We start from the raw sequence: 72,089 nt of genomic DNA, 5'->3' as shown, positions 1-72,089 counted from the left end.
TGTCTTTACAGATGCACAAAAATGTGCTTTACTAACTTACTCATGTATCAGTCCACATAAATTGGTAATCAAATGAAACCATTACACCTATATTTGCATGAAACATTTTCAAATCATTACCTCTTATTTAACTCATATACTCAAAGAAGAAAAGCTGATGTTTTGGGGAAACTATGAACTCATTGGACAAAATACACTTATCATGAGAAATAGAAGTATTTTAAAAATAAAGACAGAACTTAGAAAATAGAGGAAATTAGAAAGAATTACAGAGGAAGTAAAAATAATTCAAAATGAATATATTAAGAAAATGGTGAATCATAATATATGATATGAAAAATCTATTTTCTTTTTTTTATTATCCCTGTCAATTTGGATGACTTTCTTTTTTTATTATTATTATATTTGTGCTTTAATTCTACACATCAGCCATGGGTTCCCCTGTTTTCTACCCTCCCGCCCCCACCCCCACCTTCCCCCCATCCCCTCCCCTCCATTCCCATCAAAAAAATCTATTTTCAACAAGAGAAAAATAGGAAAAAAGAAAGAGGGTACTGAAACAAATGTAATAAAAGATGCTCTATAAATGCCAGCATATATTTCTGTATAAAATGAAAAAAGAAAGAAGTTAATTGCGAAGTAGAAATTTCTAAGTGAAATGAGATAGTGACTTAATCAGCCATCATTGGGGAAGCTTCCTCCTGCAGCAGACTGGAACAAATACAGAGACCCACAGCCAGATATCATGCAAAGAGAGAGACCTTGGAACATACAGCTCTAAATGGCTTTGTCCATGAATTCCTTCACCTCTAAGCTCGGGGAAACCTGTGGAAAGGAAACAGAACAAATGCGAGAGCCAGAGGAATGAAGGAGACCAGGAGAACAATTTGAAATCAACTTAGCAAAAGCTCATATGAGCTCACAGAGAATGAAGCTGCAGACACAGCACCTACAATGGTCTATACCTGGTCCTTTTCATACATGCTATTGTCCTCAGTTTTGTATTTTTTATGGGACTCCTGGGTATGTGAAGAAGTGGGTCTCTGATTCTAAAGTCTTCTCTTGGGAATCTTTTCCTTTTGTTAGTCTGCCTTGTTCTACTTCAATGTGTTGGTTTTGTTTTATCTTACATTTTATTTTATTAAAAAATAAAAACTCATTTCATATTCATTAATGTCTAGACTAAAGCAATATGTATAATAAATGTTGACAAGAATGAAGAGATACTTCACCTCTCATGCATTGATGATTAAAATGTAAAGCACTGAAGCTCCTAGAAAGCTTAGTGCGACCTCAAGAAGTTCAAAATAGAATCACTGATTAATCCATGAATTCTATGCTGGGTATGGATGCAAAACAATTGGAAGCTGAGACCCAGATGATACCCAAATATTACTGTTGATAGAAAAGAAAAGAAGAAAGAAAGGAAGAAAGTAAATAGGTATCTGAAAAGAAAGAAAAAACAGTGCTAAAATAAGATTAAATAAAAACAAACAAACCTGACTTATGCAGGGACACTTTGCTCAGCCTGGGAGGAGGGGACTGGATCTGCCTGGACTTAAACTTCCAGATTGAGATGAATCCCCAGGAGACTCTTTGCCCTGGAGGAGATGGGAATGGGGGGTGAGCTGGGGGAAAGGTGGAGATGGGGGCTGTAGGGGGAGGACAGGGGAACCCATGGCTGATATGTAAAATTAAATTAAATTATAAAATAAAAAAAAAAAAAAAACAAACCTGAACAGGACAAAACAAAGATTCAAAGAAAAATTGTAAGAAACACATATACATAGGCACAGAGAAACACACAGAACAACTTATAAAAACAAATCCAGAAACCATAACATAAAAGCTAAAGACCTATGAGTTTATAAAACAAAACAACAAAATATTGTCAACAACAAAAACAAACAATAAATGAACAAACAAACAAAAACAAAAATACCATTGAGTTTGTTTTTTGTTGGCCATCTATTAAATTGGCATGGGGCATGGCCTTAATAGTGGTATGTTTATCCAGAGAGACTCCATTGGAGAAAACTAAATTTTCACTTGTGAGTGGTTATCAATTGGAGATGGTTTCTGGCTTAGGGTTGGGGCATGTGTCCATTTCACCTCTTAAAGCTGGAACCCTATTTGGCTTAGATCTCAACAGACCTTGTGCATGCTCCCACAGTCTTTATGAGTTCATATGTAGATCAGTCCTGCTGTGTTTAATGCCTTTTTGTTTTCTTGGTGCCTTCCATACTCTCTGGCTCTTACAATCTTTCTCTCTCCTTCTCCATAGGATTCTGTGTGCCATGAGAAGAGGAAACTGGTGGTGACATAACATTTAATGCTGAGAGTTCCACAGTCTCCAACTTGGTACACTTTGTATAGTCGTACATCTCTGTATTTTTTCCAATCTATTTCAGGAATAATCTACTTGATGGTAGCTGAGCAAACACTGATCTATGAGTTAGCAAAATATCTTTGGGTGTCATTTGATTTCTATGATCCTTTATAAAAACAGTAGTATTTGGGTTTCTCCTAGATCACTATCCTATTGAGTCTTAGGTTCTTGGCTACAAGCAGTGTCAGGGATGGGTTTCAGCTCGGCTCATGTCATAGGATTTAAATTCAACCATACATTGGTCCCAAAAGAGGAAAGCAAAAGATATCCCTACTCAGCTATGATGCCTGTGAACCACAATAATGACTGGCATATCATGATAATCCTGAATGTGCTGTGTGCTCCAAGGTCTCTCTTCTTGCATGATATCTGGCTGTGGGTCTCTGTATTTGTTCCAATCTGCTGCAGGAGGAAGCTTCCCTGATGATGGCTGATTAAGTCACTACCTCATGTCACTTAGAGATGTATTGTTCATCTATTTCTACTTCATAATTAACTTCTTTCTTTTTTCATTTCATACAGAAATATATGCTGACATTTTCAGGGCATCTTTTATGTCTTACATTTTTTTCATTACGCTCTTTCTTTTTTTCTATTTTTCTCTTGTTGAAAATAGATTTTTTCATATCATATATTAAAAATGCTGGCATACACTAGTGGTGATGAACAACTCTTTAGTTGGACTCACTATCTGATTAACAAGAGGAGAGTTATGGATGGCATTGGAAACCAAGGCAGTACCCCAGAGCTAATGGATTTCAGAGGAGATCCTACAGCAACCATTTTTCTAAACTAAAATAAATATCTAACTACATTCCCAACATCTGTCTGTACACTTACAGATAAATGTAGTCCTTACCCTTCATCAAGAAAACTTCCCTTTACGAAACATAGTGATTATTACAAAAAAAAAAAAAAAAAACCACAAGCAATAAAATGAGAAGTTTTGGAGCCCAGACTAATTAGAGACACCAACAAAATCCTCCTAAATGTAGGTATCGGGACATTGTAGAAGATAGGTTGCAAAGATAAAGCATTTGCTTTGATATTGTGTCACATAGAAATGTTATAATCTATACTTATAAAGTTTAACCAGTTCGTTTCCCAAGCATGAGATAAACTAACACAAAAACAACAGACTTTCTAAAGTAGATGGGGAAAAGCTTAGGAGCCTCAAGCCTAAACTAAGAAGTCTAGTCAGCGAAGACATGCTGAGAGTAAGATAAAGGAAAGATCACCAGGTCAGCTGTCCAATAACAAACAGTCAGCCCTGAAAACATACAGACAAGCAGCTTTTTACAGAACTAGCAAAATATATCTAGGAATCTATATATGTACACTCACACTTATATAGGGATGCATGCAATGAAAAAAGAGAGCATGAATTTGAAAGAGAATAAGAAAAGGTTTGTGTGGGGTTTGGATCAAGTAAAAGGAATGGGAAAATAATGTAATTATATTACAATCTAAAAAAAATAAAAGAAATATGAAAAAATAAATTCATTTTTAAACAATTTCTTGTATGTTTTTATACTGTAACATTATATTAGTTGGTAACAAATAGGGAAAACAATGTCAATATCTATAGTCTACCAGTAGAAAGACAAAGTGTATTCTCATAAAAACATTAAGTGATGTTTGGAGACAAATACACAGGATTAGACTGCAGACTGTTTTCAAGGAGTAGCATTATCTGAAGACCTTGAATAACCTCCAGCTTTGACCAAAGTGACCCTTTGCTACTTAAATGTGTTGCTCACATCTATCTCACACAGAGTTCAACATCTTTGTCCTTATAAAAGTGTATTTTCTGAGAATTGCTAGGAGCATGTATTGTTGACACATTATTCTAAGCTTTCTCCCAGAAATCTAGATGTGCTTGTTATTCGTGAATCTGTCATTTAAAATGTAACGAATAATATTACAAATGTTCTTAGGTAAAAATATATTGAAGAAAGATATTTTGTGGATTTTTCTTATTTTAATATTGTGTTTCCCATCTCTTGCTCCTCTGCTTTTATCTACAAATACCTGTGTTCCGGAGTCAGATTAAGTAGGCATTATCCCTGCTTTCAAAGACAATGTTCTCATTTTTTAAAGGGCAGTCATGGGGAAATTGCAGGTATATTTGTAGTAAAAATTTAACCACATAAAATGTGAATATTTTATAAAGTAAATTCTCATTTTATATTGTACACATTATTCTGAGATTATCTTCCCTAACAAATAACTAATTTTTAATGTGATGTTTCCTCTAGTCCATGTAAACCTAGACTCAAATGCAGCATAAACAACTTTAGAAATAAATGAAAAGGGCTAAATGATTAGTACATGACTATTAAAGAAAAAGAGAGAGAACTAGTGTTGTATCTATATTATGTTTTCTTCCTCTCTTCTGTTCTTGGGCATTTCATTTGGCTCCACACCATATGTGAATAACTTTTGTGAATAGTGGTGCAATAAACATTGATGCAAAGCTATATCTGTTGTTACGTTGCTTTGGAGTCCTTGGAATAAATGCACATGAGTGTTATATCTGACTCATAAAATAGTTCTATTTTGAGTTCTTTCAGAAACATCCATAGTGATTTCTATAGTAGCTGAACTCCTGTCTCTCCCATCAGTACCATATACAGATTTCTTTACCCAAAGTATCTCCAGAATTCCTCTCATGTTTTTCCTTACGTTTGAAATTCTAAATGGGATGATACAGAATTTGAATTTTTTAAGAAAAAAATAATTATTTATTTTTATGTGTATAAATGTTTTGCCTGCATTGGACACCACAAGGATGCTTGGCATCTCTAGAAGTAAGAAAATAGTGTCAGACTCCCTAGAACTGAAGTTAGAGATGGGTGTTAGCTATTTTGTGGGTTTGGGTAATTAAATCCAGGTCTTCTGCAAGAGCAGTAAGTGCTCTTAATCACTGAATGATTGTTCACCCTCTTGAATTAGAATCTTAATGTAAATTTAATTTTCATTTCTCTGATGACTAGTGAGTTTGAAAACTTTTAATGTTTGTATGAGTCATTTCTATTTCATTTTTAGGAGTTTTGGCCATTGTATTAGCCCATTTGCTGACTGGGATCTTGTAAATGTGACCTTTTTTTAACAGATTAAAAAAAAATGAATAGCATTTTGTCATCTGCAACAAATTAAATACCATTAAAAACAATCATATTTAGCCAATAAATGTTAGAAAGACATTTGTTATATGTTTTCTCTCATTTATAATTTTTGTGTTTTGAATATTCCAATAAAACCATGTATACATTTATAAAAATATAGCATAAATTAAATTATGTAGAAAAACAAAGAAAATAAATGTAAAGGATAAGAAAGGTATGTGTTCCATGAACAATGTACACTTGCATGTCATTTTTAAAAAAATTACCTAGTTTTTAATTATCATATCATACGTGTTAAAGTGGCTATTATAATGCAGGCTGCTGAGGATGTGGAGAAAGAGAATTCTGGTGTGTATTTGGTGGTATAAGTGCAAATTTAAGGGCCATCTTGAAAATTTTTTTCCTTAAAAGATTAAAGTTGTTATAAATGTGTAAAGATTACTTCTGATTATCTATACAAGGAACACAAAATCTGTACCACAAAGAAACATATTCTTTTTGGTATTTATGTTAATGTTACTCACACTGTCTAACATATCCAAATAACCTAAGCTGTGTTTCTGGATGGATAGATGGGTGTATAAAACTACAATATAATATCATTATTGGCCCTCATAAAATGAGAAAAACATTGTAGTAAAAAGGTTTAATACATAAATAAAATAAGTCAGAGAAACAAACTATACGTAGTATATGTATGTGGAGTCTTTGAAAGAGGTAAAATTCGTTGAAACAGGGAAGGATAGTACTTTTCAGGTTGCTGGAGTAGGAAACATAAAGAAATGATAGTACAAGTTTAACTATCAAACCTCTGCTCTACAATGGTTTGTCCATGATTATCTCACATACTGTATGAGAATAATAAATAATGCAGCACTTACTTCTTTTGAGGTAAGGCTTACATAGACAAATGGAAACTATGTGAGATGATAGATATGATAATTGACTTAATTGAAAGAATTATTTCAAAATGAATATATATACACAAATCTTGATTATTATTCACAACCTGATGGTAAGACCCTAGTGACTCTAACAGTTCTTCCTTTTGCCACTGACAGGGAGAAGTTGAGTTAGTTCATAACTAGATTTGTCTCTTTTGACTTCCATTCATGGTGATGGAAGACACTCTGCAAGCTACTAGAAGAAAAAGGAAAGCACTACTGTGATCTTTCTAAGCAGTTACAGGACCAGGCAGGATGTATGAATTTTATAAGTGGCTGTGGGACCTTGGTGCCAGGTGGGCACAGGAAAATTTACAACTACAATGCAGAGACCCACAATTGAACAATGTACAGAGGTTGTGAGACTTTGGAGAAATGGGTATCTTCATTATACCATTATACTTTTCTCCTCATCACTAAGGCTTCTAAGCAAAACAGGAAGTCAAAAGAATCTAAGAGCCTAAGCTGATAGTTGATCCAAGGAACCAGTGTCTTTTGAACAGGACATTTGAACATGTGAACTCAGAGATTGGAAGCAAATACAATACCTGTACAAGTTCAACCCAGTATGGGTACCAATACAGAGAAGCAAAAGGAGACATGTGATACCATCCCTAAACAAGAAGCTATTTGAAATTGATACCCTGTGGCAAAGGAAAAATAATTATTATTCAATGGAGTGTCACTGACTATATCAACCACACTCCAGGGAAGGCAGAATATCTTCACAAACATCTCCACATTTGTTTGGCTTTTTTCTGTACTTTTCATGATTTCTTCTTATTGTTCTTTTGTTTGCTTGTTTTGAGTTTTGGTTTTGTGTTGCTTTTCGAAGATGAACAACAAAAATTTAAGCAAGTAGTAGGTGAGGAAGAATTGGAAAGAGCTGGGGTTAAAGAAATATTCTAGATATGTTATGTTAAATTATTTTAAATAAAAAGTATTTTTTAAAATTGTTCCTATGTGGATTCCACATGGAAAAATTAATCCTTTTCTTAAAAGTGACTCAATCCTCTGTAAAGCTGACTGAGAAAAAAAGACTTTCAGAGAACTTGAGTTGTATTCTTAGCACATCATGTAAGAATGAAAACTTGGATTTCATGATCATCTGCTTTTCAAAATCTTGACAACTTTAAATTTTTTGAAATGTCAATAATATTCTAGTTGTTCCCTGTAGATAAATTTCTAAACAGTCTTATTAAATAAAAAACACAGAGCCAAATACAGAGGTAATAGCCAAAGAGATCAGAAAACTAGCAAAGAGCCACAACTACCTTATCTTACCACCTCACGGCCATAGCTTCCCTCTAAAGAGAGAGCTTCTTCATGTCTGACTTGTGTTTTTATTGCTTTTCTATTCTGCCTTCTCATTGGCTCTAAACCCAACCATATGATTTCCTCATCACTGCCTGTCTATACAGACCTCCAGGTCTCTATGGTTGGTACTGGGATTAAAGACTCATGTCACCACACTTGGCTGTGTCCTTGACCACACAGAAACTCTGCCTGCCATGTGATCAGATTAAGGGTGTGTGCTACCACCACTGACTTCTGCTTATGGCTTTCTATATGACCTCACTGTGACTTCTGATCTCCAGGCAAACTTTATTTATTAACATACAAATAAAATCACATTGCAATACAATTAAAATATTACCTGAGTACCTCTGTATGGAATGTAATTGTTCTAAATTTATCAATTTCAATAATCTGATTTTATTAATCTTCTCTACTTCTTTGTACACACAAAATTCTTACTGAAACTCAAGTGCTCTTTATCATAATATCACTAAATTCATGGATAAAATTAAGTAATTATTAAATAAATAAATATAATGAAACTACAAGCCAACCAAATAAAAGTTCATTGTATATGTATGCCAGGTATTTTTAAAGAATATCATATGTAATACATGATAACGATAACATGAATTCAATTGCAGATTTCCATTTCTCTTTATTTTTTGTATTTAGAGAAGCAGGAAGTTCGGGGAAATATTTAGAAGATAAACAGGATGAACAGCCATTTTGAATGATACAGAAGCATGGTTGCCCATTGTCTAATTCATGTCTTTGGTGAAAGCATCACTTTCCTCCCTCAAAAATTACTTGTCAACTTCTTGCATTTCTGGACCAGATGTGTACAGCTCAACTCATTATATTATCCTTGTTTTTACGGTATACCCTAATTTTAAATGTCAGCAGAAACCAGCCTAGATGCAAGCTTCATTTATGTTCCATAGCACACATATGGATTTTATTCTACTTTTGTTCTGACCTGGTTAAATCTGTCTTCTATTGACAATCATTTTATCAGTTGAAGCAAATTCCTAGCATCAGCTGTGGAGATGACAACCTGACATGGGTGACTGAATTAAGTTCTAAGCTTGGTGTGTGTTTGTGTGGGGGGGGGGAAGGGTAGGGGGGTAGGCTTGACTCAGTGAGTTAAGGTACCCAATGCCTAGTTTTACGAATTTGATTGTTGGGCCCCACATGGTAGAAAAAGAAATTGTATTCATGTATGTTGTACTTTGATTTCTGATTTCCATATCATCTTGTCAACAAATACATCTTTTCACAAGCTGGTAAACATATTCACATTCATTCATATATAAATGAATAAAAACAAGTAAATAAAGATTACACAAGTTTAAAAAGAATTTAATATTCTACATTTGCATGCTGCAAATTAGTTTTGTTAGTACAACAGGTGAATAATATCCTCTATGTATGAAATATTATGTACTTAATTCTACTTCTCTGGGGTTTTTTGTTTTGTTTTTATGGGTTTTTTTGTTTGTTTTTTGGTTTTCAAGACAAGATTCCTCTGTGTAGTTTTGGTGCCTGTCCTGGAGGTAGCTTTGTAGACCAAGCTGGCTTCAGACTCACAGAGATCTGCCTAGCTCTGCCCCCAGAGTACCAGGATTAAAGGCTTATGCCACCACTGCCTGACCTACTTCTCTGTTTTAACCCAGATTGGTGGTCATAGTGTGTGTGTATATGTATGTGTTTATATATGTATATGCTTGTTTATAATGGGCAGTTTGAAATAATTTCATTAAAATGTTTCATTTGCTATTTTTATTTTGTAAGATAAGTAACAAAAAATAGATTTGGATTCTTTCTTAGGATTATAAATCATGTAGGTAATCCAACCAGGATAGAAACTCAGCCACATAAATGTTATTTTAAATAACATGAAGGAAGCCAGGTGAAGTTTGTAGGGATACAAAAGTCTAAACACCCAGCCAGTACTCTCAAACCTCAGTATTTCTCTCTTTAAGATATTTTCTAAATGACTCAGTGGACAGAACAAGCAGCTTGAGGAGGAAATAACTACATAAAACACATATTTGCTGATCATGCACAGAATGAACAAGAAATGTAAACAATATTTTGCTTATGTGCTGCTCTTTCAAGGTGAACCAGAAATGAAAGATTAATCACCTGCCTACATTTGGCTTTGTTTATGAAATCTCACATGATTAATAATTGATTGTTCTCTCAATGTAATCATACACAGACACTGAAAATGATTTGAACTCTCCTTCTAGAAAAGGAAAAGAATGTGAATTTATGTTGGAGAAAACGAGGTAAAGAAGAATGCTTCATAACCACTAAGGAGACTAGATAAACATTCAAGTGACAAAATGTCCCTGATAATTTTGGGGGGTTATTGTTTTGATCCCAATCAAGAACAAAAGGCTTGTTCTAGCCCTATATAGAACTTTTTAATGGAATACAACAGTATCATTTATCAGAAGGTGCTGTGTGTCAGTTCTCTTCAATATTAGAAGTTCTAAGCTTCTTAAAACAGAATGTTTACAGGGAGCTAAAATAACAGAATTTTTAAAGAGGAGGTGAAATGTGCCATCTTACAGAGAGACTTGTTAAGTTAAAGTAAAATATACAAAACAGTTTCAGGACATCTCAGAACTGCGTTTACTAGACTCCTTCCTCCTCAAGCACAAATGAGCTGTAAGCAGTTCTTAAAGACTCTCAAAACTTTCTGATCTGCCTGAAAGGAACAGGGGCCAGCCTAGCTGCCTAGTGCTGTTCAGGTCAAGAGGAAAAGGCACTCTCCAGTCTGTAGAGCTGTCTGAACACTGTGAAATATGCACCATGTTTTCAGTTTCCATGAGACGGCCAAATCTTTGGTAGTGCTGCTGTCTTTCAGTGACTTTTCTTATAAGTGACCCCATCTAAAAGTCCTGTAAGCAATCTATGAATCTCATTGATTCACCAAGGTAGTCTTTGGTAGCATTTTGCTTACTTTTCTTTTGCAGTGACAAAACACCACGACCAACATAATGTATTCAGGAAAACACTTAATTGGGCTTATAGTTTCAGAGGGATAGAGCCCATTATGGCAAAATAGAGACAAAGTAGTGGAAAGCTTATATATTCATCTGCAAGCAAGAAGGCAGAAAGTCACTGGGGGTGGTGGAAAACTTTTAAACACCTCAAAGCCTACCCCTGTTGCACCCCTTCTCCAACAAGACTTCAGTACCAATTCTCCTAAATAGTACCACTAGTTGGGGACCAAATATTCAAACATATGAGCCTGTGGGATCATTCTTATTCAAACAACCAAAGTCCACATTCTGGCCCTCATATGCTCCTAAAGTTACCATAATATAAAATGAATTTAGTCCAACTTTAAACCTGCTCATTTTCTTAAAGTCTTTACACTATTTAAAAGTTCAAAGCTTCTTCTATGACTCAAGGCAATACCTTACTTGTAACCCACCATAAAATCAAACATCAAATTCTATACTGCTGACACAGTGACACAGAAGATGCATTATTATTTCAAAAGGGCGAAATCAGCAAAACTGAAATTCAGTAGGACAAACTCCAATTTCTATATCTCCATGAACGATGTCAGAAGACTGAGATGACTCTGCCTTTCCATCTTTGCTGCCTATATGTAGCTGTAAGTTTTTCTGTGTCCCACCTGGCCGAAGATCAGGACAAATATCTCTCACGTGCCAGGTTGGCAGCCGCTCAGACCCAAGTAAACATACAGAGGCTTATATTATTTAAACTATGGCCATGACAGGCTTCTCGCTAGCTTGCTCTTACATCTTAAATTAACCCATTTCTATAAATCTATACTTGCTACATGGTTTGCACTTAACATCTTGCTTCTCCTGGTAGTGGCTAGCAGTGTCTCATCTGCTCTGCCTTTCTTTTTTCTCTCTAGTTGGAATTTCCTGCCTAACCTATTCTGCTTCACCATTGGTGAGCTTTATTTATCAACCAGTCAGAGCAACACATATTCACAGCATATAGAACAACATCCCCATCACCTGTACTATACTTACCAATCTTTTACTAGTACCATATCCTCTATAAAGTTCTTCTTGGTATATATCCTATGGCTCTGTCATATCCAATATAGCCTGGGTCACCAATACAATCCAGGCTTCCATTTCACAGCTTCATATAATTGTCTATTGAGGTCTCAATACAGGGACTCCCCTGGCACATACCTTCTAACGTTTCTCAAACAGTTCCACCAAGTTTGGACCAATTACTCAAAAATATAAGCATACTGAGGCCAATGTCATTCAAGCCACTACAGGTGGTTTCCCTCCTTTTCTGTGTCATGGATTCCCTCTCTGTGGGAAGTAAACACTTGTTTACATCTTCCCATAAATAGTGTCACACAGCAGCAGTGACTGTATTTTCTTACAAATTTATATTGAAGTTTATCTAGATTTTTATGAGCACATTGTTAAGAAATAATATGGTATTTTATATTATTTCTGTCTATAGGAAGGTGTTGTTTCCCTGATTTTTTTCTCAGTCTTTCAATAATTTTGAATATAGGAAGGCTACTGATTTTATGAGTAAATCTTGTGCCTGGGTAACTGTAACGAGGCAACTAACAGACTTGAATGACAAAAACTTCAAGTTTTTGAAGAAAGAAATAGAAAAAGAAATCAGAAGATGGAAAGATCTCCCATGCTCATGGATCGGTAGGATTAACATAGTAAACATGGTCATCCTACCAAAAGAAATCTACAGATTCAATACAATCCCCATAAAAATTCCAACACAAATATTTATAGAACTTGAAAGGACAATACTCACCTTTATATGGAAAGACAAAAAAAAAAAAAAACAAAAAAAAAACCAGGATAGCTAAAATAATCCTGTATAACTAAAAAAAGATCTGGAAGTATCACCATCCCTGATTTTAATCTTTACTACAGAGATATAGTAATAAACAAACACATGGTAATTGTATAAGAAATAGACAGGTCAATCAAATATACAGGGAATAAATTGAAAACCAAGACAAAAATCCACAAACCTATGAACACTTAAGCTTTAATAAAGAAACCGGAAATATACAATGACAAAAAGAAAACATCTTCAATAAATGGTGCTGATGTAACTCAATGTTAGCATGTAAAAGAATGCAATTTGATCCACATATATAAGCCTACACAAAACTAAACTTCAAGAGTTTCAAAAGACTTCACCATAAAACTAAAACTAGATACACTGAATCTAATAGAAGAGAAAGTAGAGAATAGCCTTGAACACATTAGCAAAAGAGACAACTTCCTGACTGAAAAAAAAACTACTTATCACAAGCACTAAGAACAAAAATCAATAAATGGGACAACATGAAACTGAGAAGCTTCTCTCAAGCAAAGGACATCATCAATAGGATGAAATGGCAGCCTACAAAGTAGTATGAAATTTTTCACCAACCCCATATCCATAAAGGTTTATAATATAGTTGGAAGTTTTCCTGTGTCCTGGCTAGCCAGCAGTTGGGACAAATCTCTCCCGCTCTCATCCCCCAAGTAAACACACAGAGGCTTATATTAATTATAACTGCTTGGTCATTAGCTGAGGCTTATTATGGACTGGCTCTTACATTTAAATTAACCCATAATCCTTACCTATTTTAAGCCACTTGGCTTGGGACCTTTTCTCAGTTTTGCCTTGTCATCCTGTTTCCTCTGGTTCTGGCAGTTTCTTTTGCAAAACAGGAACCTGAAGGACTGTCTCACCTTGCAAATTTTAGTGGTCACCTTCCTATGGGTCCTTCATGTCCAGTTTATACAACATATTGCCAGTCAGTCAATGCAAAAGCACATTTTTGTCCAGTGGCTAACTTTTGCCACAAAGAAAGCAAACTCCACAATGAGTTTATTCAATGCCCATCATTCTCCTTAAAGTAATTGGTGAAGCCAGGAGCAGATGCATCTCATTGTCCAGAAAAGTCTAAGTTTTTAAAACATTTTAAATGACATATTCTATAGGTCTTTGAAGTGTTTGAAGATTACCTACCCAATTGAAATATATCTATGTATACCTAGAAAACTTAACTAACATGACTATAAGTTTGATTATCATAGATGACTTATTATTAACCTGTATTTCTCAGCTATACACTACAATTATAAATGAGTTGCACAAATAAAATACTTTAAACAAGAATAGAAATATACATACAGTATAACAAAATTAACTTTAAATTTGTGTCAATAAACCATAATCTATAGCAATGGAAAACATTTCAAACAAGTTATTGCTCTTTAAAAGTAGATTCAATAATCTACCTTTTTATCCTATCATAGCTATACTGTCCCCTTTTCATTTTTAGAAAGATATTGTATTTATAATCAATCTGCTTTTAAAAAATTCATAAAACACATTTTGGGAATTTGAGCATAGCTTCTCATACTACTTCCAGTCCTGCTGAATAAGGGTACTGGCAATCTAATGGGGATCCTGAGAAAATTAAGAATTTTGATCAAGTCCTGACTGGAGTAGTATGTGATCCTGTATTCTCTGAGCCAGTTGCCTGGAAGCTGTTTCTGGATGTTGGATCATCTGGGCCATGGTGTCATCCAAGGCCTTTCATGGGGTCTTGGCTGGTCAAAGCATATTAGCCTGGAAGTAATACAAATTTTTTCATCTTCTGTGGAAACAAAAACACAACCTTTTTTCCAAATCAATGTATCCTTAGACATAAATTTTGAAATCAAGATATCTTTAAACAATACATATTGATTTAACTGAGTACCCTTTACAATCAAATGCCTTTCTGCAGTTAAAAATTTAAAAGACAACACAATCCAGATTCTTTGTGTAATATCTATATTTACATGGCTTAGTTTTCATATTGCCTTTACTGTCTCTTTAAAGACTTTAGTTTGTAGAACTATTTCTTTATATAACTGTCTATATTTACTTTCTTCTCTCTTCCAAGCCTACGTACATTTTTACATACACTGTAAATCATTTAAAGTCTTGTTCCATCTGAATCTGCCTTATTATGAATGTATTGCTTTGAACTGCAGCATGACTAGGACTGAAATGGCAGCTTTGGCTTCAGACTCTGCCTACCTCAGCTTTCCAACATGGCAGAACTATGTTTATTGCCAGCTATGGGGGAACCCTCTTCATTGATGACTCTGGGAAGCAATGGGTATATGCTTCCATCCAGCAGCATTTAACCCAAAAACCTTTTCTGTCTTTCCCTTTTTTTGTTTGTACTAGCAAAAGCTATCTGCATGGCTGGCAGATGCCCCTGTGTACAGTGGCAGGAATCTGCCATGCTGCACTTAATCCCATACACCATGCACCAGATATACTGTAGCTCAAGTCCACATACTACACAGTCTCTCTGTACCTTGTCATCGCTATATCTCAACCCATATTAGATATGAAGTAGAAAGCTGTTTTTGGCTCCATTATTGTGTGTTTAGATCCCTTTTTACACTCTTTTAGGCCTTATGGAAATTCGAGAGCCCCATGTTGGTACACCAAATACAGTAGAATGTTTCTCTATTCTGCCAAGCCTCTGCAGTCCTGTGGCCCACTTATATAATAATCACTCAGAAGCATATATTATTTATTACTGCTTGGCAATTAGTTCAGGCTTATTACTAGCTAGCTCTCACACTTAAATTAACCCATAATTCTTATTTATGTTTAGCCATGTGGTATCTTTTCTCAGTTCTGCCTTGTCATCTTGCTGCTTCTATGTCTGGATGGTGACTCCTGACTCAACCCTTCCTCTTCCCAGAATTCTCTCACTCCACCTATTGTCTGCTCACTCCACTTATACTTCCTGCCTGGCTACTGGCCAATCAGTGTTTTAGTGGACCAGTGTATAAAAGCATTATTCTACTGCAGTTTATATATATATATATATATATATATATATATATATATATATATATATATATATATAGAGAGAGAGAGAGAGAGAGAGAGAGAATCAAGAAACTAGACATCAATAAACCAAATAATCCAATTAAAAATGGGGTACAGATCTAAACAGAGAATTCTCAACAGAGAAATCTCAAATGGCTGAAAACACTTAAAAGAAATGTTCAACATCCTTAGCAATTAGGGAAATGCAAATTCAAACTACTTTGAAATTTTATCTTACCCCTTTCAGAATGGCTAAAATCAATAACACAGCACAGCCCATGTTGGTGAGAATGTGGAGCTACGGGAACACTTCTCCTTTAAGGGTGGGAGTACAAACTTATACAACTACTATGGAAATCAATATGATGCTTCCTCCAAAAACTGGAACTCCATTTAACTCCAGACCCAGATAATTACTCCTGGGCATACAATCAAAAGGATGTCCCATCCTACAACAAGGATACTTGCTCAACTATGTTTATAGAAGCTTTATCCAGCAAAAAACTGGAAACAACCTAGATGTCCCTCAACTGAAGAATGGGTAAATAAAATATATATATATATATATATATATATATATATATATATATATAAAATGGAGTATATTAATCAGGTGTTAAGTAATATGGCATAATGAATTTGAAGGCAAATGAGTGGAACCAGAAAAAGTAATCTTGATTAAGGTAGTCCAGTCCTAGGAAGACAAACACAGTGTGTGCTTTCTTAAAAGTGGTTATTTGCCCTTAAGTAAATAATAATGATGCTAAACCTAAAGACCCAGAAAGGCTAAGGAACAAGGAGGGTTCTAAGGGGGATGCATGCATCTTCCTGAAAAGGACACATTGAATAAAACTTGTGAATAGAGTGGGCACATGTGGGAATGGAAATAGGAGGGATCAGTGGAGGGGAGATGGAGAGAGAGTGTACTGGGAGAGGTGACTGGATTGGGAGAAGGCATTTGATTGGGATTGTAAAAACCTAGTGCAGTAGACTCTCAGAATTCTACAAGGGAGGCCCTAGCAAGGACTCCTAGTAATGGATGGATGATGCAGAGACTGAACTGGCCATCTTCTGTAACTAGGCTACTTCTAGTTGTGAGGCTGGGACACCAACCCAGCTACAAAGCCTTTGGCCAACAATCTATCATATATGCAAGATTTGTGTAGTCAATAGAGTTGCAAAACTTGTATAAGTATTCAACCAATGAATAGTGTAATTTGAGGCCCTCACCATTAAAGAAAGCCCATGCCCAGCATTGCCTTGATGACTAGGAACCAGAGGATAGACATCCCAGAGACTTAGGATAAAGAAAAAAAAATTAAAAAATGATCTCTGATGGTATTCTCTTATACTCATAGATCAGTACCTAGCACAAATAACATCAGGGAAGCTTACTTCCTCATGAAGCTAATGGGAGCAGATGCAGAGATCCACAGCAAAACATTAGGTGGAGAGAGAGCCCAAAATGGAGATCTCTACTGGGTCCTTCCCATTGGAGATCAGGGAAACCCCCACAGTAAGAAGGAGGAAGAATTATAGGAGCTGGAGGGATCAAGGACACCAGGAGAGCATGACCAACAGAATCAACTAACATGAGTGGTGAGATTCACAGAGACTGAAGCTGCAATCATAAAGCATTGCATGGGTGTGTTTTAAATCCTCTGGAGATATGATTATTAGCTTGTGTTTCAAAGGACTCCTAATAGTGGAAGTTGGAGTGTCCATGACTATTTTGCAGGCTCTTGGGATCCTGTTCCTCCTACTATGTTGTCACACCAGACATGATATCAGGTTTTTGTCTAGTCATATCTTACCTTTTTATGCCATGTTTTGTTGATATCCCAGGGAGGCCTGCTTTTTTTCTGAAGGGAATAGGAGGAGGAGTTCTAGAGGAGAGGGAAGTGGGAGTAGGTAATGGAAGGAGTGGAGGGAGAGGAAACTGCAGTTAGGAAGTATTGTACGAGAGAAGAATTTTAAAAAGACAAAAACAAACAAATAGTATTAATTTTTAATATAATCATTTGACGACCATTGGTTTATTCTATAGGGATAATTCTTCCTTAGATCAACATGACATTGACAAGTTTTATGTGGAAGTTACCTAGTTTTAACAGAAAAATTTTTAAGTAGAAAAGGCTTGTTTTGATGAGGAGAGAAGTTTTTTTTTGTTTTGTTTTTTGGGTGCTTTTTTTTTTTTGGCTTTTGGAGACAGGGTTTCTCTGTGTAGCTTTGCGCCTTTTCTGGAGCTCACTTGGTAGCCCAGGTTGGCCTCAAACTCACAGAGATGCGCCTGGCTCTGCCTCCGGAATGCTGGGATTAAAGGTGTGCTCCACCACTGCCTGGCTGAGGAGAAAAGTATTTAGCATTACATTTAACATGCAAGAAAAAAAGAAAATTGACAGGCCATACAATCCAAAGATATTTTCCCTGATGTGAAAATTGGCTGATTACTTTGCATTCTGCAGATTTCTCCATTTCTGAAGATCCACATTTGCTTGGTCAGGACTGAGATGCTGGTTGTCAGGCTGCATTTTACAAGTGACTGTTCTCTGAATTCTGGCCGCATAAGATTAATTCTTAGAAAAATAAAATAAGAGAAGGGGTGTGACACATAAATTTTGGAATTAACTACAGCAATTATGATTATCTCAGAAACAGGATCAGAACAATGAAGACTATTGTACAGGTTGTATTAACTCTTGACTTTCTCCCAATAATTCAAACTTGACCTGAATTTAGAAATCATCCTTGCAAAGGTTGAGCTACCTTTTTCATAATATAAATATCTTATGACTTGAGTCCAAGTTATTTTGTATGCTTTGGTGCCTAACATAGGGTAGACACAGAATAAGCATCTGCCTAATACATTGTTTGAAAGAACTGGACCTGTATTTCTATCTTTCTTTCATAGCATTAATGAAAAAAAAAAAAAAAAACATCTCTCTCCCACAGCTTCACCATCACATTCCCTCATGTTCTCATTCCCCATTCCATCCCCTATATTGCCCCTTCTTACTCCCAGTTTACTCATGGAGATCTCCTTTGTTTCCCCTTCCCAAGGTGATCCACAGGTCCCTCTTAGGATCCTCCTTGTGTCCTAGATTTTCTGGAACTGTGGGTTATAGTCTGATTATATCTATTATCCACTTGTGAGTGAGTACATACCATCTTTTTCTTTCTGAGTCTGTGTTATCTCATTCAGGATGATATTTTCAAGTTCCATCCATCTGCTGTCAAATTTCATGATGTCATTGTTTTTCATTGCTAAGTAGTACTCCATTGTGTAGATGTACCACATTATCTTTAGTCATTCTTCTTTTGAGGGGCATCTTGGTTGTTTCCAGGTTCTGGTTATTGTGAATAATGCTGCTATGAACATAGTTAAGGAAATGTCCTTGTGGTATGACTGAGCATCCCTTGGGTATATGCCCAAGAGTGGTATCATTGTATCTTGATGTATATTGATTCCAACTTTTCTGAGAAGTCACCATACTGATTTCCAAAGTGGCTGTGCAAGTTTGTCCTCCCACCAACAGAAGAGGAGTGTTTCCCCTTGTTCCATATCCTCTCCAATATAAGCTCTCATTCATGTTTTTGATCTTAGCAATTCTGCAGCTTTAACATGGTATCTCAGAGTTGTTTTGATTTGCATTTTCCTGATGACTAAGGATGAAAGATAAATATTGATAGAGGGAGACATTATGAGGTAAGGCAGAAACATGGTGCTAGGATAATTCCCAGGAATCCACAAAGATGACCCCAGATTACACTACTAGCAATAGTGGTGAGGGTATCTGAACCAGCCTTCTCCTATAGTAATTAGTGAATAATCTAATTGTCATTATAGAGTCTTCATCCAGTAACTTATGGAAGCAGATGGAGAGAGCTACAACCAAGCACCAGGCTGAGTTTCAGAGGTATAGACAAATTTCTAAACAGCCTTATTAAATAATAAACACAGAGCCAAATATAGAGGTAATAGCCAAAGAGATCAGAAAACTAGTGAAGAACCACTGAGTAGCCTTATCTTGCCTTAGCTTTCCAAGAGAGCTTCTTCCTATCTAAACCTGTGCTGTTACTACCTTTCTGTTCTGACTTCTCATTGGCTCTAAACCCAGCCATATCACTTCCTCGTCACTGCCTGTCTATACAGACCTCCAGGTCTCTATGGTTGGTACTAGAAATAAAGGCATGTGTCACCACACTTGGCTGTGTTCTTGACCACATAGAGACACTGCCTGACATGTGATTGGATTAAGGGTGTGTGCTACCACTACTTGACTTCTGTTTACAGCTAACTGACCTCTGATCTCCAGGAAATTTTTATTTATTAACATATAAATAAAAATCATATTTCAGCACAAAATATCACCACACAGAGGTCCAGTTTAAGAGAGGGAAGAATTATATGAGCAAGAGGAGTAAATATCATGATGGGGAAATCTACAGAGACAACCGAACCAAGTTCATAGGAACTCATGAACTTTAGACTAACAGCTGTGGAACCTGCATGGGTCTGGACTAGACCCTCTGCATATAGAGGCAGTTGTGTAGCTGGATCTCATTGAGGGTCCTCTGGCCGTGTGATTAGGCTCTTTCTCTGGTGCATTAGCTAGCTTTCTAGAACCCATTACCTATGGTCAGACACCTTTCTCACCCTTGATGCAGGGGAAAGGGGCTTAGTCCTGCATCAACTGAATGTACCAGGCTTTGTTGACTCCCCTATGGGAGAACTTATTCTTTTGGAGGAGGGGGGTGTGAGGGGTAGGTGGGGTGTGTGTGAAGGTAGGGTTGGGGAAAGCAGGAGAAAAGATGAGATGAGAGGGAAATCAGTGGTTGGTATGTAAAATGAATAATTTTTTTTTAAATAAAAAGAATAAAATTCAGGATATCCTGGGTCCCGGAGAAGTATGCTATTCATGGAATATATTTCCCAAACCTAAGAAGATTATTTTATAGTATGCATTTTTTGATATTTCATTTTAGAAAGAGTTGATCCATGTACTGACATGTACCTACATTTATGTATGTTCAAGAAAAATGTAGATGATTTCCTAAATTGTCTGATTAAATAAAAACCACAGAGCCAAGTATAGGGATGAAAGCCTTTGAGAGATCAGGGAAACAGGGAAAGCCACCAGTCAACCTTATCTCACCAACTCTGCAGCTTCCAAATGCACACACACACACATCTACCCACCTCTATATGCCTTGCTGTTCTTCTGCCATCTGATTTGCTCTCTGTTCAGCTACATCACTTCCTATCTGTTTGTTCAGACCTACATGGCTAACTAGTGCTAAAATTAAGATGGGTGTCACCACAGCTAGCTCTGTTTCCAGTGTGGCCTTGAAGACATGGAGATCCTGTCTCCTAAGTGACAGGATTAAAGGTGTGTACTACCACTGCCTGACTTCTTTGCCTTTTGCTCTGATCTCCAGGCAAGCTTTATTTATTAAAGCACAAATAAAATATCACTACAGAAAAATGCCTAATTTAACATTTTCACTGTTACTAAAGTAAGTCCTCAATATTTGTTTTCAATGTTTATAAATTAATATTAAAACTTTTCAAAGTTCAAGAACCTATATAATTACATGTATATATATGAAACAATGTATTATATATACTAATTATGATTACAATCTAATCTGCCTTGTAAAAAGAAAGACACTTACCCAGACGTGTTGGCAGGCATCTTTTATCTCAACTTGGGAGGCAGAGTTAGGTAGTTCTCTGTAGGTTTGTGGTCATTTTGTTCAACCTATTGTGTTCCAGGCCAAACAGGCCTACATAGAGAATATATGTCAACAGACAAATAGAGACACTTCATAAAATTGGAGAAGCATGCCAGTTTCACATATTAAATGTTTTTAAGAGAAGAACAGTAGGGAACATAGAAGATTAGGAGATTACTCAGTTGGTAAACTGCTTGCTGTGCAGGTAGTGTCCAAATTTGGATCTCCACTAGCATAAAACTGGGCATAGCAGCACAAACCTGAAATCCCTGATACACTGGAAGAGAAAGAATCTCAGGGACTCGGGGAGTCAGTCTAGTAAATGAGTTACAGGTTCCCTGGAAGAACTTGTCTCAAAAGATAATGTGACAAGCAATAGGACAAGCTACGTAAATTCATAATTATTTTCATTTGGTAATTTTCTAACTTTTTGTATTTTTATTTTAATTCCCTCAAGAGAGCTATTGTCCCCAGTTTTGCACATACAATTCTGTAACAATCATTCAGTAACAGTGATACATGTCAGGATAGTACTGCTTAAACACTACCTGTAAAAACAGCAGGAAAGCAATATAGTGAGGAAGAGAGCAGCAGGTTAGATAGTGTTTCAGTAAGGGCCAGCAATGGATTTGTAAAAAGCTAATGAAGTGTAAAGGATAAAACAACTTATCTTCATCTTGTCCAGACTTTGGCAATATGTTGGGGAATAAATTCAGGGAAAGATGGGAAATCACCAAGATAGAGGTAAATCTATGAAAGAACTATGCTTATTTCTTGAGTTGACAGTAACCAGGCAAACAGTGAGCTTCATCTTCCAGGAGTAAAATACCAAACTCAATTCTGTTCTTATAAAAATTTTAGTTCTCATCCTCAGAAGGAATAATGAGGTCAAGTCATACATATTTCCATGTTCTTTGGTAATAGTAAATGTGACCTACTGCTTCTGGTCCAAAAGATACAGATATGTGATATGCACAAAGATCTAGGATACTAATATAAAAAATGGCTGTTTTCTGTTTTTTATCTATTCACTGTCATGTATTTGATGCCAGCTATCCCTAGAATAGATTGAAATATATCTATTCTTAGAATTTACTTTTTTCTTTGCCTTTCTTCATTCCCTTTATCTCTCTTTTTCCTGTCCTTCTTCCTCACATAACAATTGTTGAATTTAAAATTTCCTCATGCAGTTACACTGGGGAAGGTTAGTGTGTGTGTGTGTGTGTGTGTGTGTGTGTGTGTGTTTGCATGTGCACATTTGTATTTGCAGATTTCAGAAATGTAAGTAAATCTCTGATGAATGGAAAATATCTGGTTTAATGTAGTTATAACTTTGGCCAAACACTCAATATTAATATACTCAAATATGAAAATTTTCAAATAAAACATAATTAAATGAACTGTCTAAAATTTTATAGTTACTTGATAATTTTTATTTTTTAAATAAAAAATAAGTGCATCATTTGCCTCTTTTGCTTTTCTCCCTCCAATTCCTCCCATACACATTCCCAGAACATTCTCTCAGAACATTCATGCCCCCTTTTTCTTGAAATGTATATAAATACATCCTCCTCATCCATATAAGGTTACTTATATATGTGTCATTTCTGGATGAGTACTTGCATTAGATAACCATTTTAGTGTCTTTTCTTTGCAAAATTTTTCTTCTGTTCTCAGCATTCCTTAATAGCCTGTATTTCTTTGTGTAGGGTTGCGGCCTTGTGAGATTCATTTCTTACTCAAAATTAATAGCATACATCCTAAAACAGCACTATTATAAGTTATCTTTGTATGCAAGGAAGGAGAGATGGAAATCCAGTTTGAAGCAAAAACAAGGGAACCTGAAAGTATGCCATGCTTTGACTAGTATCAAAGCTTACATACACTTATATGAACTTTATGTTGTGCCTGACTTAAACTGAGAAATTATTCTGAAATTAAAGAATATATAAAGAACATTGCAGTTTTAGAAGCTAGTTAAAGGAACAATGGTTTTGTGCAATGAGACATTTTAAATCATCTCACTAGATTGGGACAACCGAAAGTGCTTGGAAGCCAATAATTTGACAGTATGGAATTACAATACAGAGATTAGAATCAAAATGGAATTAGTGTATTCATGGCTTTGTATAGTGCATATTTAAGAGTTGATATATTTTCCCAACTGTCCTGTGTTCTGATATGTCAATTAAATTGAGGATTATACTAGTGTTAGAACTGATTTTATTGGATAGCTTTACTTGAGGCTATGGCTCTATTGACAAGAAAAATAAAATAAGTAAATAACTTTGGCTAAGACTGTAAGTATTCATGCCTATGTGCCTACACACACATATACACACACATGCTCACACACACACACACATACACACACACACACGCACACACACACACATACACACACACACATACGGGATTTCAGTAAGCATAGGAGACTTGTTCAAAAATTTACTGAGTATAGAGAACTTCATGTATGCTGAAATTTTATTTACAAATTAGCACAATATTGAAGTATAGTTTATGTATGTACTCTTTGAATATTGCAATGACAAACAGTAGGCAAATAAGTAAGGCTCGACAATTATCAAAATTAAGTCAAACCTAAATGCAAGCAATTCTTCTGTTATTATCATATGTTGTTACCTAAAATTGATTTTTAATCCATGTAAATTAAGAATGTACTTATACAATGTGTTGTCAAATATAATAGGATTATCATTTTTTTTAACCATTAACACAAGTATTAAGCTCAATGAGAAACCTAGCAGCCTAAATAACTTATACAAGTGGTTTAATTCCTTTTGTAATATTTACCCTATTTAATATAGTGGTATCAGGGAACCTACATATAGTGAATGTGTCTAATTCTCATTTTGAAATACTTTCTATTTTTCTAGAATTACCAAAGAACATATTGATAAAAATAATAGATTTTATGATACTACTAAATCTTTAAGTAAGCATATGAAATAATTTTGCCTATAATTTTTTTCAAACATCCTTGGTGTTATGTCAGTGTATTATTTTATATACTTAATACATACATGATTTCTGATTGTGTGTGTGTGTGTGTGTGTGTGTGTGTGTGTGTGTGTGTAGTTTAAATAGAAATATATTACATAGCTGTATATAAAAAGGACCCCTAGAGTCACAGACTATCTAACAAAAACCCAGGTGACAGGCATGAGAAGGTTTCCTTTGGGTTGTTCCTTGGGAACACTGGGTGTCTATGACACTTCTTAAAAAATATAGGTTATTGGCATTGTCCTTGTTTTCCATGCAGAAATTGAATGGAAGAACCTATTGCTTAAGATACACCATTCTAGGGAGATATGACTTTGAAGAATCAAGCTGCCACTGATCTGGAGGCCTCCACTGAGAACCAGCTCTCAAGGTTTCCAATGGTGTTTTGCAAGCCACCAGGAGAAAAAAATAGTGAACATTTCCACACAGTTTTAAAACCTGTGAGCCACAACAATAATTGGAGTGCCAAAAATATCTGCAATGCTATAAATGTGTCATGTTTGTCATTGGGGTACCAAATAGATAAATGACTTAATCTCCCTAATTAAGAAGCAATTCACCCTTGGCATTGAAAACAAGGTAAATACCTGTGGCTGGAAAAGACTCTAGAACAGAACCCACTACTGCCATTTTTCCAAGCCAATATACTTTCTAATGGCATTTTAAACAGTTGTCCTTATACCCACAGGCAAGCTTAGCTCTCTCCTTCAGCCAAAGAAATTCACTTTTTCAGCTGATTGAGGTTGGTATAAGCATCACAACCTGTCAGAATAAAAGAATAATTACTGTGAAGTTTTCACCTCCAATTGGTATATCTACAATGCAACCCAAATATCTAAGCCTCAGAGAAAATCATGGAAGGTGAGTAAAAAGATTGTAAGATCCTAAGAGTCATAATGCTTGCTGGAATAAAAGGTGTTTTACTGGACTTAAGGAGATGTTTCAATCATGATATCTCAACAATGTGGTGGCATCAACAAGAGACACATGATGATACCAACAACAGACATGTGCATAAGGGAAGTTTCACATAGTTGCATGGTAGATCAGAGAGTACACATAATCAGTTGCTGCAGAGAGACAGAGAACAATTTTCTTCAGAAATGAGCTTCAAGGGTTGGGGATTTAGCTCAGTGGTAGAGCGCTTGCCTAGCAAGCACAAGGCCCTTGGTTCGATCCTCAGCTCAAAAAAAAAAAAAAAAAAAAAAAAAAAAACAGAAATGAGTTTCTAATAAGTTATCCAAATCCATTGTCATACTTAGACCAAAGTTCATGTACACATAACAACACTAAATGGACACAGTGGTAGTACTTAAAGAAGAAAGGTCAAGAATTTCAGAAGGAATGGAGGGATGCAGATCAAAATTTGTAAGTGTGGAGAGACGGGTGTGGTAATCATGTAAATATGATATCCATATAAAAATTCTAAGAAAACATTTATTTAAATTTAAAAGTATGTATATTGACATTTGAAATCTATTCTGAAAGGTTATGACAGCAATCCTTTTACTAACCAAGCTATTGCTAGGATAATATAAAGATATTTGGTATTTAAAAGACAGATGGGTGACAAACCCAAGTAATTAATTACTCTTTGTGCTTGGTAAAATTTATTATATGACATTGATGGTGAAATTTTGGATGGTAATGTTCCTTCTTTCCCATGCAATCCTGTACTGTTGTCAAATTCAATGTATGACTACCATTTTCCAGGTTTAAATGAGTCAATGGAGTCTGAAATAATATGTTAAACAATAGCAGGCAAATTTATAGTATTAACAGTAGCTGAGGTCTTTCTATTTTGTGTCAAAAGTAGGTATGATACTGTGTATGGGGAGTAAAGAAATGTTCTTATTGGTATTTAGTAACAGAAAATAATGCCACATGATTATTATCCTTGTCTAGGCAAATATGCATGATAATGTGTTCGTTATTGATATTTTTTTTCTCTGTAGGACTCCCGCTTTGGCTCATTGCTCATTTTAAATGGATCACTAACTCACTGGAGTTGTCAGCGCCTCCTCACTTAGCTTTACATCATTTGTTTACAGCATCTGCTCAGCAATAGGCTCTGATATGGATGAGCTTCTACGGACTGTGAGGATTTAATGCACAATGAAGGTGTACATTGTGCCCGATCACATTTGTCACACCCACAGTGGAGTTGTCTGAAGACAGCAGTAGATTACTGTACTTTCATTTATTCTGTAGCCCAAAGACATACATAGTACCTAGAATATAGTATGTATTATGTAAAGGCTAATAGAATGAAAGAATATACAACTTAAAAAAATAAAGGAAAAGAAAAATAATATCCCCATTGACTTTCCTACAAAGTGTGCTATGTTCTTGTTCTCTATATGCAATTCAGTATAATTCTTTGATTTTTGATTGTACTTTCCATTTTAATGATTTGCTTTTTCTATATATTGTTAGCTTTCATTTAGCATAAAATGTTTCACAAAATATTAATCTATTATTTGGTGAATCATTTTGTATTTTGTAAAGTTACAATAGGATAAACAACACATGAGCAAGTGTTATGAGTGGTTTGATAAATAATAAAATTCTTAATAAAATTTTAAATCAATCCTATATAAGCATTGCTGTGTTTTATTTTTAAAATATCACAATATCAAAATGTGGGGCTAAGAAAGTCCTGGTTTATTTAATTGACCATATATATATATATATATATATGTTTTATAAATTATTATTTTTTATTTTTTTGGAAACAGATTTTTTTTCTCATGTAGTATCCTAATTATAGTTTCCCTTCCATCTTCTCCTAGGTCCTCATCACCTCCTCTTCTATCTAGATCCAACTCTGTTCTGTCCTTCATTAGAAAACACTGAGGCTTCTAAGCAATAATAATAAAATAAATAAAATAAAGCTAACTGTGGTAATTTGAATGTAATTAGCACTCAATCTCACAGGGAGTGGCATTATTAGGAAATATGGTGTTGTTAGAGGGGGTGTGTCACAGTTTGCATGGGCTTTGAGGATTCCTATGCTCAGGATACTGTCCAGTGAGTCAGGTGACCACCTGTTGCCTGAAAGATGTAGGATTCTCAGCTATTTCTCCAGCACCATGTCTACCTACATGTCATACTCTGTGTCATGATGATAATGGACTGAATGTCTGAAACTGTAAGCAAGCCATCTCAATTAAGTGCTTTCTTTATAAGAGTTGCTGTGGTCATGATATCTTTTCAGAGCAATAAAAACCCCAACAAAGACAGTTGTTACCTAGAGTGGGGAATTGGTGTGATAGACCAGACCATGTGTTTGTTTTGGAGGAATTTAGACTATTACTTTGGGTTATAAAAGCAGTAAAATGCTTTAAGCACTGTTTAATGGGCCATACTAGTAGGAGCATGGGAGACACTGGTGTTGAATATGATTTGATGAACTGTGGAGGGCTTGCTCAAGAGGTTACAGAGAACAAAAATGTTAGCATGTGGCCTGATGAATAGTCTTGTGATGTTTTAAAAGAAAGTGGCTGATTTTTGCCCTTGTCTGAAGAATGTGCCTGAGACAAAAGTGAAGAATTTTGGATTAATTCCACTGGTAGAAGGGATATCAAAGGAGTTTAGTATAGAACATGTCATGTGGATATTAGTGGTAACTCTAATGATGATTTATAATGAAAAAGAGCAAACTGAGCAGGGTAAATAATATATATTTTGAAGAGAAAAAAGTACCAGGAAAGGGAATTCATCTAAGTCCTGAGTTCAAGAAGATAAATGGATTCAGAAATGGAATAAAGGGAGAAATATGTGAAAGTATATTACTGTGCTTGGTATAAAGAGAAGGCTGAATGACCAACAGCTAGAAAGAGGTTAGGTGGGAATTCTGGGAATAGAGAAAGGAAGAGGAGGAGAAATCTAGGCTTGAAGGATGCCACAGAGAAGTTATTATTATTTTAAAGCGTCTCAGATAGATGATATTGGCATCCAACTCTTCCTGTAGATAGAATTTTCATCTTCTGACATCTATCCCTCACATTAGCAATAACAGACTTGCTCCACTAAGCCAGGCTCTCTCCACAAACTTAGTAAACTTCTTCATTGGGCATTTTGTAAATAAGTGTGATATCACGTTCTGATCTTGTGGTATATAAATAAACTATTAAAATCTCCTTATAAACTTGTCTGTTTGAAAAGATGAAATTTTGATGAGGAAAGTAGCACATAACTGTTTTATATTCCAGCAATTGTGAAGTTAATAACCATTACCTGTTTGAGTCGAGATCCAGCTACATTAATGAGTTACCAATGGCAAATAAAGCATAAAACCTCTTAAAGAGATTATTTTAAATATGATAAATATAGACCTAAATGGAGTAAATATTAAACAGAATTTTTCCCACTCTGCTAAATTCATCTACTGTCCCTTGATGCACTTCCCCCTAACAGTAAATTGCAAGCAGAAATTTATTCCGATTTAAAGGATTCTAATGTTGACAAAAACTATAAATATGATTTAATTATTCTAAGGTATTTCTAATAGAGTAGCAATAATATGATAGTCACTCATCTATCCATTATTTATTGGTATGTAATACTTTCTTTTAAAAATATTTTTGTTTGAATTTTTATTTTTTTCATTGCATTATTTCATTTATATTTTTTAAGAAAATGTTTTATTCATTTCACATCTCAATCAAAGATCCCCCTCTTCCCTCCTCCCATTCCTCCAGCCTCCCCTCCCAACCCACCCCCTCATTCCTTTCTACAAGAAGGTAAGGCCTCCCATGGGGAGGTACATTTAGTAAAGTCAGGTCCAAACCCCACCCCCAGCCTCAAGGCTGTGCAAGGTGTCCCACCATAGGTACTAGACTCCAAAAAGCCAGCTCATGCACCAGGGATGAATTATGATTCTACTGCCAGGGGACGGCTTAAGCAGATCGAGCTACACAAATTTCTCTCTATGCAGAGGGCCTAGTCCAGTCCCATACAGGCTCCACAGCTGTTGATCTAAATTTCATGAGTTCCAACTAGTTTGGTTTGCTTGTGTCTAGCTTTCTCCATCATGATCTTGATGCCTCTTCTCTCTCTTTGACTGGACTCCTGGAGCTTGGTCTAGTTTTTTGGCTATGGATTTCTGCATCTGGTTCCATCAGATGCAGGAGAAAGGCTCTATGGTGACAGCGTATTCACTGATCTGATTACAGGAGTAAGCCAGTTCAGGAACCCTCCCCACTATTGCTAGTAGTCTAGGTAGGGTCATCCTTAGGGATTCCTGGAAACTTATCTAGCACCCTGTTTCTCCCTACCCCCATTATGTCTCCCTCTATCATGGAATTTCTTTTATTGTTCTCCCACTTCATCCCTGTTCTACCTTGACCATTCCCTTATGTTCTCATCCCCATTCTATGGCCTCCATTGCCCACCACTCATTCCCAGTTTACTCATAGATACCTCATCTATTTTCCTTCTCCAGGGCAATTCATGCATCTTTCTTTGGGTCCTCCTTGTCAGCTAGCTTCTCTGGAGCTGTGGGTTATACTCTGGTTATCCTTTGTTTTACATCTAGTATCCACTTGTGAATGAGCACATTTTTCTTGATCCATTCTTCAGTGGAGGGCCATCTAGGTTGTTTGAGGTTCTGACTATTATGAATAATGTTCCTATGAACATAGTTGAGTATGTGTCCTTGTAGTATGATTGGGCATTCCTTGGGTATATTTCCAAGAGTGGTATAGCTGGGTCTTGAGGAAGATTGATTCCCAGTTTTCTGAGAAACTGCCATACTGATTTCCAAAGTGGCTGTCCAAGTTTGCACTCCCACCAACAGTAGAGGAGTGTTCCCCTTGCTCCACATCCTCTCCAACATAAGCGTTTTCAGCTTATGTTTTTTATCTTAGCCATTCTGACACGTATAAGATGGTATCTCAGAGTTATTTTTTTTTATTTGCTTTTCCTTGCTGACTAATGATGTTGGGCAATTCTTTAAATGTCTTTCAGCCATATGAGATTCTTACCTGCTGAAGGGACCAAAATCACAAAATGTAGATGGACCTATTCACCAAAATACACTGTTTAAGGGGGCGGCTCAACCCATGCTGTGCATGAGTAAATCGAGACAAAAAAGACCCTGTTCAAGTACCAAATGTCCCAGATTTTAGCACCAGATGTAGCAGGGTCCTGTGCTATATTTCCCTTTGGGGGAGGAGGCAAGGTAGGCACAGACTCAAAATATACAGACTCTGGGACAATGTCAAAACAACAAACTCAGTTTATTTAGGAAGAGGCAAGCCTTATATACCCTCCACCCCACCCTGGGGGAAGGTCTGATGAATATGCATCTGCTGGTGTGACACGGCTGCCTCTCATTGGTCTAGGTCATTTCCAGATCATGTCTCAGGTGCTGTTGCTATGGCCCTTAGGCAGACCCAGGTTGGTTCTCAGAAAGTATCTTTTTTACTGGTATGGGCCAGCTGGCCCTCAAGCCTGTTAGGGATGAGTCATCCCACATGCATCTATATATGCAAAGTCACAAGAAAATACTTACAAATCAAATAGAAGAATACATCAGAAATATCATCTATCATGATCATTTATGCTCCATTCCAGAGGCAGAGTGATTCTCCATACATAACTGAATACATGTAATTCATGATATAAACAGACTGAAAGACAAAATACACATGACACAGCAAATGTCTTTGACAAATTCCAATACCCCTATAATGCTAAAATACCTATAGAGAAGAGAGGTATAAAGTATATACCTCCACATAATAGACACAATTTACTGCAAGCCTGTAACCAACAGCAACCTAAATGGAATCAAATTCAAAGCATTTTCACTAAAATCAGGAACAAGAAAAGGCTGTCCACTCCTTTCATTCCTGTTCAATGAACTACTTGAAGTCTTAGCTAGTGCAATGAGACAACTGAAGGAGATCAGGAGGATATAAATAGGAAGGCATGAAGCTAATCATTGTTATTTGCTGATGTTATGATATTATACACAAACAAACCTTAAAATTCCACCAAGAAACTTGACAGTTGATAAAAACTTTCAAAAAGTAGCAATTCTGTAGTAACTAATTGAAAAAGATTATACAAAAATCTGTATCCTTTCTATATACAAATTACAACTGTCTGAGATAGTAATCAAGAAAAGAACACATTTCAAAAATACAAATACATAGTTTCAAAAACACAAATTATCTTGAGCTAACTCAAAGCAAGCAAGTTAAAGAACTATATAATCTGACAGAGTTAAACTATATAAATAATGAAAACTGTACATCAAGAAAATATAAAACAAACACACCAATCAAAAATGTGGTACAGAACTAAATAGAGAAGTCTCAAAAGAGGGGAGATACAAAAGGCTGTGTGTCACTTAGAGAAAGAAATGTTCAGCACCCTTAGTCATCAAGGAAATGGAAATCAAAACTACTTTTAGATATTGTCTCATTCAGAATGATCAAGATTAATTGAACAAATGGTAGTTCATGTTGGGGAGAATATGAAGTGAAAGGAACACTTATCCACTGCTGGTGGGATTTCAAACTACATAGGACTATGGATTCAGTGTGACAGTTCCTCTGGAATCTAGGAATAGAAAAACCTCACTAGTGTACTTCTCTTGGGTATATACCCAAGGAATCTTTCATCCTACTTCAGAGACACTTGCCCAACTATGTTTATTACTATGTTTCTCATAGTAGGCAAGAATTGGAAACAGCTTAGAAGTCTATCAATATATGAATGGATAAAGAAAATGTACATTAACACAACAGAATATTATACACCACTAAAAATGAAATCATAAATTTACAGATAAATGGATGGAGATTAAAAAAGTCATTCTGAGTGAAGTAAATCAGACCCAGAAAGACAAATATGGTATATATTCACTTTATATGTAGATGTTAGCTGGTAGTCTTCTATAAACAAATGACAGTCTATATAACCATACATGTTAAGTATATAGTAAGAGACTAGGGGGGAGAATGGATCTCTGAACTAAGAGGAAATAGAATATACAGTTGTATTAAAGTTCCCTAAAAGAACAAATTTAACAAAGTGAATATTCCTAAATAGTCTATCTATCTATCTATCTATCTATCTATCTATCTATCTATCTTCTATCATCTATCATCTATCATCTATCTATGAATATCAATACACACACACACACACACACACACACACACACACACATATATATATATGTGTGTGTGTGTGTGTGTGTGTGATTTATTGGGGTGGCTTATACACTGTGGTTCAGCTAGTCCAAAAATGGCTGTCTACCAGTTTAAAGTCTAAGAATCTAGCAGCTGTTCAGTATAGGAGGCTGGATGTCTCAGCTTGTCTTTAGTATGCATCAGATTCCCAAAGTATTAGATTTTAATATCAGTAAAAGGAATGTATCTGCAAGAGCAAGAGCAAGCAGTGGATGTGAGAATGCTTCCTTCCTCAATGTCCTTTGTATAGGCTTCCATGAGAACATGTAGCCCAAGGTACAGATGAACCATTGTATCTCAAAGTATCAAAATTAGAGCCAGACAGTGGTGTCACACTCCTTTAATCCCAGAACTCCAGAGGCAAAGACAGAGGCAGAAGCAGAGGCAGGGGGATCCCTGTTAATTCAAACCTAGCTTCAGTTTCATCTATAAAGTGAGTTCTAAGACAGTCAGGGCAACACAGAAAAATCCTATCTTGAAAAAAAAAAGTGTATTCAAGTTTGCAGATCTTTCCTCAAAACCATTACTAATTTGAATGCTTTGCTATTTATTATCGATTTTAACTGTACAAGCAACTCACATTTGATTTTTTTACTTTTATTTATTTGTCCATTGGAGTATGTATGCACATACATGGTACCTTTGTTGATGTGTTCAGGTAACCTCTAAGTGTTCTCTTCTTCCAGCCTGTATGACCCAGGGATCAAACTCAGATTTTAAACCTTGACAACAAGTACCTTCAGTAATTGAAGAACAGCCCTGATTTCCTTCACTTTTAATGCATATAAAAGCAATATTATCTTCATTGTAATAAGAAGAGATATGAACTAAGGAACTTCATTTGTGCCTTTAAAACTTCACTCCTCATGTAACCAATGGTTTATTTTACTCACACATGTCTCTTTTATCACATAGATTACATAGTTTAATAACTGATGATTCTTATACAAGTGAACTCTTTAGTGCATAGATTAGAAATGGCTCATAATGTAGATCCTGTTGATATAGATGTGACCTTAGGCATGAATAATGGGAAGTAGGGGGAGGAAGAAAGAGGGATAAAGAAAAGATCAGAGTGAGGAGAGGCAATGAGAAGGAGGAAAGAGAAAAGAAGATGAGAGGAGAGGAGAGGAGAGGAGAGGAGAGGAGAGGAGAGGAGAGGAGAGGAGAGGAGAGGAGAGGAGAGGAGAGGGAGGAAGGGGAAACACCTTTCCTCCTACAAGTACCCACAGTCCCAGCTACCATAAGCTCTTAAAAGAGTGAGGTAATAAAGTGCTCAAGTCATGCCTGAGAAGTATAATGTGGCTATATTTATGCAAACACGCAAAGTATTTTTTGCTTAACATTATGATAATATCTGTTTTAGAATTCAGTACAGGTTAACAGCAACACTGAAAAAATTGTCAACATTCTAGCATAGCCTCAAAGATTCTAGACTAATATATATTTAGGATATGACCTTTGACCATATAGACCATAGGGATTAATCAACTTTTGTCAGCTACAAAGCAAAACAAAAGTCACAACCATTAATTTCATTTTATTTATTTTAAAATTATTTTTTAAGTAAAGTCTTTATGATACCAAGTCATTTATTATCCTTCTGTGGGTATGAAAAATTAGCACAGCAAACTTATGAATGATAATAATATTTAATGGCAGTGCTATATGGATTGGGAGCTTTCAGTGTTATGGCACATGCCAAACAATCTTCTAATTACCCTCAGCAGATTATTACCTTTGAACAAAGTGAAATATATGAAGAAATGTTTTCAGTAACCAGACTTTAATTGGTCATACTGAAAATAAACACTTATTGGTATGTCTAAGTTCTGTCAAACAACTAAGCATTGTTTAGGATTTAAATCTGCATCTCAAAAAATTCTTTTCTTATTAAGCAAAACTGTATCATAACAATTTCCTATCAATGCATTAGTACAGTGTATCAGTAGAAACTGTCTGCTGGCTTTGTAGACATTATTAGTTTTCAGATCTCTAGGTTACTGGCATTCTCAAGTACATATTCAACATTTTTCCTGAGTTATTGCTTTTAAGGGGAAAGGCTACTCATATGATCCATATAGAGTTTATGTGTGTACATATACATAGATTTTTACCTGTGCATAAACTGTATGTTTTTGTACTTGTACGTGTAGGTGCATATATAATTTTGGTGGCTCCTATTGGAAGATTCTTCTGAGATCTTCAGTGAAAAAATTTTTAAAAATTCTGTATAGTTTTTATTTATATTTCACATTTTTATTTTGATGCATTTATAGATATGATCTATTTTGATTTAAGTTTTTATATACATTGAATAAATGTGGGTTTATATTTTTAATTATCTGAGTATGTATGCTTAGTTGCTTCAATATAATCTAGTAAGAAGAAATTGTTTTCAATTTATTAGTTTGGTATATCATATAAAAATCACATTGGTTAGTTTCTATTTGGAATTTGAGTTCTAGCTCTGTGCGCTATGGCTTCTCCTGACCATTTTACATTTACAGAAAAGGCATGAACTTCATGTTTGTCTGTCTAATTACTGACTCTCTAAATCATGTGGCAGAATTATTACAATGACAATAATGTGTTTTAATATTTGCTTGTATGGACAAAAGTTTATGCTGTCACTATATTGCTTTGTATCACTCATTATCATTTTTACATTCATCATCCAGATATTGTTCATATTCATTTTACTAACCTCAAGTATGTAACATTTCTGCTTCTGTGGTTTATGATATATTTGGCACTATGTAAAATATATAATTGTCTGCAACCAGTATATATATATATATATATATATATATAATCGATTTTTAAATTTTTATTTAAAAGTTTTTTTTTTTCATTTTACATTCCGAACACAGTTTCCCCTCCCTCCCCTTCTGCTACTCAACCCCCACCTTCCTCTTACCCAATCCCCCATCCACTCCTCAGAGAGGGTAAGGCCTCCCGTGGGGAGTCAACAAAGCCTGGCATATCAAGTTATACAGAACCAAGTCCCTCCCCTAGTAAACATGCTGAGCATGGTAATCCTCCATAGCAAATGGGCTCCTAAAAGCCAGTTAATGCACCAGGGATAAATCCTAGTCCCACTTCCAGAGACCCCTCAAACAGACCAAGCTCCACAACTGTCTCCCACATTCAGAGGGTCTAGTTCGGTCCCATGCAGGTTCCCCAGCTGTCAGTCCAGAGTCAGTGAGCTCCAACTGGGTCAGCTGTCTCTGTGAGTTTCCCCATCATGATCTTGATCCCTTTGCTCATATAATTCCTTCTCCTTCTGTTCAACTACACTCCGGAAGCTCCACCCAATACTTAGCTGTGTATTTGTGCAGCTGCTTCTATCAGTTACTAGATGAAACTTCTATGTTTGACAATTACAAGGGAATGCCAGTTCAGGTATCCACTATTGCTTGGAGTCGTAGATGGGTTCACCTTTATTTGTCCCTGGGAATTTCCCTAGCACCGGGTTTCTGCCTAACCTCATAATGTCTCCCTCTATAAAAATATCTCATTCTCTGTTTTCCTTCTCTGTCCCTCCCTGAACTCAACCATTCCATTCCCTCATATTCTCTTGCCATCATACCCACCCCTCCCCACCCCCCTGCCATGCTCCCAATTTACTGAGGAGAATTTATCTATTTCTGCTTCCTAGGGTGATCCATGCATGTCCTTCTTAGGGTCTTCCTTCTTATCTGTCTTCTCTGGACTTGTGGATTTTAGCCCAATTATCTTCTGCTTTATGTTTAATATTCACTTATGAGTGAGTACATACAGTGTTTGTCTTTTTGTTTACCTCACTCAGGATGTTTTTTTCTAGGCACATGCATTTGCCTGCAAATTTCATGATGTCAGTGTTTTTAATTTATAGATTTTAGCCCTAAATATGATTTATCCTGTCATCTACTCCTATGTGAGTTTGCGTCTTTCTGTTCTAGAGCTTTCAGGTGTGCTCCTAAGTCATTTATGTGAGATTTCTCCGAATTCTTATGTAGGCACTGCTGCTATGAAATTTTTGTCTTAGCACTGCATTCATTGTTTCCCATTAATTGGGGTATGATATGGAATCCTTCTCATTGATTTCTATGAAGTTTTTAGTTTCTTTATTACTTCCTTGATCCAGACATGATTCAGTTGAGACTTGTTCACTTTCCATGAGTTTGTAGGCATTTTGTAGTTTGTGTTGTTGAAATTTAACTTCAGCCTATGGTGGTCTGATAAGATACAAGGTGTTACTGCATTTTCCCCCCCGTATCTGTTGATATTTGCTTTTTGACTGAGTATGTGGTGAATTTTAGAGAAGGTTCTGTGAGGTAGGTGTTGAGAAGAAGGTATACTCATTTGTGTTTGGCAGAAATGTATTGTAGATGTCTATTAAGTCCATTTGAGTCATAACATCTGTTAGTTCCCTTCTTTCTTTGTTAAGTTTCTGTCTGGCAGACTTGTCCATTGCTGAGAGTGGGGTATTGAAGTCTCCCACTATGGGTGTGTGGGGATTGATGTATGATTTAAGCTTTAGTAATGCTTCTTTTATAAATGTGGGTTCCCTTATATTTGGGGCATTGATGTTCAGAACTGAGATTTCATTTTGATGGATTTTTCCTCTGATGAATATGAAATATCCTTCTCCATCTCTTTTGGTTAATTTTAGTTTGAAATATATTTTGTTAGGTATAATGATAGCTGTACTGGCTTTCTTCTTTGGTCCATTTGATAAGAACATTTTTTTCCAGCCCTTTACTGTGGGTAATGTCTGTCTTTGAAGATGAGGTGTGTTTCTTGTATATGGCAGAAGGAGGTATCCTGTTTTCATATCCATTCTCTTAGCCTGTTTCTTTTATTGGCATATTGATTTCGTTGTTATTAAGAGATGTTATTGACCAGTGGTTGTTAATTCCTGTTATATTTGCTTTTTAGTGGTGGTGATGGTAGTGTGTGTGCTTGCCTTCTATGGAATTTGTAACTGGAAGATTATCTTTTGCTTGTGTTTTCATGAATGTAACTGAGATCTTGGGTTAGAAGTTACCTTCTAGTATTTTCTGTAGTTTTGGGTTTGTGAACAGATATTGCTTAAATTTGGTTTTGCTATTAAATATTTTGTTTTCTCCATCTATGTTAATTGAATGTTTTGCTGGGTATAGTAGTCTGGGCTGGCATCTATGGTCACTTAGTATCTGTAAACTGTCCTTCTGTAAAAGGATATTTTGGCTTTTAGAGTCTCCTTTGAGAGTCCTGGTGCAATTCTAATAAATCTACCTTTTTATGTTACTTGGCATTTTTCCTTAGTAGCTCTTAAAGTTCCTTCTGTATTCTGTATGTTTAGTGTTCTGATTATTATGTGGTGAGGAGACTCTTTCTTTTGATCTAACCTATTTGGTATTCTGAAAGCATCTTTAGCTTTTATAGGCATGTCCTCATTTAGGTTGTTAAAGTTTTCTTCTATGATTTTGTTGAATATGTTTTCTGTGCCTTTGAGCTGAGATTCTTCTCCTTCTTCTATCCTTATTATTCTTAGGTTTGGTCTTTTCAGGGTGTCCTAGATTTCCTGGATGCTTTGAGTTAGGAATTTATTGGATTTAATGATTTCTTTGGCCAATAAATCTATTAGCTCTATCGTATTATCAATGCCTGAGTTATTCTCTTCCATCTCGTGTATTCCTTTGGTGATGCTTGGATCTATAGTCCCTGTTCATTCACTTCCCCAGTTTTTCCATTTCCAGCATTCCCTAGGTTTGTGTTTTCTTTATTATTTCTATTCCCGTTTTTAATTCTTGAACTGATTCCTTCATCTGTTTATTTGTTTGTTTTTTTTGTTTTTTTTTTTTTTTTTGCTTTCTTGTCTTTCTTTGCTTTCTCTAAAGGATTTATTGATTTCTTCCAAATTTTTCTCTTTTCCTAGACTTCTTTAAGGGAATTTTTTATTTCATCTTGAAGAGCCTCTCTCATCTTCATAAAGAGATTTTTAAGTTTGTTTTCTTGTGCTTCAGCTGCATTGAAATGTTCAGGTTTTGCTGTTGTAGGATCACTGGGTTCTGGTGGTGAATATTGATCTTTTGGCTGTTGAATGTATTCTTGTAGTGGTGTTTACCCCTTTTTTCTTCCACTGGTATGGCTTGTGTCTATGACTGTTCTTCCAGCTGTTGTGTTTTGAACCTGTGCCTATGTAGTTTGCTGTTTTTCCATCTGGTGATGCTTGCTGCGTTTGTAGGGGAGGGCTGGCCATAGATATGGTGATCTGGTGCTTGGAGTTGGGGGTGGAGTGAATTTTGGCAGGACCTCATCCAATGGGTGGTAGGGGTGGGAGCTCAGTCTGGAGGCAGGTATTTCACCTTCCTGCAGGCTGGTGGAGACTGCACTAGAGCAGTGGAATTCCATCAGATATAGGGGCTGGGTTCAGCTTCCTTGATGATCCTGGGATGGGAGGGTTGGTGCATGGGCATGGGCTGTACCCTGGGGTTTAGTTAGCGTCTGGACTTTGGGGCTGTCCAGCTGAGAAGCCAGTCATGCACCTGTTTTTCCAAATAATGTGGTTTGTGCCTGTGCCTCTGTAGGGTATTGCTAGGAAGGGTTAGCCACAGGGAGGGTGTTCCTGTGCTTGGAGTTAAGCCACAGAGTGGGTCTTGTCAGGACCAAGTCCAGTAGGTGGCAGGGGTGGGGACAGAGTGTGAGAGGTATCTCAGTCTGTCTGCAGGCTGTTAGGGGCTGCACCAGAGCAGTGGATTTCCACCAGAAGTGGGTGCAGGGTCCAGCTGTCTTGCTGGTGCAGATATGGGAGGGGAAGGGGCTCAGATTCTGCCCTGAGGTTTAGTTGAGGTATGAACTTTGGGTCAGGCCAGATGAGGGACCAGTCACTCACCTGTTTTTTCCTATATGATAGATCATATTACTTGCCATTTAGTGCTCAATTTCTGTTCCCTGCTTAAGAGAAAATTTGTATCTTAATGTTTTTTTAATGATCAAATATAAACCTTGAGTAGGATTTATTTATATAAGGTACTTTATTTACACACCACTAGTTCTATTTATTGTGTTTTAAGCTGTAATTAATTCATATATTTTCTAGGTATTTTTGTTCATCACTAGTCTAAGGACTATTTAGAAGTTTGTGTTGTTTCTAAACTATTTAGTATTTTCCAGATATCGTCTTGTTGCTGGCATGCTTCTGTTTTAAACTTAGTTAAATTTAGAACTTTATTTTAAACAACTCAATATTTTATAGTTTTAGTTATTTAAATACATGGTTTTTGTTATGTTTTTGTTTAAATGGTTGTAAAATTCTGCTAGGTTTAATTAGCTGAACTTAATTTATTTCCTATCTGATGTTTGTATCTGTGTATTTGAGCCATTATGGGGAATATTGACATTTTTTTCTATTCAGTTATAAGACAATTTGTATTATGTGTTTTTAATCTGTGCTTTTTTCATTCCCTCTAGCTATGGCAAACTGATTGTTCTTCTTTTTACAGTTTTATTTCTTGGCTTAAAAAAAATCTTCATTGGGTTGTTATGTGTAGTTTGGCTTTTTTTCTTTTTATTTGCATGTACCATGATGACTTTTCTAGATTTTATACATCTTGATTTCCTTTATTTCTGAAATGTTAGCTCTTCCTTCTCCAGCTTTGTACCTCTTTCTCATTTCCTCTCTTTCTAAATTCTATCAAGTATCCCATGATTCAGAATGTAATTCTTATTCAACTCAGTATGCTATCCAGAAATCCAAGAAAGGAAAGAGGAGGGTACCTGTTACAATCTGGGGTCCAAGAAAGGAGGCATGGTTCAGGGGATGGGTTTTTAAATGACTAAATATGACATTAGGGATAAAATGACTAAATGACATTACAAAAATATCAATTTTTAAAATGTAAGTACATTTAGTTATATACTTGATTCCATTATACATTTCTTGACCTCACTGTGTTAGAAAAGTGAACTGTGTTTTTCTCTGTGTTTATTCTTCCAGCAGTGTTTTGGGGATGAGGCTCAGTGGAGACTGGGCTAAAAGAGATTTTTCAGATTCATTGTGCTGATTATGAAAAATATTTCGTTATTCACTTGTCTTCTATAGCTCAAAGTAAATTCTAAGTTGGGGTGGTTTAAACATCCCAGGTTGTATTAATTTATTTAAAATAAACATTGAGAGCAAATATTACCTGCTAACTTGTTATTTCCACATTTTCCAGAATGTTTTACTTTTCTTCATCTTGATTTCTTTATTCCACCCACTCTAAGAAAGAAGTATGTTTTCTCAAGCCCTGTGTACATTTCCTTTATATATTATTCAATCTAGTCAAAGTGTGATATCAAATATTTAAAATAAAAATGGTATTTTTCCTTTTCTTCAATGTGAAATAACCAGAGTTATGTTCATTACTGAAAAGTTATAAGAAAAAATATACAATCTCTCTTTCTCCTTTCCTTTACCCAGCTCTTTGTCCATTACAATGTATAATGTATAGGCAGACATGATCAGTGTAGTGTTATCTGTTATGTATGCACACTCCTTTAGTGACTAGGTACATTTTTATTGAGCAAGAAACATGTTAGACCAGAGAAAACCAAGGAAACTACAAGAATATCTTAGTGATTTAGTTCTTTAATGATTATATTGTCCTTTTGGTTCTTCACATCCTCAAAGTCACAATTAGGGTTTTTGTACTGTGTCAAAATTAACACACCATTTCCTGTTCTCCCTGTCTGCTCTTGATCCAGCTGGGATCTCCTGCTCCCTCAAGCCTTCCTTCTCTCAAAACTTGCCCTTCACCACTCCCACTGTCATCCAGGCTGTCCACGCAGATCTCATCCACCTCTCTTGGGATAGCAGACCATGATGGATGATGACCACATGAGAACAGGAATAGGCAGAGTGCTGGAGAGGTCCCCAGAGATCCACAATGATACATCCTCTGTAGACTGCTGGCAATGGTCAAGAGAAAGCCTGATCTGGCCTAGTCTGGTGATCAGATGGCCAAACACCCTAGCGGTCATGCTGGAACTCTCATCCAATAACTGATGGAGGTAGATGCAGAGATTCTCAGCCAGGCCCCAGGTGGAGCTCCAGGAGTCCAATTGTTGAGAAAGAGGAGGGAGTGTAAGTGTGTGAATTGTTGAGACTAAAATTGGAAAAACACAGGGACAAATAGACAAATGAGTGGAAGCACATAAATTATGAACCAAAGGCTGTGGAGCCCCCAGCTGGATCAGGCCCTCTGGATAAGTGAGACAATTGAATAGCTTGAACTGTTTGGGAGGCATCCAGGCTATGGGACCAGGACCTATCCACAGGGACACTTTGTTCAGCCTGGAAGGAAGGGATTGGACCTGCCTGTATTGAATCCACCAGGTTTAAATGAATCCCCAGGGGAGTCTTGGCCCTGGAGGAGATGGGAATGGAGAGGAGGGGCTGAGGGGAGGGTTGGGGCAGGGAAGGGAGGGGGGAGGACAGGGGAACCCATGGCTGATGTGTAAAATTAAAACACAAATGTAATAAATTAAAAAAGGAGAAAAAAAAGAAAAAGGTATTTCTTATGTATATTTCTTTCATGTATGTCAACAATTGAGTGTGTGTTTTTATATCTAGATTTTTTGACTGTATTACATTCAACTATATGTCTTTACAACGGTGGTGCTATTACTGACTTTTATTCCATTTATTTATTTCTTTATTGGAAATAGATTCTTCTCTCATGCAACACATCCAAACCAAAATTTTCCCTCATTCCACTCCTCCCAGCTCCACCCAATCTGTCCTCTCCCCCAGATCCTCTCTACATCCATTTCCTCTTCAGAAAAGTACAGGTTTCTAAAAGACATCAGTCATTGGATGAGAGTTCCAGCACGACTCTTAGGGTGTTTGGCCATCTGATCACCAGACTAGGTCAGATCAGGCTTTCTCTCGACCATTACCAGCAGTATTTTATACAATATATTTTGATTGTTTCCCTCCCTCAACTCATATAGCCTTCCCATCTCTCTACCCATGTACCCCAATCTTTTTTCTCTGTCTTTCTCTTTAGAAAGCAAACAAACAGGCAAGTAAACAAAAGAGCAAAACCAGAATTTTTTAAAAATTTCAAGGAAAGAACACTGAAACACCCACACACAAACTCCACAAACACTGTTAGATAATAGTCTATTCATTTTGAGGTGTTTCTTACATGAATAGTTGAGCTTTGTGAAGGAATATTCTGATGGACACATGAGATGTTTACTCCCTCTTATAAATGATACTACCATAAGATTATTAAAATTAAAGTATATTTACAATTACTTCATAATCTATAAATATCAGAGTTCTTGTATACAGAAAATTTAAAAAATAATTATTTAAATTGTATCTCCTGGCAGATTGTGAGGAAGCTTATTGATCTTAGTAATGGATTCAACATGCAGTGGGAAAATAAATATCCAGACTGAAGTTAATCCAATATAAATTCATCTTGTTCAAGCAATAATGAGTATTAGAACTGTATCTACAACCAGAAATGTAGCATTGTTTCTGATAATATCGCAAATGTCATGATGGACTAGATGTGTATTTTAATTGATTTGCTCTGGGTGGAGATGTGACCCACTGATTCACCTCAGTCATGGCGTTTGCCACTTCAGTAGAAACATAACTAACACAAATTCCGAAAGAGATTTTACTTGTAAATATAGATTTCCACAAAAAATATCTGGTTTGCTATATTTTATTATCTTCCCATCAGTAATGGTTAGATGTCATTAAAATGACAAAGAATTGAAAAGAGTTCAAGAAAAATTCACACAGGTAGTTAAAATCTCTGCTGAGAAGAAAGTCCCAGCATTAAGATTTCTAGTGTTTATTTATTTTTATTTTTATTTTTTTTTTTTAGCTCTAGATTGCTACACTTTCCTCTAGTTAAGTACTTCTAGAAGATTCTTACATAGTCGTTAAACACTGAATTTCAGTTAAATTTCTGTGGAACACAGAAGGATTTAAGGAAGTTACATGGCAACTCAGGAAGATAACATTTTTGGTCTTGTAAATGTTTCAGAGACAGATTACATACTGCTGATGGCTAGTAAAGAGTTGATGATCTGTTTATTTATTGGAACATGACATAAAATTTTCCAGCAACAAACTTTAATGAAGAAAATCTCAAGGAAACATACCTCAGTGTTGCAGCTATGAAACTGAAAAATATCAGGTATATATATTGTAGATTTTGAGACTATAATGTATAATTACACAGATGCTCCTCAATATAAATGGGGAAAGATCACAATAAACCCATTGTAAGTTGAAAATAACAGAAATGAGAAATGCACTTAATATACCTGAAGTACTAACCATCATTTTTCAGCATGCTATATTGCACAATACTTTTTACCGACCCATGTAAATACCAGATTCACTGAGGCTGCCTTGGAAATAGCAAGAGAGCATCAGTCCACATATTACTAATGTTACAAGAATAGAAATACAATATATGAGGTACAGTATTTACTGAATATGCATAGTGTTCACATACTATATAGTTGAACAGCGCTGTGGGTCAGGCACCATGTGCACAAGGTTGTTCTTTTTCTGTTCTTATTTGCTTTAACTTCATAAAAGTATTTATTTAAAATACTCATGTAGGAACTCTTTAATGTTATGTTTTGTTATCATTAAGTGAATCATTCTGTCAAGTTACTATGTGTATGCATATATATGATATATAGAGGTAAACATATGTATATATGACATTAACAAATAATGTGTAAAATGTTACTCTTTAACTTCAAAAGGCAAATTAATTAATTATAAGAATACTAAGGAACTACTTTTGGCTAGTTGTAACAAATGGAAAACATGCATATGATAGAACAATGACATACAACTTTTTCTCATACACAAAACTCTGATTTGTGATTTGTATAAAGGTCTATCTTTTTTGTTCAACACTTATCATAATGGTAGAAATTAATTGAAATGTTAAATATTTGTCAATTTAATGTAATTTTATAGTAACTTTATGGAATGGCAGTTAATGAAGACACTGCACTTTGAGCATAAGACTCAGAGAACCTAGAGTTTGAAAGTCACTTTTCTGAGCTTTCATAAAACCAGAAGGTGGTATGCAAGCTGAAAAAGGAGAAAAATATTCAATATTACTACCCAACCATAAAGCCTATGAACTAAAGCGATGAACAATATGGTACAATAAACTTAAGGGTACAGTAGTGGCACTCATATCTTGAAGGAAGGTAACCCAACATCTCTCTAATTGGACTTAGGGCCTGCTCAATCAATTCATGCCTGGTACTGAAAACTTACCCAACTACCCAGAGCTTGTGAGGTTGATTCTTATGAGACAATCTACTACCACCCCTTAACTAACTCAGCATAATTCTTGACTGCATTCTAAGTATTTTCCTTAAACCCACAGATAAAGTAGAGCTCTCAGCTCTCACTGAATAAACTTATCTTTGCAGCAGATAGTGTTACAACAAAACACAGCTAGCTAAAACACAGAGACAACTGATTGTGGTGTGTCCAGCCCAATTTGATATATCTATAAAACAGCCCTTACACTTAAGGCTTGGATGACATTGCAGAAACTAGAGCAGAAAGATTGCAAGAAACAGAGAACCAGAAAGATATTGTCTCCTAGGAATGACAGATGAATTTCACCCATGATACCTCAACAGTATGTCTACCTAAACAAGTCCGGAAGAAGTATACCAACAGGAAGCTCATGGCATCTCTGAAGTGGACAAAGAATTGTAAGCCATTAAAGTATCGTGAAATCAGAAAAGAGCCTTCCCCAGGCATTTTCCCTGCTAATAGGTTATCCAACACCAAGTGATCATTCATGAAATAATACAACTTTAGGCAACACTAAAATGACTGAACACATTGCATAAAAAAGAATCAGGGGGAAAAATACCATGACTTCCAAACATGGCAAGAGGATGGAAATATCTCAGAACAACTGAAAGGTAGGTGCAGAAATGCTACAATTATATTTAATTTAAAAATACATTAAAGAAGAGAGTACAAAGAATATGTATGGTTTGACATGGGACAACTATCATATAATGAACATCATTTAATCAAGTGTACCTCAAATCATTATCAACTATTACTACTATTTTTGCAATGCTGGCCATAAAGCTTATGTTTTCAAACACAGTACAAGCAAGTTCAATATCGCCAGGTATATCCCACTGTCTATGTCAAATGATTTCTTTTAAATCATCATTCTGTTATTTTCTTTAAAATGACAAACATAAAAGTAAACTTTAAACTAAAAAAAAGTATTAATAATACCTATAAAAATAAGAATGTTGCTTTTGAGTACATTTGGTCCACATAATTTATCCTTTTGAGTTCCCACAGTGTGTACTTAAAATGTTTATGTTTGATAAAACCTACATAGAGCACGTCAGAGTAACCAAGTCAACTGTAGTCAACTGTAGGCTGCTATAGATGGGGAAGAACAGGAGTGTTGGTGTCTTTCTGTTGAATTCTCTCTGATACTTAAATATGAGAACAATAACATTATACAAATCATTTTCTCTATGGAACTAGAAATAAATAATTTTTTCTATTATTAACTGCATTGTTTATTTTTACTTATGCATGAGTTGAAGTTTTAAATTCTTAAATGTCTTCAGAAGAATTCCTCAAAATTTCATAATAGTGACAGACATGATAAAGTAATAACTTTCACACAAGGAGTCCACAATGTATTCCACTTAGATAAGTGACCTAACTCTTCCTTTACAATGGATTTTCTGTGAGAAAAGAGATCTAAACAGAGGGGAGATAGGGGAGGAATACATTTTAGAAATAAACAAAAGTATACTATCAAATAATTTGTTCACCTTTCACTTTTTAATCTATTAAAAAATACCTTAACCAAACTTTTAAAATGCATTTGATGTTTTCTTTAAACTATGAACACAATTGTGATTGCTATAAATTACTAGTAAGAAGTTTAGAATCGTAATTGAGCAAATATATTGTTATTTAGAAAGCCAATATACAAATTTTTATTGATCAAATTATTCCATTTTTTTAAAAAAAGCAAAATTATTTAACTTGGGTACTGACTATAACTGGTCCCTTAAAATAGTGAAAAAAAAATGAACATACTTTTTTAAACACAAATTATGGTGGTAAGTCTTATTTCTAACCATTATAATAAAAAATATATGATCATCAATATCCCAAATTATTATTAAGTGGCACTGTAATCACAAAGCTTGAGTTTTTCTTCACTTTCCTTCAAACTCTCATTTCAGATCACACCCATATTTTGTTTCTTAATCTTATGTATCCAAACTTTTTTATTTTTATTATTAAGAAATTTTCTATTCATTTTACATACCAACTACAGATCCCCCTCTCCGTCCTCCTCCCACCCCCCAGCCTTCCCTCCAAATCTACCCCACATTCCCACCTCTTCCAAGGCAAAGTCTTCCATAGGGAGTCAGCAGAGCCTGGAACAGGAACATTCAGTTGAGGTAGGTCTAAGCTCCCCTCCCTGCATCAAGGCTGAGTAAAGTATCCCACCATAGATAGACACTGGGCTTCAAAAAGCCAGCTCATGCACCAGGGACAGGTCCCAATTCCACTGCCTGGGGTCCCCTAAACTGTTCAAGCTAGACAGCTCTCTCACTTATCTAGAAGGCCTAGTCCAGTCCCATGGGTGCTCCACAGCAATTGGTTCACAGTTCATGCATCACTAGTTGCTGGCCATCTCTATATGTTTTCCCATCATGATCTCAATGTCCCTTGCTCATAGAAGGGACTCTATGTCATTGATTAGACTCCTGGAGCTGGACCTGGCGCTGGGCCATGGATCTCTGTATCTGCTTCCATCAGTCACTGGATGAGGGTTCTATGATGACAGTTAGGGTGTTCACTGATCTGATTACTGGGTCAAGCCAGTTCAGGCACCTTCTCCATTATTTCTAGTAGTCTAAGTTGGGGCCATCCTTTCGGATTCCTGGGAACTTCCCTAGCACCCTGTTTCTCTCTATTCCCATGATGTCTTCATTTATTATGCTATCTCTTTCCTTGCTCTCCTACTCCCTGTCCCTGTCCCAGCTCAAACTTCACATTCCCTTATGTTCTCATCCCCCATCCCTTACCCTCCATTACCCCACCCTACCACCAGTTTGCTTATGTAGATTTTATATATTTCTCCTCCACTGGGCAATCTATGTATGTGTCCCTCTTAGGGTCCTCTTTGTTGCCTAGCTTCCCTGGAGCTGTCAGGTTATCCTCTGCTTTACATCTAGTATCAAGTATGTCAGTTCTTCCTCCCATAATCGCTTGGTAGTATTTTGAAATACACAATCTTAACTGTTTTACATTTCAAATCTCTCTGTTAAGTCCATTTTTCAAACAATCTTGTACACTTCCTAGACTGTGTGTGTATACATGATTGTGTACTTGAGTATGTGTGTTTATGTTTGTATTTATGTGTGAACACGTTTGTATGAATATAAGCTATGTGTTCACGTGTTCACATGTGTCTTTTTGTATATATGTGAATGTGAGTTTAGCTATGTGAAGCAAATTTTGCAATTCTCTGTCTTTCAGAATCACAAACAAATGAAAATATTGCTTAAACAGGCAGCATGTACTAGTTTGTTGCCTGCAGTAGCAGTGGGAAATTGATACACGGAGTTAGTTCTGTTTGGTCTTCTACTATGATCCCTGCTTAATCCATGCTGCTTCCTTCTACAAAATACCATATATGTTTCATAGCTGGAGAGTTTTCTCTGGGTCCTGCCAAGTCCTGGCAGTCCAACAGCCCACTTATAAAATAAACACATAAACGCTTATATTATTGGAACTGTTTGGCCTAATGGCTCAGGATTCTTGTTATCTGCTTCTTCTATCTTAAATTAATGCATTTCTATTAATCTATACTTTGCCACGTGGCACATGGCTTACCAGTATCTCACATCTTCCTTGTCATGGCTGCGGCTGGCAGTATCTCTTCTCTGCCTTCCACTTCCTCCAATTCTCTTCTCTTTGTCCTGCCTATAATTCCTGCCTGGCTACTGGCCAATCAGTGTTTTATTTATTACCCAATCAGAGCAACATACATAACATACAGAACATCCCACAGCATCCCTCTTCTATGGATTAGGCCTAAAAATCTTCCTTGAACACTTACTGTGAAGTAACTTCATTTTTTCTCAAATTTCAGGTTGCTCTTGGTGAACACAAATACCTGTTGTAAAATTCAGAAAGTGTTTATTTCTACAAAAAGTATGCACTGCAAAAAAACATATTCAGGAATTATCCTAAATCTTATGTTTATGAGGTTGGTGTATAAGTATATGCCTTGTATGCATAATGCTTCGCTTGAGATAACTTCAAATTATTATCATAAAACAGTACTTGGTAAATCATCATTAGCTACTCAGTCATCCCAGGCACTCAAATCTTCAATTATATTTGCATAAAATTAGATAAATAGAAAGAATCATGACAGAAAACATTGCTGATGAGAGTATGAGTTGTAGATTTGTAAAATCCTTATCCTTCCAACATACACTCTTGAAATAACATTGTGAACAACAAGATAATTCCACAACTATGGTTTATTTGAGTATTTAGTACAACCTAATATTTCAAATTTTATGAGATAAATATCTATTACAAAAAATGCCATTAGATTTTATGATACTGATTATGAAGTTATAGCACGAATATATACCTATTTATAAATACCTTAAAATTATTTGAACTAAGGACATATACACAAACAACAAGGTAAAGAAAATAAATTAGGCATAGGAAGGAGTGTTTCTGGAAGAAAAGACAGGATATATTGATTCCTAATGTAGCTAGAGATTTTTCCAGTGCCGCTGGAGCCTGAAGCCACTCAGACCCAAGTAAACACACAGAGACTTATATTGTTTATAAACTGTATGGCTGTGGAAGGCTTCTTACTATCAAGTTCTTATATCTTAAATTAACCCATTTCTATTAATCTGTAAGTTGCTACATGGCTTGTGGCTTACCGGTACTTTTACATCTTACTTCTCCTGTGTCTGGCTGGTGACTCCTTACTCAGTCTTCCTGTTCCCAGAATTTTCTTCTTTGCTAATCTTGCCTATACTTCCTGCCTGGCATTTTATTTATTGACTGACCAGAGCAACACAGTCACAGTATACAAAACATACCCATGACATTCTAAGATACCATTTCTTTGAGAATTCTATACAGAAAATTTTGACAATATTTACTTCCTCCAAACCAACTTTTGGATTCACTTCTTTTATCTAAAACCCAAACTTGTGTTCAAATCCCTTTTAATTTTTCATCCATCAAATCCAGTTTATGCTATTCATGTGTTCATGGATATACGGCTTCCCCCTCGAGCTTGTGGACAGTAATCTTATACAAAACTATCTTCTAGCAGCTTTCAGTTGCCAGTAGCCTCACAGGTAGAGGTGGGACTCCACATCTCCTAGCCTTCTTTTTTCTTTTATTTCCTTCGGCTTATTGTTTACTAATGTCTGTACATGTTGTTGTAACTGTTGTGAGTTCATATATTGAGCTTCTATGTTGTGTGCAAGAACAATGTTTCCTTGCTGACCACTCTTCTACCATGATCCTTTAGCTTTGGGAGGAAAAGTTGCTGTATAGTTACTCCATTTATGTCTGAGGATTCTGCAGGCTCTTATTCTCTGTAACTTGTCCAGTTGTGAGTCTTTGTGCTAATAATCATCTATGGTAAATTGAAGCTGTTTTGGTAATGTTTGAGAGCTACATTAATATATGGCACAGAAATGTCTTTAGAAGTTAGTTTATTATATAAAGAACATAATAATATGCTCTTGCCTTGGGCTGTGACCTAGATAACAATAAGTTTTGGGCTCAGCATGGTTCCAGGAATGGGTATTATTTGTGCAGCAGACAAATGTAATAAGAAAGTGTTTGGTACTGCCATGATGTTTATGGCACTATTGTACCAGAGGCATGACTTGTCACGACATTTTGTTAGTTGAAGCTTGAAGGGTATGTGTTGGTTAAGATTGATTATTAATTTTCCTCTCTGAAAGTATACATAGACATTCTACAAATGCTAGCATGATAAAGAGTGATCAATGGGGTGATGCTTATAGGTCAGTAAGAGCTTAATATTTCCATGTTCTGCAACTCAGATATAGGGTGTTGTGGTGGGTATTGTGTTCCCTGAAATATTGTGTGTTCCCCGAAATAAACATATCTGGCATCAGAGAACAGACAGCCACTAGAACAGAGCCAGAAATGGTGGCTAGAAAATGGGAAGAGTAAGCTATAGCAGAAATTGGGCGGTGGTGGTACACACCTTTAATCCCAGCACTTGGGAGGCAGAGTTAACCAGATCTTTGAGTTCAAGGACACTTTAGAAACAGCTAAGCATGGTGACCCACGCCTTTAATCCCAGGGAGTGGGGACAGAAAGAAAAAGGTATATAAGGCATGAGGACCAGGAAATAAGGAGGAAAAAGCATGTAGTTAGTTAAGCTTTGGAGGAATAACACAGTTCAGTTGAGATTCATGTGGAGGAGGACTCAGAAGCTTCCAGCCTGAGGAAACAGGATCACCTGAGGAACTAGCAAGGTGAGATAGCTGTGGCTTGTTCTGCTTCTCTGATCTTCCAGCAATCACCCCAATAACTGGCCTCGGGTTTGGTTTCATTAATAAGAACTTTTAAGATTCCTGTTACAGGGTGTGTTCAGCAATAGAGTTTTACCATCAGTTATTGAAGGAAACAGGCAATTGATAGTACTGGCATTAGCCTATGATATATGGAGATCTATGGGGCCTAACTGACCAACTACTACAAAAGAAAAAACCTTTACATGGCATGTTTCATTGTTTGTTTGTTTGGTCTGTGGTGTCACGTTAGTAGTGGCATAGTTTTCTTGTTATAAGTTAACTACACTTATGTATATACACATGCATATATATGGAATATATAAATTCAAAATATATGTGGAATATATATATATATATATATATATACATGCATATATATTTACAATATATTCCACATGCATAAGTGAATATAGTTTCTACAATAATACATAAGTATTTTATGTACTATTTCTCACCACCCTCCCATCCCTCACATAATTTAATACTTCCTGCTCTGATCCCCTTTAGCTTTTGTTTTGTTGTTTGTTTTTGGTTTTTCAAGACAGGAAGCTTTTCTTAAAAAAAATAGTGTTTAGTTTTGTGTATGTTTATTTTTGAGATTTTATTTTAATTATAAGTTTTCTGCTGTGGAATGTTCTGTATGCTATGAATGTGTTGCTCTGATTGGTTGATAAATAAAATGCTGATTGGCCAGTAGCCAGGCAGGAACTGTAGGCAGAATAAGCAGACAAGGAGAAGCCATCCATCCATCCATCCATCCATCCAGGGAGCAGCACGTAGTGGCACACAGGTAAAGCCACAGAAAACACAGCAACATATAGATTAAAAGAAATGGGCTGATATTAAGTGTAAGAGCTAGTCAGTAGTTAGCCTGAGCTAATGGCTGAGCAGTTTTAATTAATATTAAGCCACTGTGTGTTCATTTGGGTTTGAGCGAATATGGGACTGTGGGATCATGGTAGCCAGGTGGGCCCAGAAAAAACTTCAGCTACAAATTTCTTCTTTTCGTCCCTCTTCCAAATCCTCCAACATATTACTGCCTAATTTCTTTAAAATTCAGAGCCTCTTTTTTTGTCTATTGTTATTATATGAATATACATATGCTTTCAGGCCACTGCTTTCTATTCCCACACTTCTCTTCCCAACTTCCTCTTACTAATTTCCTGACCCATATGGGTGTTTAAAGTGAAACCTATTTCTCACCCTTCCTTCTCCTTTCCACCCCAGTTTAAGACTTCCCATTACACTCATCTTCTTAAAGGTGTTTACCACTGATTCTTGTCCCCCTTGTCTTGAACTTCCCCTCCCATGTGACTGCATATTTATTTTCTGACCTCTATTGGTATATATCTGAGTAGTCAAAGCTAACAACATCAAATGAAAGAAAACATGAGATCTTTATACATTTTGGTCTTAGTTAGCTAAAGCAGATTGTTTCCAGCTTGACCATTTACCTGGCAATTTCATAATTTGATTTTAATAAATAGGTAAACAATATTCCATTTTAAAAATATTTTTATTATATTTTCTCTACCTATGAAACAGCTGATGGACATGTTGGCCTTTTCTATTCTATAGCTGTTCTTAATATGTTAAAAATGAATTTGAATGAACAGTTAACCTCTATAATATGATACAGATTTTTTTGTTTTTTATGTATTATGATGGTTTCAATGATGATTGCTACCATAGGCCAGGAGGGAGTGGCACTGTTAGAATTTGTAGCCTTATTAGAATGGTGGGGGACTTTATTGGAAGAAGTGTGTCACTGGGGGTGGTCTTTGAGGTCTTAAATGCTCAACCCAGGCCCACTGTCTTATTATCTTCCTGCTGTCTTCCTATATGGAGATAAAACTATCAGCTACCTCTCTAGCACCATGTCCGTTTTTATGCTGCCATATTTCCATATTTCTTGCCATGATGAAAATTGACTAAACCCCTGAACTATAAGCCAGCCCCAATTTAATACTTTATAAGAGTTGCTGTGGTCATGGTTTCTCTTCACATCAATAAAACCCTAACTAAGACAGGTATATAAGGATGCTATCTTAGCACAGTGAAAGAAATATAATTCTTAACTCAAAGATGGAAAATTTCTTAGCAATTACATAATCCCTTAAAATAAGTGAAGTTCAATATGTTTAATGTGTCAAACATTTTTATTTTCATTCTGTCTTTTGAATGAAAAGCAAAGTGAGCATATACTTAATAAAAGAAGTTAACCATTGTATATATAGTCAATTCCCACTAATTATGTTACATGAATGTATGTGAATTCCAAATTTGCAAATACTGAACTATCTCTATAGAACACATATGGCTAACTACTGCCTACCCCCACCTCATTTAGCTTTTATTTCTTTAAATTATGTTTGATAATTATAATCACATATACCATTAGGAGTTAAGTTTATAAACTTGGAGATCTGATAGAGATTTTTTTGTCTATCTGTCATAGACAAAAAAATGGTATGTGGCATAGATACTTAATTTATCTCATTACTGATAAGAAATCACTAAAGCTATTAATATGTTCATTAAAATCTATAGATGAAGATGTTTTAATAATATTTTGTGTACATCTCAAGAATAAGATGAGTTAATCAAAACAGACCTTTTCAGATTCTATAAAATTAGTTGTGTTGGAACATGCTTGTAATCTTCTCACTCAGTAGCTTGAGCTATGAAGATTTCCATAGTTCAAGACCAGAATAGAGTACATACCAAAACTCTATCTCAAGGAATAACAACAATAAAAATATAGAAAATTTAAACAAAAAGAAAAATATCTAAAATCATGAAATCTCAGGTTATCACTCTATACTGCACATCTGCATGTGAGCTTTCCTTTGTAATTCGAAATTCAGATGAACCTGAAATGTGATTTATAGTTGTTTTATTATAGGATTTTTAAAAAGAAATGGTAGAGAGTAGCTTCTTATGTTTTTTAGCAAACAAAAGAGCTGCAGATGGCAAGATCAATCTCTGTCAAATATTTGCTCTATTTTCTTATTTGTGGAAAGTAGAACTTCATATCTACAAGGATGCAAACATCTTCAGAAATGACAGTCACCCAACAAATGTTTCATTTCCTCATGTACAGAGATAATGAATTATCATGGACAAACTGTAAAATTCCCTCCATATTTTCTTCAGTTGTGATCATAATAGTAGAGGATACCAGATACAGCCCAGAAGACAAACAAGAAATTTCAGAGAAGCAATGATGTGACAACTTTTTAACCCTGATAGGGTTGACCAAATAGGCATGGCACCCAGCCTGGAGCCTAAAGCAAAATGAAACTGCTAGTAATGTTATAAGTTAAAGACAGGTCAGAGTGTTATATATGAGGAATGGCAAAAAATGGTCCCTTATAAAGAACAACACACAGAGACATAATTTTGAAGCATAAAATGATATTTAGGTTTGCTAGATTACAATTCAAAATATAATAATCCAGTAAACCAAGATGTAATTTATTAAATGGTAATGAAATGAAAATACTTGAAATCAGAAGAAGAAGGTGAATAAGATAGTTGCATTTTAAATGCATTTGCTTACAATTGGAAAAATGATCCAGATACTTGTCTGTTCTTTGGTACAGGTAATATTTTACAATAAACTTCCAGACTCCCAATGGTTTATAAAGCACTTCCCTCCATGTTAGTAAATTATTAAATAAGATTATAATGATCATGCCCAGTTTTTAATGTATATTTACACAGCATACCTTAGAGAAGCCTAGATAAACACTTACGTTTCAAATTTTTAATAATTCTGAACAGATCATATATTTAACTTTTTAAAAGACACTTTTTAGTAAAAGTAATATAAAGATAGATCCAGAAAATGATGATGCCAACATCTGGAGATCAAGCCTGGTAAAAATTTCTGAGTTTGTGTGTCATGTACCTTGAGTCAGATTCATGATTTTCAGTTATACCCCACACCCCCTGGTCAGGTGCAGGCTGCTTAGAGGGGCTTGGAATTGGAGGCCACAGTTTTGCTACTGAGGTTGAGTGAAGTTCATAGTTTCCACATAGTTTCCATGTGACTAGCTTATAGTCTCAACCCACAATGCCAGTCATCATGATGTGTATTTCTTGACAATTTGGGTGACACTCCAGTGAAAGATTTATTTTCATACCTAATTTCTATTCAGTGTTTGCATATCCTAATACACAGCTGACTATATTTAAGATAAGGTTTTCACTGTTACTAAATCTTATTCAAAACATAGATGTGTCTGTGTATGCAAGGGACTAAGGGGGGGATGTGTAGGAATACTCCAGGACCTACTTGGGAAATCAAACATCCGCCAATATTCAAGTTTATGTATAGTATACACACATAGGCTTGGCATGTGCTTTTAAGAAGCTCTAAGTTTCTTATGCATATGACAAATTCTGCACTTTGTGAAGAGATGTATATGATATTGTCAGGGAAAATATCAGGAAAGCCTATATACAAGTTTGGTATAAATGCAATTTGTTTTATCTTACGTAATTTTTAATGTAAAGATTGACTCCTTTAAGGTAGATCCGGTAAACACTGAAGGATGAATGTATTTGAAACAACATATTGCTAGAACAGGAGACAGGGATGAATAAAAATGTATTAGATAATTATACACTTGGAAGAAATACTACACATTGAAATGAAAATATGAGAAATAGTTTCAAATATATTTGAACCCAATTTGAAAAAATATGCTTCTGCTTCATAGATTTATATATAATAAAATGGGAACTTGGATTTTTTTAAGATTATAGTAGCTTCTTCATTTTTTCTAGCAAAGGAAATTATTCCCCTGAGCTTTAAACGCTGCCTACATTGCATATCTATCTGTAAAGTTGGTATATTCTTTGTATGAACATGTCAACACATTAAATTTGTAGATTATTCACATTGAATACATATACCAGAGCATGTATTTAGAAATTTCCTATTCTTTTAAAGAAAAGTAATTCTCTAAAATCTTCATATTTTCAGTCATCATTTTTCTTTTTAAGGGAGAGTACTGAAAAGTTCTAGAAATTACATATTTTTTGGAATTGTATATATATACATAGATAGATAGATAGATAGATAGATAGATAGATAGATTGACAGATAGATAGATACAGCCAAGAAGGAAAATATGATGGCAGAATGAAATTGTCATAAAATCCATGTTTACATATTGCCAGCCAGTGTTTTCTATGAAAGTACAATATGATGTTCTGTAAAATGTGGATACAAATGTTATGTTTCTAAAATATTACTGTTTGTCTACCGGGAACATTGTGGGGCATGTCTAGGTGCAAGTTTACCAGCCTGGATCTATACTACTCTTTAGCTGAGTGAGTGTATATCAGGTCAGATTATTCACTGAATGGAGCAAAATGTTGTCATGCTCCATTCAGCTGCCAAAGTAAGTCAATGTGCAGGGTAATATTATAAAACCATGACTATTGGTCTCTAATAAACAAAAAATGCACATGCTGCCAGTGCCCATGCCTACTACCGGGTGCAGCTTTCCTGTCATCTTCAGATTTTACTTCCATTAAAACCACACATTTTTATTAGCATAATCAGGCAAAGTAGATCAGTTTCCATGAGCTCTTCAAGAAGAGAAAAAAGAGTTACCAAAGGTTTTCTGTATTTATTTGTTTAGTCATAATTTGTTTTTAGTACTTAGACAATTTTGTAAAATTTGTTTTGCCCATATCTGCCCTTCCGACAACTATTCCCAGACCAATCCCTCCTATCCCACCCATTTTACTTTGTGTCCACTATTTATTTGGCATCCATCAAGTCCAGTTTGTGCTGACCATAAGTTCCTGTATGGAGATGTAGTCTTCCACACAGCATAGTTGACTCACATGGCTACACTTGTAAAGAAAACTGACTGTTCCTCTTCCAGGAACAATTGCAATTCCTTCTCAGCAAAGTGTTGAGCTTCATTCTCATCTCACCTGTCCATACCATGAATTTGTTTAGCTTAAGCTTGAATAGTTCTTGTGCATAATGCTACAACAGATTGGAGTTTGCCTGTTCACCTGCTGTGCTGTGGGCAGACCTTGTTTCATTGTGGTCATCCATCATGTCTAGCAAAACAATTTCCATCCCCACTTCTGCCATGATCCCTCAAGCCTTGGAGGAGAACACCTGGTATAGATGTCCCATGTACGGCTAAGAATTCCTCTCTCTGCATCTTTTTTTTTTTTTTTTTTTGAGAAAGGGTTTCTCTGTGTAACTTTGGAGCCCTTTCCTGGAACTCGCTCTGTAGTCCAGGATAGCTTCAAATTCATAGAGATCTGCCTGTCTCTGCCTCCTGAGTGTGCCAACACTGCCCAGCTGCTGTGTCTGCATCTTGACAAGCTATGGTTCTCTATGTTAATCATCATCTCATGTAAATAGAAACATTTCTGATGAGGGTTGAGAGATGAATTAATATGTAGTTCTAATAATAATTAATTATGAGTCAGTTTAATACTATCTCTATTCTTTTAGAATAATAGTAGTATGGTTTTTTATAAATCCTCTATAACCTTTCTAGCTGCTGGTTCTAGTTGCTGATTTATTTCGGTCTGAGTGGCTGTGGGACTGGGCAGGACACAGGAAAAACTTTCAGCTACATTTGGTGCTCACCATCAGGCATTGAGCCATATAGACCTAAGAAAGTTTAAAGATTCCAGGTGCATAGAAATAGAGCCACACTGGGCTTCCTACTCTCACAGTCTCATATCAGCAGCAGCGCATAGAATCATCTCCTGGCACAGCTAACCTGGGAGATGGAGCAGGCCTCTAGTCGCCATGAGCTAAACTGCATGGCTACAGATTCCTGCTGCAGTTCACAGAGGCGTCTCCAAGCTGCACAGTGTGGTGCTTGGTGGATTTTGGCTTTGCTAGTACGGACAGAAAAACATAAAGGAAAGAAAGAAAAGGTTTTGAGGCTGCACACTGCTGGATGGAAGCATAGACCCACTGCTTCACAGAGTCAACAATGAACATGGCTCCTTCAGAGCTGGTGGTAAACGTAGTTCTGCCATACTGGGAAGCTGAGGTGGGTGGAGTCAGCAGTCAAGCCTGCCACTTTTTGTACTAGCCATGCAATTTAACAATTTAAAGTCTCTCCTGGTCAGAGAAAGATTATAGATTCACAATAGGACAGATTCAGATGAAATAAAATACTAAGATAATTACAATGTTTGTAAAAATGTACCTATGCTTGGGAGAGAAAAGAAAAGGAATATAGACAGTTATATAAAGAAATAGAAAGTTAAAAAAATACAGTCTTTAAAGAGAAAATAAAGTAATATAAAAATAAACCATGTAAAGATGGAAGTCACACAGAGAGTCTGGATTACATTGTCTTTGTAATTTTTAACTGCAGAGAGACATTTGATTGTAAAAGCTGCTGAGTTAAATCAATATGTATATTATAAAGACATCTTGATTTCAAAATTTATGTCTAAGGATACATTGCTTTGGGGAAGAGGTTCTGCTTTTGTTTCCACAGCAGATGAGAACCTGTGGATTGCTTCCATGCTATTATGTCTTGACTAGCCAAGACCTCCTGAAAGGTCTCCAATGACATCATGGCCCAAATCATCCAATATCCAAAAATCAACTGGCTCAGATAATCTAGCTTCACAGATTTCTATAGTCATGACTTGACCATAATCCTAAAATTTTCTTTGTGTCCCCATAAGATTCCCAGTGCTCTCTGCCATCAGGAAGTATCCTACAACACTATACCGACATTCCCCCCCAAAATGGATTATGGATCCTTTCTTTGTTAGAAATTTGTTACAAATTATTATTGGTCATAGTCAATGTCTTTCTAAAAGAAAAAAAAGGGGGAATACAAAATAGATACTACAGGATAAAAGAGTAGATTATTGAACCTACTTAAAAAGAGCAACTTGTTTAAAAATGTTTTAAATTGCTACAGATTTTAGTTTATTGATACAAATTTAAATTTAATTGTAATACTGTATATATATTTCTACTCTTGTTTAAGATACTTTGTGCAATTTATTTAAGATTGTAATGTATAATGAAGAAATACAGATTAACAATTAGTCATTCATGATAATCAAACTTTCAGTCATGTTAGTTAAGTTTTCTAGATATACATATATATTTCAATTAGGTATGTAATCTTTAAACACCTCAAAGACCTACAGAATATGGCATTTAAAATGTTTTAAGAACTTTGACTTTCTCAACATTGAGACCTGTCCACTCCTGGCAACATCAATCTACTTCAGAGAAGATAATGGGCATTGAAAAATTTCATTATGGAGTTTGCTTTCTTTGTGGCAAAAGTCAGCCACTGGAAAAAAAAGTGCCCTCACATTGATTGACACTGTGTTGTAAAAAATGGACTTGCAGGACCCATAAGAAGGTGACCACTGAACTTTGCAAGTCAAGATGGTCGTTCAGTTTCCTTCTTTGGAGAAGAAACTGCCAGACATTCTACAGGACACAGAGAGAAGTGACTGAGAGACTCTAGACCTATAGGCTCAAGATGGATGCCCCAAAATTACAGAGGTAATTTGGGTGACTGTCCAGGCAGCCAGCTGTCTTGCCATTTCCAGAATTTTGGAAATTGCTTACAATGCATTTCCTGTTTACTTAGGTGGTATTGTATTCTTCTCAGGTCTTTGATGTAGTTGAAGACTAGATGGTTATAATTATGGTTTTCTTTGGTTATGATAAGATATATGGTAGATATGAAACCTTAGACTCACAAATACAGGATAGATAGGCCATTTTCTTTAATTTTGCAAAAGACAAATAGACTAGATATTATAACTATAATTCTTGCTTGATAACTGTTTAGTTATATGTAATTTTACTATATTGAAGTTAAAACCTTCATTTTGAATAGAAAGAAAAGGATAAATGATGGGTGATATTGTTCTGTATGCTGTGGATATGTGTTGCTCTGATTTGTTGATAAATAAAGATGTTTGGCCAATGGTGAAGCAGAATAAGGTTAGGTGAGACATTCTAACTAGAGAGAAAGGAGAAAGGCAGAGCAGAGGAGACACTACTAGCCACTGCCAAGAAAGCAAGATGAAAAAGTATTGGTAAGCGACAACTCAAGTGGCAAAGTATAGATTTATAGAACTGGATTAATGTAAGATGTAAGAGCTACCTAGAAAGAAGCGTGCCATGGCCATAGTTTAAAAATAATATAAGCCCATGTTTACTTGGGTCTGAGTGGCTGCAGGGCCATGGGAGCTGGGCAGGACCAGGAACTTCAGCTACAGTATGATTTTCTATAAAGCCTCTAAAACCTTTCTAGCTGTTAGTTCTTGGTGACATAATGATACCACACATGGTTTCATCAAAAGAAGCAGGGTTTAAGTCCAATAAGAAAGTGGTTGTTTACTCACATGGCATTTCTACTATTATCATGCCAGCAGGCATATCTTTCAGGAGAGTTCTTATTCTACTCAAAAAGTTTCTAGCAGGTTGAGACTGATAATTTACTCTTCTCCTATGGTAGCTTGCTTAACACCTTCTAGTAATATAAAAGCTATCCAGTAGGAATAAAGGTACCAAGGAAGTACTATCTTAATATTTTCATTTTCTATGTGACATCTGCTGTGGGACGTCATTCTGTATGCTGTGAATATGTATTGCTCTGACGGTTGATAAGTAAAACACTGATTGGCCAGTAGCCAGGCAGGAATTACAGGCAGGACAAGCAGACAAGGAGAATTCTGGGAAGAGGAAAGGGCAGAGTAAAGAGTTACCAGCCAGACACAGAGGAAGCAAGACATCAAGGCAGAACTGAGAAAAGGTAACAAGCCACATGGCTAAACATAGATAAGAATTATATGTTGAAGCTTTGGTCCAGATGAGAGTGCTGGCCAGAAAGAGGAGGGACTGTAAGAGCGTGAATTGTTGAGACCAAGATTGGAAAAAGCACAGGGACAAATAGCCAAACGAATGGAAGCACATGAATTATGAACCAAAGGCTTTGGAGCCCCCAGCTGGATCAGGCACTCTGGATAAGTCAGACAGTTGAGTGGCTTGGACTGTTTGGGAGGCATCCAGGCTGTGGGACCGGGACCTGTCCTTAGTGCATGAGCTGGCTGTTTGGAACCTTGGGCTTACACAGAGACACATTGCTCAGCCTGGAAGGAGGGGACTGGACCTGCCTGTACTGAATCCACCAGGATTAAATGAATCCCCAGGGGAGTCTTGGCCCTGGAGGAGATGGGAATGGAGGGGAGGGGATGGGGGGAAGGTGGGGGTGGGGGCGGGAGGGGGGAGGACAGGGGAACCCATGGCTGATGTGTAAAATTAAAACACAAATATAATAATAAAAAAAGAAAATAAAAAAAATTATATGTTAATTTAAGTGTAAGATATACCCAGTAATAAACTTGAACTAATGGCCAAGCAGTTAAAAATAATATTAGGCCTCTGTGTCATTATTTTATAAAATGCTATGGAACTATGGGTGAGAGATTTTCCTAACAGCTAGCTGGCCAGGACACAGAAAACTTCCAGCTGCAGATGTCTTCAGCACACTCCAAAAATCATGAAGTTGTTTTTATTTTGGACAATACTCCTGAACATGGAGTCTGCCAAGGAATATGTTGGATATATTCAGGGATGCTCCAGTGAAGAAAATTTATTTTCTGTTTACCAGCAGGTATGAATCATTTATAAGTGGCATTATATATCTTCTTCCTCTCCTCATTCTGGAGATGTATCTGATTTGAACTTGTGCAGGCCTTGCCATTAGGCCACATGCTGTTTGAGTTCTTAAGTGTATCAGTTGTGTTGTGCCTGGTAAATGCTGTGCCCTTGAAGTCATTCACCACTTTTGGCTCTTTAATATTTCTCTTCTGAACAGATCTCTGAACCTAAAGGGGAAGGGTTTCATGAAGACACCCCATTTAGGGGTAAGGGCTCTAAAAGTCTCTTATTCTTACATATTTTCCATGTGAGTATACTGTGTTAGTTATCATCTGGAAGAAGCTTTACTGATGAAGGTTGAGTGATGTATTGATCTATAGATATAGAATTTGTGGTTAGGAATCAATTTGTTGTTTTGTTCCTAAGGCAGAATAATAGTAGGTTTCCCTCTAGTATTATGACCTATCTAGTTTCACTACTTAGCCACTCTGGCAGTGTCAGGCACGGGTTCCATTTCATGTAGTTGGTCTTAAATGAACATATATACCTAATCTTATTGGTCACTATTGTAGGTTTTGTAGCTGAGTAATATTTCTCCTCCAGGAGTCTAGTGAGTGCCTTCCAACACTGTAAACGATACTGAGTTGGAGTGAAGCTGCTAGTTGGGCACCAACTTGATTTTTTTCATTTTTAGTTTCATAGATAAGAGGCATCTTCAGCAATAGAGTTTACAATCAGTTTGTGAAGAGTAACCATATGGTAACCCATTACTGTAGAAGCTTGCCAATTAGGTACATATTAGACTATATACATGTGTGTGTGTGTGTGTGTGTGTGTGTGTGTGTGTGTGTGTGTGTGTAAAAGGAATTTAAAGTCACCAGATAATAGATGAAACAATGCCTAAATTGACATCTTATGCCACTAAGTGAGACCTCAATTACCAGGAATATGTTGTATCTTGTTGAGTCTTTGGTCAGAGGTGTCTGGTCTTCCTCCAACATTGCAGGTTGTTAGCAAGGCTTTTCATAAATTGATAATCTTAATCCCTGTGCTATTTTGCAACTGGTGAGACAGTGTGGTCCTGTGTCAAAGAATTCAGTCTCAGTTCTCTCCTTCTCCTCTGTCAGAAACAGAGTATCAAGTCTTATGTTTAGGTACTTGATACAGTTAGAATTGGATTGTATGACAGATGAGACATAAGTATCTAGTTCCATTAATCTTGGTGCTGCCCTTCCTCAAGTGTATGCTCATGGCTTTGTCATGATTCAGGTCACTGTAGGAGTGTGGATTTATATGTGTATCCTTTGTTTTATTTCATGGATCACAAAGTCTGTTTATATGTGAGTGTCAGGCTATTTTATAATAATAGTTGTATAATAATAACTTGAAATCTAAAATGATGAAAACCTCAGAAGTGTTTTTTTTTTTATTAAACAGAATTTTTTGGCTATCCTGGGTCTTTTGCATTTTCACATGATATTTGAGACTCATTTTCTTCAATTTCTGTGAACAATTGCAATGGAATTTTGAGGAGAATTGCACCAATTCTCTAGGTTGCTTTTGATAGATGGCTCTTTTCACAATATTAACCCTATCAGTTTAGGATCTTTGGCTGTCTTTCCAAATTCTTTCATCTTCTTCAAATAGTTCAGAGTCTTAATGTTTTCATTTTGTAAGGATTTCATTTCTTTGGCTAGATTTATCAAAAAATTAACTGCAAAGATCACGTTGGCTTTATCCCAGAAATGTATGGATATTTCAATAGATTAAATCAATAAATACAACACACTACATGAATAGACTTAAAGAGAGAAACTATATGACCACTCATTAGATGCAAAAAAAAAAAAAAAAAAAGCCTTTGACAAAATCCAACAGAGAATCTTGGTAAAATTTCTAGGGAATCTAGGTAATTAGCAGACATATTGCAACATAATAAGGACAACATAACAAGTCCATGTCCAACATCTTGCTAAGCGGAGAAAAATCTCAAAGCATTTATAGTACAATCAGGGATATGATAAGAAGTTTACTCTTCTCTTCTGCTCATTATAGTACTTAAAGTCTTAAGTAGAGTAATAAGACAAAAGGAAGAGTTAAAAGGGATCCAAATAGGAAAGGAAAAGGAAAAAATATTCTTACTTTTAAAAAGATACATAAAAGACTTTAAAGACTTCAGTAGAAGGACATTACATTTGATAAATACTTTAAAATGTCAGGAAAGGAATAAGACTCAAAATCTGTAGCCTTCACATATTCAAGCATACAAAGAATGAAGTCAGGGAAACAATGTCATGAAAGATGTCCTCAAAAATGAAATGTCTGAAAATATGCTTTACATTAATAACAAATAATAATCATATAATTAATCTTTATTTTATACAGAAAGTTCTTGTCAATCACAGACTTTAACATTATGTAATAAAATGAAGTTCTATAAGATTAAAGATAGAAAATACTTGTCCTTGTCTCATTTTATTCTTCCAAGTCATAATTATAGCAATAACATATTGAGAAAAATCCAGACAATTTTATAAATCACAGTTATTTCTATTAGAAAGTAAAATATAATAATATTTTAAATTTTAAAATAATAAAATTAGATAGATTTCTGAAACAATAGGAAAACTCTTGTGTTTATATTTTAGCATAGAAAATAATTACTTCCTACTCACAGGATCCCCAACTTAATAGGAAAAGGATGAAATCTTGACCATTAATGCAGCCTTTCCCTATTACTGACTCTGGCTGTTGTCTTTTCACAATGAAGAAATTCAAACTGATACACTTCCAGTGCCACAGACCTAGTGAGGGAAAACTGAAATTTCTTCTTTCTTAACAATCTTAGTTATTTATCAAGAGATGTCACACAGCGATATACACATGGCAGCTGAATTTTTCACAAAGCAGCTACTATATCTAGTCCATGAAAATCTGAGCCAGGTAATGAATATATCCCAAGTAGTCACTCTGAGTTTGATAAACCTGGCAGAGTTTAGGGAACACCTTCCATTGCTCCTAAGGAGTTAGTGCCACTTGTTATGTCGTTACAATATGGATATGAAATTCATATCCCGTTATCTTATACCAAACCAAGCACTGTCAAATATCTGTAAATATGAATGAGTGGTGAAGTGGCATCACTCTGTCTCAACATATTTAATAATCTCTTGCTTTTAATTTTACTATGAAATATAAGAGTGCATATCAAAATTGATCATGCAGGACAGCTATCATTTTTATACATGCAGAAACAATGTGTTATTTTCAAGTTTAACTGGCCAGAGTTATTGTACAGAAAAAAATGAAAATGTAAATTCCAAAATAATAGAAATTTAGGGGTCTGAGATTGGGTAGTAATCTCAAATACAATGTTAGTGTACCTCAACTTTGATTAGTAAGGATTTGTCTCTTATTGATCATGTGATACTTTAGTTGCCTTCATTGAGCTATAGTTCAGGCAATAGGCAAACTTTAAAATGCAACTTCATTTTTTCACAAAACAAAAAAAATGTTTGTTCAAATTCTACAAATACATTAAAGAGATTTTAAATGGGCACATTTTGATGTCTCCAAGTGGTTTTAATTCGCATTTTCCAAGTGACTAAGGATGTTGAGCATTTTAAAAGTGTTTTTCAGTATTTTTCTGTTGTCTTTTGATAAGTATTTGTTTATTTCTGGACTCCATTTTTATTAAGTTATTATTTTTCTTGATGTTTAATTTTTATTTTATTTCTTTAATATTTTCTAGAGGGACAACATAAGGCCTTTTGAAAAGCCAATCACTCTTAAAAAGTAGATTTAAGGTCCACTGCATGAGATTAAATTCACTCATAACACTACTAAAATAGCCCAGACCCTGAGACTAGATAGGCCATGGACTTAAGGGAATAAGTACTGAAATTATTCTGGTAAAGAAATATACCAATTAAAAACTCCTAATTCTGTGCTATTATATTCATAGATCAGTGCCTTGTTCAACCCACATCAAAGAAGCTCCTTGTGGTAGATGGGAACTAACAGAGATCAACAACTTGAAAATGTGCAGAGGGTGAGAAACTTTGGAGCACTCATCTCTAAAGGAGGTGCTTTGTCAATTCCTTCCACTCAAGGCTCAGGGATCAATGTGGAAGTGGATGTGGTAAGGGTATAACAGCCTGATGTGGTTGATGTCAGTAAAAACAGCATCATCAAGCCAGTCGGTGGTAGCAAGCATCTTTAATATCAGCACTTTGGAGGCAAAGGCAGGCAGGTCTCTGAGTTGAGGCCAGCCTGGTCTACAGAGCAAGTTCCAGGACAGCCAGGGCTACATAGAAAAACTCTGTCTTGAGATGCAAAATAAAATAAACAAACAACAACAACATATATCATCAACCAGACACAACAGTACTGAAGCACATATGAACTCAGAGAGTCTGTGACAGAACAAACAAGACCTGCACAAGTTCAAAGAGGACAAAATTGCATCACTGAGAAGAGGGTGTTGACACAAAACTTTGCCACAAACAAAAAACTATTTGCAGTTGATACCTGCATATTCAGAGCATACAGAAAGACATCCACAGCATATAATAATAATTATATATGTGTGTGTGTGTATTCTATTATATATATATAATATTCACTGTATATGTGTTCTATTATATAAGGTCTTTCCACACATGTGATTCCATATAAATGAAAGGGAATAAAAATTTAGAATTCAAGTAGGAGAAAGTTGTCTCATACCCTGGAATCTGGTTGAAAATTTTCTCTTATGAAGAAGCAAGAATACTAGATCAATTAACAGTTGTTTATGGCCTTCTACCTTTCCTAACAGAAAACAGTCTCTCTTGTATTAATTAAATTTATTCATTTATTTTACATCCCAACAGCAGTTCCCCCACCCCTCCTTTTCTCCTTTTTCCTTCTTCCACTTCCCTCTACCATCCTCCCATCCACTCCTCATCTGCCTTCACTCAAAAAGGGGCAAGGCTCCCATGGACATCAACAAAGAAAGTGTGACATACCAAGTTGAGATAGGACCAAGCTTTTCTCCATGTCCTAAGATTAGACAAAACAACCCAGTGTGAGGAATAGGTTCCTGGAAGTCAGTCAAAGTATTAGGGACAGGCCCTTAGACATTGATAGTAGTCCCACAAGTAGATCAAGTTACATAACTGTCACACATATGTAGAGGGCCTAAGTGAGTCCCATGCAAGCCATATTCTATCAGTGAGTCACACATTCAGGTAGAAAAGCAATACTACTCTATCATGATATTTGTAGTATTTGAATAACCATGCTACATGCATGGGTATAGAAATAATTCCAATACTTCTTATTGTTTAAATATGATCCCCAAATCAAGACATCTATTCCTTCTACTCCCCCAACACAATTCCTTATGTTGCCATAGCTGCCAACTCCCAGTCTACCCAGGAGACCTCTTCTATTTCCCCTTGCCAGGGAAATCCATGCATCCCTGTCCTACTTTGGGGGCTCCTTGTTACTTAGACTTTCTAGGACTGTAGCATGGCTATTCATTACTCTCAGCAACTTTGGAAATCAGTATGGAGATTGCTGAGAAAATTGTGAATCAATCTACCTTAAAATTCAGATATACCACTCCTGGGCATATACCCAGAGGATTCTCAATCATTCCACAAAGACACTTACTCAACTCTGTTCATAGCAGCATTATTCATAATAGCTCAAACCTAGAAACAACCTAGATGCCTCTTAATGGAATAATGGATAAAGACACTGTGGTACATTACACAATGGAGTATTACTCAGTTGTAGAAAATAATGACATCATTAAATTTGTAGGCAAATAGATGGAACTAAGAAAGTCATCCTGAGTTAAGTAACCTGGACACAGAAAGATAAGCATAGTATGTACTCTTTCTTAAGTGGATATTAGCTGACACATTCTATTTTTAAGATCTTATGAGAAACACCTTTTATAGGGAAAGAGTACTAATCTTGCTGTGCAACTCCAGTTGCTTCTGTTTTTACATATTAGAGAGTTCCTGAATACAAGGCATCTTCAGAACCATACTGTAATCTCAATTATCTAAAGAGACAAAAACAGGAATATAAGGTATAGCAACCAGTTGAGATGTAATTATACAGCTATGAAAATTATATACATGAATAATGCTAAAACAGTTTATTGTAACTACCAATGAGGTACCAGTATAAAACAGGAATGTGTCTTATATTTTGTTATTCTCTCTAAGAGAAGCCAAAACTTCCCCCTCAACTGTTTCTAGAACCACACACCCTTTATTACTAACTCAACTTTGCATCATTTAAAAGATATCCTCAAAGAGCAGTTAGTGCTACAGAAATACAATCATTTACAGATGTATGGTGTTCCGATGGAAATGGTTGAAATTTCAGAGCTATGCTCCTAGGGAAAATTGTCTATCTCCCAGTAGCTTACAAATACCAATAGTTCCATTGATATGAGTGAGACTGTATGCCTTAACTCATGTTTCTTTCCAGTTTGTGTGTCTCTGTGCTAACCACTCTCTAATGCAAATAGAAGCTATTCAGATTATGGATGGTACATGCATTAATCTGTGGGTACAACAGGTCATTAGCATTCACTTTAATACTGTGTTAACTTTTTGCCATAATAGTATGTTTTTTTTTTTCCCCTTCAAGGCTATGGCCTGTTTTGTGGCAGGATCCTGAGTCAATAGTCAATGTTTGGTATGGGTTATAGCTTGTGAACAGAAACCTAAATCAAACCAAAAAGTGGTTTGATATACCCAGAGGATTGCAACAGTGGATGTGCCTTCTCAGGTTATTATTATTAAGCTTGCAGTTTTCCTAGCTACATATTACTGATGATTACTTTTACCTCCCAGCAGCTTGCAGAGCAACTTCCAGTACTGAAAACCAGCCAGGAAAATTGGAGCATTCATGTCCATTCCCAACTGATTTAGCCATGTCCTGTGATTCAACTATGTGCTGTCTTCAGTCATAGGGTCTTACTATCAATACTATTAATAAAATGGATTCTTCTCTCATATAATCCATCCCAACTAGTTTGCCCTCCCTCCACTTCTCCCAACTCCTCCCCTCCCCTTCCCTTCTCTTATAGCTCTGCTCTCACTCCATTCCCTCTTCAGAAAAGAGCAGGTCTCCAAAAGAAAACAAACAAACAAGACAAAATGAGACACAATAAGACAAGTTCTCATATCATGGCTGGAAAAAAAAAAAAAACCAATAGGCAGAAAAGAGTCCCAAAAGCAGGCAAAAGAGTTCATCAATTTCACAAGGATAATCAATGGTAATGACAATGCCCTTTAATGTTCGAAGGTCTATGAGACCTCATTGTCTAGCAACACCAAAAGAAGTTACAAATTACTGCACTGGGCTTTTTACTTCTTAGACTGTGTTGTCCAGGAGGGGCACACACACACACACACACACACACACACACACACACACAGAGAGAGAGAGAGAGAGAGAGAGAGAGAGAGAGAGAGAGAGAGAGAGAGAGAGAGAGATTATACAATAATAGGTTTCCATATGTATCTTTTTAAAAGGTTTTCAAAATTTTTGTCACTTCCCATACAACTTCTTATACTTTACCATTTGCTCTCTTACCCCAATGTAATTCTTCCTATTCCATTATACCAACTTAACCCTTTATAGGAGTTTATTCTGTTATTTGAATATAATTCATCATAATTGTTAGCCTTGTGATTAGATTTGGTTTTGAAGTCCTAAAACTTTTTGGCCAGAGTTGGGGTCCCTAAAAATTTGGAGAATTTCTCAGTCTACTGACAGTGAGTGCAGAGAGTTGTATCATTTTTCTCCACAGAAATAAGTATGTTATTGATGGAAATCCCTCAGAGCATTCCTCTCCCTTTTGTACTTCCACAAATGAAGTAGTTCCATTTGCTCCCATATGCAGTTTTGCTATACTTTTATTTCATACATCTGTACAAGATTTTATATCTCAATATAAAATTAGGCACCAAAATGAGAGAAAATACAATATTCTCTCTTTCCACCAGTGGCTTATTTCACTTGAAAATTTCCAGTTGCATGTATTTTTTAGCAAAAGATAAGATTACTTTGTTCTTTATGGCTAAAAAAAAATTCTCAATGTGCATATACCACACAAAGTCTTTATTCTTTCCATTATGCTCATTACATTTATTCTTATGTTTAGACTTGTCCTATGTGCCTATAAACTAAGAAATAATGCAAGGGTTTTGATGGTACTTTATCAACTCCTCACAAGATGGCAAAAAGAGAAACCAGGATAATAAAATATTGTTAGTTTGCTATCATTTTGTACTCAAGGTGTGACCCCCAGTAGGTGGAACACACTCTTTTAGAAGTTCATACATCCATGAGTATTTTACTTTGTTGTTTAAAACCAAGAGTGGATATATATATACAGGAATGGGGAGTGGATATGGGCGAAACTGGGTGAGGTTATACATTTCATCAAAATACAGCATGCAAAATTCTAAAATAACTTAAAAAACATTGCAAAATTATTAAGATGCACTATAGACAGATGGTAATTAGTTTTGACATTTTTTTCACTTTTTCTTTTGGCTTTGTAAGACAGGGTTTCTCTGTGTAACAGTCCTGGCTGTCCTGGAACTCACTTTATAGAGCAGACTGGCCTTAAATTCACAGAGATCTGTCTGCCTCTGCTTCTCAAATATTGGGATTAAAGAGCATGTGCCACCACTACCTGGGGACAATTTTTCACTTTCAACTGAAAGTTGATGTTCAAATCTAGAAATGCCATGTTCCTGTTATGCTTTGTAAATTTCACAACTAAAATTTATTTTGTAGTTTGGTGTATATTTTATTCCCTAAATGTTCATAGTTTCTACTTTTAAAGAAAAAGACAGAAGCTAAGCTGTTCCTGGTAACATTTCAACGAACCTAATTCTAAAGAAAGTATTAAAATATTTGAATCAGATTTAGAAACTGACCTTTAATAATTCTCCCATGAATTGCTATAAAATAATTTGTCAAACTACAGTTAGTTAAGATGTATTTGCTTGTGTTAATATGTCCTGCTTACCCTTAGTGACTTAATTTTAATGTGTCTATCATAAAAAGAATCTCTGACAATTTCAAGAAGGTACTAGATAATAATAAAATAGATGGATTTAAATAATGGGTGACTTCAATGGCCTTGAGGTTTATTTTAGTTTCTAGACACAGAAAATTAAAAAATGTATGATGTTGCAGTAATAGTAACAACTCCTTTATTGGCAAATCTATGAGTCACCTCGAGAGGATTTAATAGAAAGGTGGAAGATTGACATTTGTATTACTACTCTGCTGCCTAGTCAGAGGTCAGTTATAGTCCTCAGAATTCTCCAGCCAAATTACAGATGAAAGCAACTCTCCTGCTGTTGGCTTTGTTTGCTGCCTGGACTTCAAGACAGAAAATTTTGTTAGTCTTTGTTTCAGAATCAAAAACCATGTTATTACTGACATCTTTTTTTAAAGGATATAGCATTGCTTAAGTTTTTGTGTATGAAGAGGACTAGGATTAAAAGCCATTTTTTTATTCTTCTTTATATACGTTCCATCCTCAGTCTCCACTTCCTCCCCTCCTCCCAGGAACCCCACCTCTTCTCTCCCTCAGATAAATTCCTCCTCTGTTTCTCTTTAGAAAAGAGCAGACCTCTAAGTAATATCAAATGAACACAGCCTAATATGATGCAATAAGACTAGGCATAAACCCCTCATATCAAGGCTGGATGAGGCAACCCAATAGAGGGAAAAGGCTCCCAAAAGAAGGTAAAAGAGTCAGGGACCCTCCCACTCCCACCATCAGAATCCCTAAAAAATCCCAAGCTACAAAACCACTAGACAGAGGGCTAGTGCAGACCCATGTAGGTTCCACGGTTGCAGCTTCAGTCTGTATAAGCCCCTAGGAATCCTGCTTAGTTAATTCTGTGGCCTTAAGTTCTCTTGGCATTCTTGACCCCTCTGGTTCCTCCAACCCTTCCTAACCTCTTCTATAGGGTTCTCCAGCCCCACTTAATGTTTGGTTATGGGTCTCTGTATCTGCTCCAATCAGCTGCTGGAGGAGGCTTCTCCGATAGTGATTTTGCTATGTAGCATTCTGTGCATATAGTATGTAGCATTCTCTGAGTATAGCATAATATCATTAGGAATCATTTCATTGACTTATTTATTATTTATGCATTT

Source organism: Onychomys torridus, chromosome 15 (assembly GCF_903995425.1).
Source record: "Onychomys torridus chromosome 15, mOncTor1.1, whole genome shotgun sequence".
Classification (NCBI taxonomy): Eukaryota; Metazoa; Chordata; class Mammalia; order Rodentia; family Cricetidae; genus Onychomys; species Onychomys torridus.
The sequence above is the reverse complement of the archived record's forward strand: the minus strand, read 5'-3'. Positions refer to the sequence as shown.